The sequence below is a fragment of the Triticum urartu genome, chromosome 6A, assembly GCF_056163025.1.
Source record: "Triticum urartu cultivar PI428250 chromosome 6A, HENAU_Tu73, whole genome shotgun sequence".
In the NCBI taxonomy this organism is placed as follows: Eukaryota; Viridiplantae; Streptophyta; class Magnoliopsida; order Poales; family Poaceae; genus Triticum; species Triticum urartu.
Genome location: NC_141878.1, coordinates 591,674,535 through 591,745,304, shown reverse-complemented (window position 1 = coordinate 591,745,304; position 70,770 = coordinate 591,674,535). Strand labels below are relative to the sequence as shown.

General features: G+C 48.1%; 1 protein-coding gene across 1 annotated transcript; it reads right to left on the bottom strand.

The window, feature by feature from the left end:
* Positions 1-24,287: 24,287 nt before the first annotated feature.
* On the bottom strand, positions 24,288-25,634 carry LOC147966827 (uncharacterized). Its single transcript, XM_087530969.1, has 2 exons — positions 25,389-25,634; positions 24,288-25,338 (listed from the first exon to the last, which is right to left on the bottom strand). Exons 1-2 carry the CDS (start codon positions 25,632-25,634, stop codon positions 24,409-24,411), a joined length of 1,176 nt encoding a protein of 391 aa, XP_087387095.1. The 3' UTR covers positions 24,288-24,408.
* Between the last annotated feature and the right edge of the window lie 45,136 nt (positions 25,635-70,770).

The window sequence follows — 70,770 nt, the reverse complement described above, 5'->3', positions numbered from 1 at the left end:
AGGTTTTCGGCAAGTTCAAGGGATTGACTACGATGAGACCTTCTCACCCGTAGCGATGCTTAAGTCTGTCCGAATCATGTTAGCAATTGCCGCATTTTATGATTATGAAATTTGGCAAATGGATGTCAAAACTGCATTCCTGAATGGATTTCTGCAAGAAGAGTTGTATATGATGCAGCCGGAAGGTTTTGTCGATCCAAAGGGAGCTAACAAAGTGTGCAAGCTCCAGCGATCCATTTATGGACTGGTGCAAGCCTCTCGGAGTTGGAATAAACGCTTTGATAGTGTGATCAAGGCATTTGGGTTTGTACAGACTTTCGGAGAAGCCTGTATTTACAAGAAAGTGAGTGGGAGCTCTGTAGCATTTCTGATATTATATGTGGATGACATATTACTAATCGGAAATGATATGGAATTTCTGGATAGCATAAAGGGATACTTGAATAAGAGTTTTTCAATGAAAGACCTCGGTGAAGCTGCATACATATTGGGCATTAAGATCTATAGAGATAGATCAAGACGCTTAATTGGACTTTCACAAAGCACATACCTTGACAAAGTTTTGAAGAAGTTCAAAATGGATCAAGCAAAGAAAGGATTCTTGCCTGTGTTACAAGGTGTGAAATTGAGTAAGACTCAATCCCCGACCAATGCAGAAGATAGAGAGAAAATGAACGATGTTCCCTATGCTTCAGCCATAGGCTCTATCATGTATGCAATGCTGTGTACCAGACCTGATGTGTGTCTTGCTATAAGTCTAGCAGGGAGGTACCAAAGTAATCCAGGAGTGGACCACTAGACAGTGGTCAAGAACATCCTGAAATACCTGAAAAGGACTAAGGATATGTTTCTCATATATGGAGGTGACAAAGAGCTCATCGTAAATGGTTACGTTGATGCAAGCTTTGACACTGATCCGGACAATTCTAAATCGCAAACCGGATACATGTTTACATTAAACGGTGGATCTGTCAGTTGGTGCAGTTCTAAACAAAGCGTTGTGGCGAGATCTACATGTGAAGCGGAGTACATAGCTGATTCGGAAGCAGCAAACGAAGGAGTCTGGATGAAGGAGTTCATATCCGATCTAGGTGTCATACCTAGTGCATCGGGTCCAATGAAAATCTTTTGTGACAATACTAGTGCAATTGCCTTGGCAAAGGAATCCAGATTTCACAAGAGAACCAAGCACATCAAGAAACGCTTCAATTCCATCCGGGATCTAGTCCAGGTGGGAGACATAGAGATTTGCAAGATACATACGGATCTGAATGTAGCAGACCCGTTGACTAAGCCTCCTCCACGAGCAAAACATGATCAACACCAAAGCTCCATGGGTGTTAGAATCATTACTGTGTAATCTAGATTATTGACTCTAGTGCAAGTGGGAGACTGAAGGAAATATGCCCTAGAGGCAATAATAATGTTATTATTTTATTTCCTTATATCATGATAAATGTTTATTATTCATGCTAGAATTGTATTATCCGGAAACATAATACTTGTGTGAATACATAGACAAACCAAACGTCACTAGTATGCCTCTACTTGACTAGCTCGTTAATCGAAGATGGTTATGTTTCCTAACCATAGACATGTGTTGTCATTTGATTAATGGGATCACATCATTAGGAGAATGATGTGATTGACATGACCCATTCCATTAGCTTAGCACCCGATCGTTTAGTATGTTGCTATTGCTTTCTTCATGACTTATACATGTTCCTATGACTATGAGATTATGCAACTCCCGTTTGCCGGAGAAACACTTTGTGTGCTACCAAACGTCACAACGTAACTGGGTGATTATAAAGGAGCTCTACAGGTGTCTCCAAAGGTACATGTTGGGTTGGCGTATTTCGAGATTAGGATTTGTCACTCCGATTGTCGGAAAGGTATCTCTGGGCCCTCTCGGTAATGCACATCACATAAGCCTTGCAAGCATTACAACTAATGAGTTAGTTGCAAGATGATGTATTACGAAACGAGTAAAGGGACTTGCCGGTAACGAGATTGAACTAGGTATTGAGATACCGACGATCGAATCTCGGGCAAGTAACATACCGATGACAAAGGGAACAACGTATGTTGTTATGTAGTCTGACCGATAAAGATCTTCGTAGAATATGTGGGAGCCAATATGAGCATCCAGGTTCCGCTATTGGTTATTGACCGGAGACGTGTCTCGGTCATGTCTACATTGTTCTCGAACCCGTAGGGTCCGCACGCTTAAGGTTTTGATGACAGCTATATTATGAGTTTATGCATTTTGATGTACCAAAGTTTGTTCGGAGTCCCGGATGTGATCACGGACATGACGTGGAGTCTCGAAATGGTCGAGACATAAAGATTGATATATTGGAAGCCTATATCTGGATATCGGAAGTGTTCCGGGTGAAATCAGGATTTTACCGGAGTACCGGGAGGTTACCGGAACCCCCGGGAGGTATATGGGCCTTAGTGGGCTTTAGTGGAAGAGAGGAGAGGTGGCCAGGGCTGGGCCGCGCGCCCCTCCCCCCTAGTCCGAATAGGACAAGGAGAGGGGGGCGGCGCCCCCCCTTTCTTCTCTCTCTCCTTTTTCCCCCTCCCGAATCCAATTCCAACTAGGAAAGGGGGGAATCCTACTCCCGGTGGGAGTAGGACTCCTCCTGGCGCGCCCTCCTCCTGGCCAGCCGCACCTCCCCCTGCTCCTTTATATACGGGGGCAGGGGGCACCCCTAGACACAGAAGTTGATCCACGTGATCATATTCTTAGCCGTGTGCGGTGCCCCCTTCCACCATAATCCTCGATAATATTGTAGCGGTGCTTAGGCGAAGCCCTGCGACGGTAGTACATCAAGATCGTCACCACTCCGTCGTGCTGACGGAACTCTTCCCCGACACTTTGCTGGATCGGAGTCCCGGGATCGTCATCGAGCTGAACGTGTCCTAGAACTCGGAGGTACCGTAGTTTCGGTGCTTGATCGGTCGGGCCGTGAAGACGTACGACTACATCAACCGCGTTGTGCTAACGCTTCCGCTATCGGTCTACAAGGGTATGTAGATCACACTCTCCCCTCTTGTTGCTATGCATCACCATGATCTTGCGTGTGCGTAGGAATTTTTTTGAAATTACTACGTTCCCCAACAAAAATTTTGAAGCTGACATTAAGGAGGCATATGGGTCCGAACTATTGGATCCGTTCGGCCTCCTTAATCTTCGGCAAAAAGACAATCTCACCAAAATTAAGTCTGAATTTGTCAAGTCTGTCGGTGTGAAGACAATTAAACAACTCCAAAAGGTCAGACTTGATTATATCCCAGAAATTCTGATAGAATTCTGCGGGGAAACCATCTGGCCCTGGAGCTTTGTTATGTTCCATTTGGAACACCGCAGCTCTCACCGCAGTTCCCTTCAGCGGTCGCCCCGAACAGAGATTTGTAGTAGTTGGTGATATACTTTTTGAGATCCTCCTGACCTTCGATCCGCCCCTCATCTTGTTGGAGACTGTAAATACATTTCTTCCTATGCCGCCCATTGGCGACCAATTGGAAATATCTTGTATTACTATCACCAATCAGAATGAAATCGGCTTTGGATCTTTGGTAGTATTTGATCTCTTCTTCTCGCAAAAGACGTGCAACCTTCTCATTAGATTGATTTTTCAATTCAATCTCTTGTTGAGATAAGGTGCGCGTCTCAACAATTTTGTCGAGGTCATCAATAATGGTACAGAGGCGTTGTTTTTCTTTTTATATATCCCGTTGGTGTGTTTCGCCCATCCAGTGAGGTGTTGCCTCATGGCCCTTATTTTAAAGTTCCATCTGTGAATAGGTGTACGACCAACAGCAGGCCTCTCCCAAACATTCTTGATTATGTCTACAGATCCTTCCCGATGCATCCATCCCAATTCAAATTTGAAAGGACGACGTGCAGCTTGGTTCGTAGAGTTGGAATCTAGAATGATGGGTGCATGATCTGATAATGCCTCGATACGCTCTAGGGCTCGTACGGTAACCAGAGGAAATTTTAGTTCCCATTTGGTATCCATGAGTACCCTATCAAGCTTCTAATATGTCGGCACAAATCGATTATTAGCCCATGTGAACTGACGCCCCGACATACTCGCCTCCCGAAGATCCAAACTGTCTATCACAGCGTTGAATATGAAGGGCCAATGAATGTCGAAGCGGTCATTATTTTTCTCTTCCTGGTATCTAAGGATATTGAAGTCCCCTCCAATAAGCATTGGGTACGGGTTATCCTTAGCCAGGTTTACCAATTCCCGAAGGAAAGCCGGTTTATGCTCATCTTGGGCAGCCCCATAGACTACGACTAGAGTCCTTGTAAAATTGTCAGCTCTATTTCTTAGGTGATATTTTATATGAAATTCACCAATCAAAAAGGCCAACATGTCCATGACTGTTGTCAGAATACCAAGAAGAATTCCTCCAGACCTTCCATGGGCTGGTAGACTATGCCATGCATAGTCGAAACCACCTGATAGGTGGTCGAGGACATGCGGGCGAAAATCGCACTTACCAGCCTTGGAAATTGCCATAAAATCCAGTCCATGTTCCCTTACACAATCACCGACATGTTTATGTTTAGCCAAGTCCGAGAGACCTCTGCTATTCCAAAACATGCCTTTCATGGGGAAACTCGGATCGGTGTGGAACTATTCGCCTTCTTGGGCGGTTTTTGTTTCTTCTTAAAGGAGTGTGATTTAGATTTCCGCGAGGACACCGTAAAGTCACAAAACATGGACCCAGGTCTTGCGTCATCTAATCCAACCTCGGTAACCTCACCAACCAAGTGGGATATAAGCGGACCATCATATTTGGCATCTGCTTCATCCTCCTCCTCAGTTTCGGGGTTAGGTATGAAGGCATTACACTTCGGAGAAACCTTTAATCGGTCAATCTCCATATGTTTAAGCACCCCAACCGATATATTAATTTCATTATCATTCTTTCCAATAGAGCATCCAACATTCTTTAAGCTAGAAGAAATACGTGAATCTGAAAAGGAAAGAAAAGATTTTCCGGATAAGTTACCTGGAACGGTGTCCAAATTACGTGCAGCTTGACGTCGCATTGCCTTGTCCATAGCATGTTCGTCGGTTGGAGAAGAACCGTCAACGGAGACGGGGTGACAGTTACTACGCCGAAGGGAGAGCTTCCCTCGGACATAAGCGCAACCGGTGTCACTGGGCGATCCGTCGACAATGATGAAGCAGCAGTGAACATGGTAGGTGTTGAAGATGAAGTCGGTGTAGAGAGATGAACACATGGCGCCATCTGTGTAGCATCGTGAGATGGCCTGGAAGACTATAGACCAGCCTGCGTGGGTGTGCTGACCACAGTAACAGCCGGCTGCTGAACCTGCACGTCCATTCGCTGGCGAAGATCTGTAGCCTCATGCATATCAGCTGGACATGTAGCTGATCCGATGATCTCCGCTAGGCCAGCAGCTGGTGGGCCAAACTCCCCACTAATCTCATGCATGGCAGCGACTTGGCAGGGAGGGTCCAGGCCTGCGTGTGCATTGCCATGGTCAGCAATGCTTGCGTCCACTTTATCTGCATGCATCACCTCAATGGATGGAATGCTACTTGTACGTGACTCTCCAATGGTGCTCATGGGTGTGTGCGAGCAAACTCTCCGTGCATCCGAAAAACGAACATACATGCTCATTGGAACGGTCTCATTAGACTGAGATTCAGACGAAGCTGCACCGGAGACTCTAGAATTAATCTTGATGACCTTTGAAGAAATTTAGGGAATTCACCAGTGATATCATTGTTATTCAGGAGCCTGAGACAATATATAGGTCTAATTGACGTTGCAACCGTCACCGGGACCGAGAGCACCGAAGTGCCTGCTGCAGCAGCTGGCCGTGGTCTGGTGTAGTAGAAGCAGAAGAAGAACAAGAAGAAGAGATGGTCTCAAATGTTTATCTTAGTTTAATTTCGAGTAGAGCATGAGAAGCTTTGTTTTACCTCTTCACCTGCCTGATCGAAATTTCAACTTTCAAATCTGCATTTTGCTGTACATGCACATGGATCAATAAGAACTTGTAGAAATGGTTGAGCGTTCCTTCAGTTTGGACGTGAGCGTACTTCCAGCTTTCAGTGTTCAAAATACAACTGTCACATAGTTTTTGGATGCAGACAGAAAGTAATCACAACAACATAAATTAAAACCAGGAACTAAACCGCAAAGTTATCATAGTTTCTTTATATCGGCAACAAACAGGATAGATCCACGAACTGCTGAGCAAGACGAAATTACTATCAGGAATAAAAATACGAAAAGTTGTTGTAGCTCCCGGGGGTCCCGACCCCCGGTTATCCTACCGTCTGGCGCACTTGAGATTCGTGCAGTGTTATGTGCAATCGCAGAACATTTGCAGCTGTTGCATGCTTGTCTAGGCATTTGACTGTTTTAATTATAGAACAAGTAGCCTATAGGGGTAGGCAGCAGGTTATAGGGGTATGCATGCGCTCTGTGTATCCTATTAAAGTGTCTGACATGTATGCACAGGCTGCACAGTGGTCTTTCTCCTCACTGTTTCTCATATGCATGCTCAAGCACAACACAGTCTCTCTCGGGTCTCTCACAAGCTCTCTCTCACTAAAAATAATAGAAAAAAGCTTTCTCACAGTCTGACTAAAAGGCGTGGCTATGCATGCGTTTTTTATAGTGATCACATCTGTCATCTAGCTGAGAGAGAAGTGACAATGAGTAGAGAGAGAGATGGAGCTAAGGATGACTGGTCACATCTGTCAATGGCAGCTACACAGCCTACCAACAGTAGGTGGCTACGATGCTCTTCGGACCTAGTGATCCACTAGAGCGCATGCATGATACGTGGCGCTCGAAACACTGGTAAAATTCAGGCATTACAAAAGTACGGGGCTGCTAATCCAACTGGCGTTTCTAGACATGGCACAGATCTCAATGTTTCCTATTGTACATAGATGGTTATGATAAGAGGGAGTCCAGACTCCCGGATCCTAAAAGGCTGGTCTCTATAAAAATAACTAATGTCCTCATGGCAATTGACACAAACACTTATGAAGAGATCAACATAGATTCTCCCAAGTTACAGGATAGAGCTCCAACTTCAGTTTCTCATGACACAAAACACTTCCGAAGAGTTCAACATAGATTCTTCCAAGTTCATAGGCAATGGGTTTTTGTCACCCAAGAATTCAGCGATGAAGTAGCCTAAGCAGATCCCTGCCGGGTTGCAGAGCTGACAAAGCAGACGAGAAGAAACAGAGTGTTGACGCTCAAAATTGGCACAGTCATAAAATTAGCTTAGGTTATATCAAGACTAATTCAAACTTATGATTGGAAGTCACCTTGGAATGTCTCTATTCAAGAAGATCAAGATGGATATGAAGATGGTCTAAAATGGAGCTCGGACGCAAAAAGTTATGACAAGTTCAGAGATGCTCGTGTTGACACCAGAGTAAAGAAAGGCATGAAACTCAATCAATCTCGCCTCTGATGGAAACTGTTTCAACATTAAAGTTGTGCGTCTCGTCGAAACCATTGATTTTGATATAAAAATCATCTTAATCCGAGTTCGGATGGAACCTGTGGAGGCAAAACAAGGTCAGAAACAGAAGCTGCAGAGTCATTTCGGACCGACCGAGTTGATTTGATCGGTGAGACCGAGTTGGTCCGAAAAATTACAAGAGAGTTGGCAACGTTCACTCGGTGGGACCGAAGCAAACCAATCGGTGAGACCGAGTTGATCCGGAAAATTACAGAAAGTTACACAGAGTTGGCCACGTTCACTCGGTGGGACCGAAGCAAACCAATCAGTGAGACCGAGTTGATCCAGAAAGTTGCCAAAGATTCCTATCCGAGTTAGGTTAGGGTTTTTGATATTTCGAACGAAATTTTTAGTCCTTTTCTTGTACGGGAAGTCCAGCCGCCTCATAAATATATAAGAGGTGACGGACGATTGAACAACACACAATCGATCAAATCATCTACTACTTTTACTTTTATCCTCTCCCTTGTTCTTCTTCTTCCTCATTCTTCATTCGTTCTTCGTTTGCAGGGCGGCGATTCACGAGTCCCTAGGGGCGGGCTAACCGACCTAGGGCAGCCCATAGCCGCTGTGCGTCCAGACGGGGTCACTCCCGGGCGCGTGGGGTTTCGGGTCCTCAAAAGCACCCTCCGGATTGCTTGCGTACCGCGCTTCCGGACGGGTCTCCTTCGACGTGAGCTGCGGTGCATCCCCCTCGGCTTTTGAGGTACATGGTGACGTGTTCGTGTGCGAACACACTTTTTGGCGACTCCGCTAGGGACGAAGCTTCGAACGGTCTCCGGCCCGTTCTTGCTACGAAGAGATCGTCATCTAGGGTTTGCAATCTACAAAGTTAATATGAATACTCAGTTCACTTATGTGGATGCAAATAATGCATATGTTGTTGCTAGATCGTCTAATGAGCATAATGTATCGGCTAGCCCTAGCTTTATCAATCATGTATCTAATTATATGCAAGAGTCGATGCAACAAAATCTCCATGCTTCTACCTCATATAATTTTAGCAACATGCAACATATGTATTCCAACTCCCATGCATCGGCAATCCCACAAATTCATATGCCGATGAACAACATGATGAGTTTGGTTAATAAAGTTGAAACACCCCATGTAGGAATTTCCAATAGCATACAAGAAAGTGTTTCACTCTTTTATTCATCGGCAACTAATTTGCAATGAATCCAACCTTGTCGATGGATGGGAGAATTGGCCATGCTACTACTAGCTATTCGGCCAGTTACTCTCAACCGCATCATACGCTACACCTCATGTTAATAATTTTTCAGCACCATATGCAACTGTAGATGTTCATAACTCGGCCCCGCACCTTCATGGTCACAGCCGAATAAGTGAAAATTTTGCAGGAACACACATACCGCCATCTAATACTATAGCATATAATGTGTGCTCTATGCAACTCGAGAATTTCGGCAACACTCACGAATCAGTACCGAAAGAATCTAAAAGTACTATGGATCAATCCCTTCCAGAAGCGGTTGTGGCTGCATTAAAAAAGAGCTTGGCACAAAACAAGAGGATTAGTGCTCTTTGCCTTGAACAATATGAAAAGGGGTTGTTTCCTGATTATGCTGCAATAAAGGTTAGAGTTTTGCAAGAAGATGAAACTTCATCAATTGAGAGAATTAGCAAGAGAGCATATGGTTATACAGGAGTGCATACACCTCCACCTAGTTCCGCAGCATATTATACACCCCCTACACAGTTGCAAAATTTCGGCAACACTAACAGTGCATTGCCGAAAGATCCTAAAAGCATTGGGGGGCAAACGGATCTAGAGCGTGCTGAAATTGAGAGGGGAGTTAAAGCTTTGCGCGATAGGGTGCAAATACTTCGCCAAGAGAGAATTGATATGGAATTGGCTCAAAGAAAAGAAGTTTTGCCAATTGATATATACCGTGAAAGGCCAAATCAAGTAGTATATATTTCGAATCTATCAAATCCAAAGAGGCAAGCACTATTGAGAAAGGGCATGGCAAGCATAGAAATTCTACCATGCTTGATTTTTCTGAAGTTAGTGGAACCTACTTCCTGCCCTATGAGTTCCGTGCCGTAGAAATTGACAAGCCTCAAGGACAAGAGCAAGTAGCCGAACAAAATTTAGCTGACAAAAATCTTCAATGCAATGATGCACTGAATCAAGAAAAAGATGATGAAAAGGCGTTGGGGAGCCATCCAAAGGCGGAGCAAGATATTGTTCAAGTCACACCATCATCATGCTCTCCCAACATATTTGAAGAGGTATGTCTAGCAAGTAATTTGTCTATTTTTAGATTTGGTCACAACTTTATTGTTGATGCATCTATTAGAAAAATCCTCATAAGTAATTTTGAAAGACCAATGAAGAAGGGTAATCTACTTGTTAGCAATAAAATTGTTATAGAATATATCATTCAACCTATTGCGTCATTTATAAAGACCGATAATGACTTATTGTTGCAGTCAAGGATTTCCCCATTGCTTTATCTAAAGTTCATATCTAATTGGGTAGCTTTGCTTATTTCGTACTTTGCTTGCACTTGGTCTCAATTGAGACATGTGTGTTCTAAATATTTTCATTCCACGAATTTAAAGCCAAGGTTAAATTCTTTTGAGAAATCTGATGTTAATATAATATCTTATCCAAAGACATTGGAGATAGAGTGGAAAACACAATGCATAGCCGAATGGGGAGATTCCAAATCTGAACCATTCGTTTGCTTATCTCCAAAGCTGTTCAAACAACGAGATCGGCTAGAAAACAAGAATTTTACCTTCAATTCAAGTATGTGTGACCAAATATTTGATTTGTTGCTAAAAAATAATTACATTAGAATTCTTAATCACCATGTTGAGCCATCTATCCAAGGAGGAATGTATTGTAAGTTGCGTGATTCGTTCATGCATAATTTTGAGGATTGCAACATGTTTCTTCAAATAGTTAAATCGGCCATTGAAAAAAGACGATTGAAATTTGTTGAAACACCAAGAGATTGCCAGTCTATTCAGATTGGTCCTGATGGCAAAAAGTTTTTGCATCGGCTGCTTCAAGCCAATCCATTTAAAGAGAAGGGAAAAACAGTAGGTGATGGGATCAAGCTTTCAAGTAAAGAAGTTGTTGAAGAGCACAATGAACATGAACTTAAGGGTGAGAATTCCATTGAAGCTACAATGAAGACGCCAAGGATTGGGGGGGGGGGCAACATGGAAATCCAATGATCGATGAAAGCAAACCAAAAGAAAACAAAGGCCAGAATAAGCGCAAGTGCAAGATATCAAAAATCACCTTCGCTGAAACAATATCAAAAGAAGAGTGAAGATAAAAGTGCTTATCAGTCAAGTAATTCAAAAGCATCAAGATCACCCCCTAGGCGCAAATCCAAGGATCGGTATTGGCAAAGTGATAATCTCAATGCACCATATTCTTATCCTTACTTTGGGTTGCCGATGCCAAATCCATATCCATCATGGGACAGGTATGATACAGGGGCACATTCTCCATCTTATTTTAGACCATCTCACAAACATTATGCAACTCCAAGAAGATCAATATTTGATGAACAGTCACATGTCAAAGACCGTTTCAATCATAAGGAATCGGTCCGGAGCTCAAGGAACAAGAAAGAGGTGGTCAAGCAAGTTCACCATGTTAAAAAAGATGGCCGTAAGAGTGCTACTTCAGATTTGATCTCAGATGAAAAAGAGCCAATTAAAGTGTTGACATTGGCTACTAAAGGCGATGAGGCAAGTCAATCAAGTTCCAAATCTGAAGAGAAGAAGTTGAGACTGCACAAGGTAAAACAAGAGTTGCCATTGCTTCAAACAAAATCATAGCCGGGGTGCCCACTCGGCTTATCATATTGGCAAAAGAAGAAATTGCAAAAATTTGTGCACAAGAACTTGAGGAAAGGAATATGGCATGGGTTCCGAAAGGAAGTATCCAAAATAAGAATTATGTGCAACCTTCCATTACAAGAAGTACAATAAAAGTGAAAAGAGAGAAGGATGGAAGCAACAAACAATTAAGATGAAGGATTGCATCACAACATCAAAATCTTCGGTTAGCACATCATCCATTTTCTTCAACCATACCATTAATATCTTTTCCATGGAATTCATCCCTAGGTATGATCAATTACCCTCCATGGATGCAACATAATTTTCTATATCATGAGAGGGTATTACCAAATCACTATACATTTGATTAGCTACAAGTTTGTTGCTGATCCAAAGAGCCGAAATACTTGATTTGTCATTTCATTTGTTTATTTCGGCTATACATGCTTTGGTGGATGAATTCTACATGAACCTTATGGAGGTGGCCGATATTTATTTATCGTCCTAAGAATATGACAAAGCATGGCCGGTGTAGCATTCTAACACCGTCCTTAGTTTGATTGGAGCAAGACATGGTACATGTTCATGGAAACCTATACGTATACTTATATAATGCTTGCATGGAGATGAAACATTATGATCGATGTCATTCAAAATATGTTGCATAGACCAATTCATAGAAATTGAGTGGGTTTATGCTTTGATTTAATATCTATGATTTGGCCTACGAATCTTTCAAGTCTATGAGAGGCCAAATCATTGTTGTTTTATTATCGACCATCGGATTTATGACATGCATAATATTGATATTAGCCTTGTCTTTCTAGTACCATGGAGATTATGTTTTGATGGTTGAATTCATAACAATGGCCAAGGTGTTGGTGTTGTTTATATATCTCCTTATGGTGCTATTTTGTGCAGCCTCATGCCACTTAAAATATTTTTTTGCACAATAGTCAGAGCCGAATATGCAATGTTATTCGGTTTGGATCTTTTGGGTGTCATAGGTGCTATGCACATTGAGGCTTTCGGTGATTCGTTATGAGTAGTGCAACAAATATCCAAGGCTTATCAATGTTTTGATGAATCACTTATAATTTACCTTGAGGTATCTCTAGATATAGAATTTACCTTGGGTTGCTTTAATATTTCTCATATATCTAGACATGAAAATTGAAGAGCAAATGAGTTGGCGCAACAAGCATTCAGCTACCATGTTGATCATGGTGTATTGCACATCTATCAATAGCCGATGCTTGAATCTCACTGACATAGGTATGGCCGAACCAAAGCCCACTGCTTCAGCCACTAGCGAAATTTGTATGCAGGTGAAAGAAAGGAATAGAGGGAATTCATTCTTGATTGCCTGCAAAATCCCAGCGAAAGGGTGAACAATATGGTTCGAAGGATGACTTTGAAATACATATCTATGGAAATTTATCACTGGATGTTAATGAAATTAAGAAGGTTTCACCCAAGTTTGCATCAAGGATTCAAAAAAGTAATAGCTGATATATACTTATATCCCTATGAAGATGCAGAATGGCCGATGGAGTGTTGACATCGTCCTTAGAACCAACATGGTACAAGTTATTTTTCGGCACGCTAACTATGCCAAAAAACAGGGGGGGATGTGTTGACGCTCAAAATTGGCACAGTCATAAAATTAGCTTAGGTTATATCAAGACTAATTCAAACTCATGGTTGGAAGTCACCTTGGAATGTCTCTATTCGAGAAGATCAAGATGGATATGAAGATGGTCTAAAACGGAGCTCGGACGCAAAAGTTATGACAAGTTCAGAGATGCTCATGTTGACACCAGAGTAAATAAAGGCATGAAACTCAATCAAGATCGCCTTCAATGGAAACTGTTTCAACATGAAAGTTGTGCGTATCGTCGAAACGATTGATTTTGATATAAAAATCGTCTTAATCCGAGTACGGATGCAACCTGTGGAGGGAAAACAGGGTCAGAAACAGAAGTTGCAGAGTCATTTCAGACCGACCGAGTTGATTTGATCGGTGAGACCAAGTTGGTCCGGAAAATTACCAGAGAGTTGGCAACGTTGACTCGGTGGGACCGAAGCAAACCAATCGGTGAGACCGAGTTGATCCGGAAAATTACAGAAAGTTACAGAGAGTTGGCCACGTTCACTCGGTTGGACCGAAGCAAACCAATCGGTGAGACCAAGTTGATCCAGAAAGTGGCCAAAGATTCTTGTCCGAGTTAGGTTAGGGTTTTTGATGTTTTAAACGGAATTTTTAGTCCTTTTCTTGTACGGGAAGTCCAGCCGCCTCATAAATAGATAAGAGGTGACGGCCGATTGAACAACACACAATCGATCAAATCATCTACCACTTTTACTTTTATCCTCTCCCTTATTCTTCTTCTTCCTCGTTCTTCATTTGCAGGGCGGCGAATCACGAGGCCCTAGGGGCGGGCGAACCGACCTAGGGCAGCCCATAGCCACCGTGCGTCTAGACGGGGTCCCTCCCGGGCGCGTGGGGTTTCGGGTCCTCAAAAGCACCCGCCGGATTGCTTGTGTACCACGCTTCCGGACGGGTCTCCTTCGACGTGAGCTATGGTGCATCACCCTCGGCATTTGAGGTATACGGTGACGTGTTCGTGTGCGAACACAGAGCTTCGAAAGAACTAGTCACCGATGATGTGCATTATCGGCTTTGACACCAAACTTAGTCTTGAGATTTGATTAGGTGAATTGCTTGTGTTCTTGGCTTAGGATCTATGTGTACACAAGGCTGGAAGTTTGTGCAACTTTAACTTGAAATGAATGGATCATCACACGACTTGGATTATGACTGTTTCAGAACTGAAGCAGAGTTTATTAGAATGAATCAGTGAAACAGAGAAGGTTAGCGCGACTCGGGGGTCCAAACCCTAGCTCCGCCGCTTCCCCCCTTCCCACTCCCTTCCTCCCTCGTCGCCGCCTGAGGCCGCCGCCGGGTAAGCCTGGGGCACCACCGAGGAAGGTGGCGGTGGGGCCTTGGCTGCCCTGCCTCTTCTGTGGGGGGTCACGGTCTTCGGGGCGGCGGCCCTAGTCGGAGAGGCGTCAGCGGCCCTGCGGCAGGCGGTGGCGCGGGCGTGGGCCGGTGATCCTGGCCGTGTGAACGGCGGGTGAACCAGAGGACGTGTGCCTTGGTGCTGCGACCGCTATGGCTGTCGGCAGTGCCAGATCTGGTTGCCCCTGCCTCCCCTGTTCGACGAGCTCCGCCCCGGCCGGATCCGGCCTACTTCTTTGCGAGCCGCCGGATCTAGCGTCGTTGGGGTAAGGGAGGCGGGGATTTGAATCCCGGGAGAAATCCCAAGGCGGCCTTGCCGGTTTTGGCGGTGACGACGCTCGAGGGTGACGTTCCCCTCCTTGGAGGCGTCGTTCAGGTCAGATCCACCATCCCCCTTTCCCTCTAGTCTCCTAGGTGAAAACCACAACTCTGTTGGGCGGCGGCACCCTTGGCGTCGCGTCCTTCCTGAAGGCGCCGTTTTTGGGAGTTAGGTGGGCTTTGGGCTTCTCGGCGATGTGGTGGGTGTGGAGCGGCGGTGGTAGCTGAAGGAAATATGCCCGAGGCAATAATAAAGTTATTATTTATTTCCTTATATCATGATAAATGTTTATTATTCATGCTAGAATTGTATTAACCGGAAACATAATACATGTGTGAATACATAGACAAACAGAGTGTCACTAGTATGCCTCTACTTGACTAGCTCGTTAATCAAAGATGGTTATGTTTCCTAACCATAAACAAAGAGTTGTTATTTGATTAAATGGGATCACATCATTAGGTGAATGATCTGATTGACATGACCCATTCCATTAGCTTAGCACCCGATCATTTAGTATGTTGCTATTGCTTTCTTCATGACTTATACATGTTCCTATGACTATGAGATTATGCAACTCCCGTTTGCCGGAGGAACACTCTGTGTGCTACCAAACGTCACAACGTAAATGGGTGATTATAAAGGTGCTCTACAGGTGTCTCCAAAGGTAGATGTTGGGTTGGCGTATTTCGAGATTAGGATTTGTCACTCCGATTGTCGGAGAGGTATCTCTGGGCCCTCTCGGTAATGCACATCACATAAGCCTTGCAAGCATGGCAACTAATAAGTTAGTTGCGAGATGATGTATTACGGAACGAGTAAAGAGACTTGCCGGTAACGAGATTGAACTAGGTATTGGATACCGACGATCGAATCTCGGGCAAGTAACATACCGATGACAAAGGGAACAACGTATGTTGTTATGCGGTCTGACCGATAAAGATCTTCGTAGAATATGTAGGAGCCAATATGGGCATCCAGGTCCCGCTATTGGTTATTGACTGGAGATTTGTCTCAGTCATGTCTGCATTGTTCTCGAACCGTAGGGTCTGCACGCTTAATGTTACGATGACAGTTATTATGAGTTTATGCATTTTGATGTACTGAAGGTTGTTTGGAGTCCCGGATGTGATCACGGACATGACGAGGAGTCTCAAAATGGTCGAGACATAAAGATTGATATATTGGATGACTATATTCGGACACCGGAAGCATTCCGGGGAAGTTTCGGATAAAACCGGAGCACCGGGGGGTTACCGGAACCCCCCAGGGGGTTAATGGGCCTAATGTGGAGAAGAGGAAGGGGCTGCCAAGGAAGGCCGCGCGCCCCCTCTCCCCCTAGTCTTAATTGGACAAGGAGGGAGGGGCGGCGCCCCCTCTTTCCTTCTCTCCCTCCACCTCTCCTAGTTGGACAAGGAACGGGAGGGGAGTCCTACTCCCGGTAGGAGTAGGACTCCTCCTGCGCGCCTCCTCTAGGCCGGCCGCACCCCCCCCCCCTTGGATCCTTTATATACGGAGGCAAGGGGGAACCCTAGGACACACAAGTTGATCCTCGTGATCGTTCCTTAGCCGTGTGCGGTGCCCCCTTCCACCATATTCCACCTCGGTCATATCGTTGCAGTGCTTAGGCAAAGCCCTGCGCCGGTAGAACATCTTCATCTTCACCATGCCGTCGTGCTGACAGAACTCATCCCCGAAGCTTTGCTGGATCGGAGCCCGGGGAGCGTCATCAAGCTATACGTGTGCTAAGAACTCGAAGGTGCCGGAGTAACGGTGCTTGGATCGGTCGGATCGGGAAGACGTACGACTACTTCCACTACGTTGTGTTAACGCTTCCGTTGTTGATCTACAAGGGTACGTAGATCACGCTCTCCCCTCTCGTTGCTATGCATCACCATGATCCTGCGTGTGCGTAGGAAATTTTTTGAAATTACTACGTTCCCCAACAGTGGCATCAGAGCCTAGGTTTTATATGTTGATGTTATATGCACGAGTAGAACACAAGTGAGTTGTGGGCGATATAAGTCATACTGCTTACCAGCTTGTCATACTTTGGTTCGGCGGTATTGTTGGACGAAGCGGCCCGGACCAACATTACGCGTACGCTTACGCAAGACCGGTTCTCCCGACGTGCTTTGCACAGAGGTGGCTTGCGGGTGACAGTTTCTCCAACTTTAGTTGAACTGAGTGTGGCTATGCCCGGTCCTTGCGAAGGTTAAAACAGCACCAACTTGAAAAACTATCGTTGTGGTTTTGATGCGTAGGTAAGATTGGTTCTTGCTTAAGCCCGTAGTAGCCACGTAAAACTTGCAACAACAAAGTAGAGGACGTCTAACTTGTTTTTGCAGGGCATGTTGTGATGTGATATGGTCAAGACATGATGCTGAATTTTATTTTATGAGATGATCATGTTTTGTAACTGAGTTATCGGCAACTGGCAGGAGCCATATGGTTGTCGCTTTATTGTATGCAATGCAAACGCCCTGTAATGCTTTACTTTATCACTAAGCGGTAGCGATAGTCGTAGAAGCATAAGATTGGCGAGACGACAACGATGCTACGATGGAGATCAAGGTGTCGCGCTGGTGACGATGGTGATCATGACGGTGCTTCGGAGATGGAGATCACAGGCACAAGATGATGATGGCCATATCATATCACTTATATTGATTGCATGTGATGTTTATCTTTTATGCATCTTATCTTGCTTTGATTGACGGTAGCATTATAAGATGATCTCTCACTAAATTATCAAGAAGTGTTCTCCCTGAGTATGCACCGTTGCGAAAGTTCTTCGTGCTGAGACACCACGTGATGGTCGGGTGTGATAGGTTCTACGTTAAAATACAATGGGTGCAAAACAGTTGCACACGCGGAATACTCAGGTTATACTTGACGAGCCAAGCATATACAGATATGGCCTCGGAACATGGAGACCGAAAGGTCGAGCGTGAATCATATAGTAGTGACACACATATTCATAGTGTTGAAACCAAAAGATGCAGAGTTGATAATGATAGTGCAACTTATTTGTGGCACTGCCGTTTAGGTCATATCGGTGTAAAGCGCATGAAGAAACTCCATACTGATGTACTTTTGGAATCACTTGATTATGAATCACTTGGTACTTGCGAACCGTGCCTCATGGGCAAGATGACTAAAACACCGTTCTCCGGTACTATGGAGAGAGCAACAGATTTGTTGGAAATCATACATACAGATGTATGTGGTCCGATGAATGTTGAGGCTCGTGGCGGATATCGTTATTTTCTCACCTTCACATATGACTTAAGCAGATATGGGTATATCTACTTAATGAAACATAAGTCTGAAACGTTTGAAAAGTTCAAAGAATTTCAGAGTGAAGTTGAAAATCATCGTAACAAGAAAATAAAGTTTCTACGATCTGATCGTGGAGGAGAATATTTGAGTTACGAGTTTGGTGTACATTTGAAAAATTGTGGAATAGTTTCGCAACTCACGCCACCCGGAACACCACAGCGTAATGGTGTGTCCGAACGTCGTAATCGTACTTTACTAGATATGGTGCGATCTATGATGTCACTTACTGATTTACCGCTATCGTTTTGGGGATACGCTCTAGAGACGGCCGCATTCACGTTAAATAGGGCACCATCAAAATCCGTTGAGACGACGCCTTATGAACTGTGGTTTGGCAAGAAACCAAAGTTGTCGTTTCTGAAAGTTTGGGGCTGCGATGCTTATGTGAAAAAGCTTCAACCTGATAAGCTCGAACCCAAATCGGAGAAATGTGTCTTCATAGGATATCCAAAGGAAACTATTGGATACACCTTCTATCACAAATCCGAAGGCAAGACTTTTGTTGCTAAATTTGGAAACTTTCTGGAGAAGGAGTTTCTCTCGAAAGAAGTGAGTGGGAGGAAAGTAGAACTTGACGAGGTAACTGTACCTGCTCCCTTATTGGAAAGTAGTGCATCACAGAAAACTGTTTCAGTGACACCTACACCAGTTAGTGAGGAAGCTAATGATGATGATCATGAAACTTCAGATCAAGATACTACTGAACCTCGTAGATCAACCAGAGTGAGATCCGCGCCAGAGTGGTACGGTAATCCTGTTCTGGAAGTCATGCTACTAGATCATGATGAACCTACGAACTATGAAGAAGCGATGGTGAGCCCAGATTCCGCAAAATGGCTTGAAGCCATGAAATCTGAGATGGGATCCATGTATGAGAACAAAGTATGGACTTTGGTTGACTTGCCCGATGATCGGCAAGCAATTGAGAATAAATGGATATTCAAGAAGAAGACTGACGCTGACGGTAATATTACTGTCTACAAAGCTCGACTTGTCGCAAAAGGTTTTCGACAAGTTCAAGGGGTTGACTACGATGGATGTTAAAACTGCATTCCTGAATGGATTTCTGGAAGAAGAGTTTTATATGATGCAATCAGAAGGTTTTGTCGATCCAAATGGAGCTAACAAAGTGTGCAAGCTCCAGTGATCCATTTATGGACTGGTGCAAGCCTCTCGGAGTTGGAATAAACGCTTTGATAGTGTGATCAAAGCATTTGGTTTTATACAGACTTTTGGAGAAGCCTGTATTTACAAGAAAGTGAGTGGGAGCTCTGTAGCATTTCTGATATTATATGTGGATGACATATTGCTGATTGGAAATGATATAGAATTTCTGGATAGCATAAAGGGATACTTGAATAAGAGTTTTTCAATGAAAGACCTCGGTGAAGCTGCTTACATATTAGGCATAAAGATCTATAGAGATAGATCAAGACGCTTAATTGGACTTTCACAAACCACATACCTTGACAAGATTTTGAAGAAGTTCAAAATGGATCAAGCAAAGAAAGGGTTCTTGCCTGTGTTACAAGGTGTGAAGTTGAGTCAGACTCAATGCCCGACCACTACAGAAGATAGAGAGAAAATGAAAGATGTTCCCTATGCTTCAGCCATAGGCTCTATCATGTATGCGATACTGTGTACCAGACCTGATGTGTGCCTTGCTATAAGTTTAGCAGGGAGGTACCAAAGTAATCCAGGAGTGGATCACTGGACAGCGGTCAAGAACATCCTGAAATACCTGAAAAGGACTAAGGATATGTTTCTCGTATATGGAGGTGACAAAGAGCTCATTGTAAACGGTTACGTTGATGCGAGCTTTGACACTGATCCGGACGATTCTAAATCGCAAACCGGATACGTATTTACATTAAACGGTGGAGCTGTCAGTTGGTGCAGTTCTAAACAAAGCGTCGTAGCGGGATCTACATGTGAAGCGGAGTACATAGCTGCTTCGGAAGCAGCAAATGAAGGAGTCTGGATGAAGGAGTTCATATCCGATCTAGGTGTCATACCTAGTGCATCGGGTCCAATGAAAATCTTTTGTGACAATACTGGTGCAATTGCCTTGGCAAAGGAATCCAGATTTCACAAGAGAACCAAGCACATCAAGAGACACTTCAATTCCATCCGGGATCTAGTCCAGGTGGGAGACATGGAGATTTGCAAGATACATACGGATCTGAATATTGCAGACCTGTTGACTAAGCCTCTTCCACGAGCAAAACATGATCAGCACCAAGGCTCCATGGGTGTTAGAATCATTACTGTGTAATCTAGATTATTGACTCTAGTGCAAGTGGGAGACTGAAGGAAATATGCCCTAGAGGCAATAATAAAGTTATTATTTATTTGCTTATATCATGATAAATGTTTATTATTCATGCTAGAATTGTATTAACCGGAAACATAATACATGTGTGAATACATAGACAAACAGTGTGTCACTAGTATGCCTCTACTTGACTAGCTCGTTAATCAAAGATGGTTTGTTTCCTAACCATAAACAAAGAGTTGTTATTTGATTAAACGGGATCACATCATTAGGTGAATGATCTGATTGACATGACCCATTCCATTAGCTTAGCACCCGATCGTTTAGTATGTTGCTATTGCTTTCTTCATGACTTATACGTGTTCCTATGACTATGAGATTATGCAACTCCAGTTTGCCGGAGGAACACTTTGTGTGCTACCAAACGTCACAACGTAAATGGGTGATTATAAAGGTGCTCTACAGGTGTCTCCAAAGGTAGATGTTGGGTTGGCGTATTTCGAGATTAGGATTTGTCACTCCGATTGTCGGAGAGGTATCTCTGGGCCCTCTCGGTAATGCACATCACATAAGCCTTGCAAGCACTGCAACTAATAAGTTAGTTGCGAGATGATGTATTACGGAACAAGTAAAGAGACTTGCCGGTAACGAGATTGAACTAGGTATTGGATACCGACGATCGAATCTCGGGCAAGTAACATACCGATGACAAAGGGAACAACGTATGTTGTTATGCGGTCTGACCGATAAAGATCTTCGTAGAATATGTAGGAGCCAATATGGGCATCTAGGTCCCGCTATTGGTTATTGAACGGAGATTTGTCTCAGTCATGTCTGCATTGTTCTCGAACCGTAGGGTCCGCACGCTTAACGTTACGATGACAGTTATTATGAGTTTATGCATTTTGATGTACCGAAGGTTGTTTGGAGTCCCGGATGTGATCACGGACATGACGAGGAGTCTCGAAATGGTCGAGACATAAAGATTGATATATTGGATGACTATATTCGGACACCGGAAGCGTTCCGGGAAAGTTTCGGATAAAACCGGAGCACCGGGGGGTTACCATAACCCCCCAGGGGGTTAATGGGCCTAATGTGGAGAAGAGGAAGGGGCTGCCAGGGCAGGCCGCGCGCCCCCTCTCCCCCTAGTCCGAATTGGACAAGGAGGGAGGGGCGGCGCCCCCCCTTTCCTTCTCTCCCTCCACCTCTCCTAGTTGGACAAGGAACGGGAGGGGAGTCCTACTCCCGGTAGGAGTAGGACTCCTCCTGCGCGCCTCCTCTAGGCCGGCCGCACCCCCCCCCTTGGATCCTTTATATACGGAGGCAAGGGGGAACCCTAGGACACACAAGTTGATCCTCGTGATCGTTCCTTAGCCGTGTGCGGTGCCCCCTTCCACCATATTCCACCTCGGTCATATCGTTGCAGTGCTTAGGCGAAGCCCTGCGCCGGTAGAACATCTTCATCGTCACCACGCCGTCGTGCTGACAGAACTCATCCCCGAAGCTTTGCTGGATCGGAGCCCGGGGAGCGTCATCGAGCTGTACGTGTGCTAAGAACTCGGAGGTGCCGGAGTAACGGTGCTTGGATCGGTCGGATCGGGAAGACGTACGACTATTTCCATTGCGTTGTGTTAACGCTTCCGTTGTTGATCTACAAGGGTACGTAGATCACGCTCTCCCCTCTCGTTGCTATGCATCACCATGATCTTGCGTGTGCGTAGGAAACTTTTTGAAATTGGTACGTTCCCCAACAGTAGCTGGTGCCCTAAGTCTGCGGCGAGATCCTCAGTGGCTCCTTGCATTCAGGAGCTCTCATGGCAGAGGAGGTGTGCCTTGCCTTCCAGCGCGAGAGGGGAGCGGGTTCCCCTCCGGTGGCTCATCTCAGCGTCCCGTGAGAGCTAAAGCTCCATGTTCAGTAAAGACCTTAGGTTCTCAATGCCTTCCTGGGACACCTGCTACTGCTCTTCTCCGTCCGTTGCGACATATGTTTCTCTTCCGTGTCCAGTACATGGGTTTTCGTGGTGCTCTGCTCTAGGTGAGCACCCCGTGGCTAGTCAGGTGAGCTCGGTTCCTTTTCAGTTGCAGCCTGCCGGTGTCCTTCCTCCCAGGTTCTAGGGTGAACTTCTACACTGTCAACGGTTCGGTGCCTTCGAGCCAGGCGAGGAGGCAGGGGCCTTCTTTGGCAGTGGAGCTGGGAGGACATGGCATGTCGGGGCCGCTGGTGATTTGGCGACGGCATGCCCTTCCACGCCGTCGGAAGTGCTGCTCCTGTGCTGACAGTATCCTTCCCTGGTGACTTGTACGCGATTGAGGACCTACACATCTCCGAGCTGCGTGTCTCCATGCATGATCATTTTTAGCATGGTGTGTGTGAGGCTTGTGAGCTGCTTTCCAGCCCCTTTGTACCTTGTCATTTCTATGTTTTCTTGTGTTGGTTTCGAGTTTGTAATCCTGGCCGGTTAATGGCTTTGTTAATTCAAAGCCGAGTTCTTCTTGAGCCTTCGTTATTTTTAATGAAACAGAGAAGAAATGATGTACTCCCTCCGTTCCTAAATATAAGTCTTTGTAAAGATTTTACTATGGACTACATACGGAGCAAAACGAGTGAATCTATACTCTAAAATGCATCTATATGCAACTGTATGTGGTTTATAGTGAAATCCCTGCCAAGATTTATATTTAGAAACGGAGGGAGTATATATAAAGAGGCATGCTAAATTATGATCAATCTTAACGCCAATCATAAATAGAACTACCCGACTGTACACTGAACTTGTGCTTTGCTTGCACATCACTCATCCTATTTTAGCATCCACCCCTTCTGGATTTCCTCCACCTCCAACATATATTTTCTCGCAAGACAAGACCGGAATGACAATTATATATTTTCCCCTCCAGTATTACTGGTAGAGTTTAAGTATCTTCAACTGTCTCTTCTAGATTTTATTCTTTCGTTGTTGATCTAACAGCTTGATGGAAACTGGTTAGCGTTCCTTCAGTTTTGAGTGCTCACAGCAGAACAGTAACACCATAATTTTTCGACATGCGACCAAAAGATATACAGCAGTGTAGTATATAGTCTATGAACATAATAGTACTAAAGAACCCAAGTCACCATGCGCAGAGCTAGACCTCATCTTTGGACGGCTCTGTGAAGATTCCTTGCTTTCCTAGAGAAGCCGCACTCCGTCGTTTCAGCTGATGATCACGGCGCGTGTGTGTTTCTGCAGTTACCTGTAGAATGGATGGATTCAACATCTGGTTAGTGAGCATTTTAGTTTTGTTTGAAATTCCGGGCCACCATATGAAAAATAACAACATATGTACATAGGGTGCAGTGGAGAGACGTGATTCAGGACCATCGTTCAGCCGAACCTATGGTATATGCCATATGATTTAACATCCTACTACATGTGGATCTGTGACATGCATGCCAACTGCATTTTTTAATCAATCATGTATGGATCCTCATGAATAGACATGCATGTCAACTGCAGTTTTCAATCAACCATGCATGGATCCTCATGAATAGTGTCTAGAAATCAATGGTATCAAGCGTAGGTTCGGCTGAACCATGGTTCCGTAAAACATTTTCGGGATGCAGTGTATGTTAGGTTAATCTTGAGTCACGATCGGATTAGTACTAGGTTAGTACGTGTGAGTCAAGTAGTACATGGTTAGGAAAGTGTTAAGAGTCCATAATAGTTTAGCTAGCTATAATCAGGTTTCCGGCTAGGAGCAGTACTTGAGCAATATGTGCAAGTCTATGTTTCATAGTCGGACTAGGATTGAGTTAGCACGCTTATTAGTTTTGTTTGAAATTCAAGCCACTGTATATGAAACAGAACAACATATGTACATGGCGTGCAGTGTACAGAAAGCTTAATTAGAAGGCTGCATTTAGATAGTAAAGCTTGGTAGAGCACTTACAATGTTTTTGATGCGGGCAAGCCTGGTTCACACAACAGCCTCAGTGCACTGCTGTCCATATTATGTAACATCGGGGGACTGGTGAGTTGCTGTATACACTGTGGCAAAGACTTGATGCTCTCGTATCCATAACCTCAATCTCTTCCAATGATTTTCAGGTTTCCAGTCAGGTTTTTAAGGCTCTTCGGAAGGGACTTTAGATTGCAGAAAAACGAGAGGTTGAGTGTTTGAAGGTTTTTGAGGTTTCCAAGACTCTCCGGAAGGGACTTTAGTTTATGACAACCCCTAAGGTCGAGTGTTTGAAGGTTTTTGAGGCTTCCAAGGTTCTTTGGAAGGGACTTTAGTTTATGACAGCCAGTAAGGTCGAGTGTTTGAAGGTTTTTGAGGCTTACAAGGCTCTTCGGAAGGGACTCTAGTTTAGAGCAGTGTGAGAGGTTGAGTGTTTGAAGATTTTTTAGGCTTCCAAGGCTCTCTGGAATGAACTCTAGTTTATAGCAGCATGAGAGGTCAAGTGTTTGAAGGTTTTGTAGGCCTCCAAGGGTCTCTGGAAGGGACTCTAGTCTCTCGCTAGCTGAGAGGTTTAGTGTTTGAAGGTTTTGAAGGACTCCAAGGGTCTTTGGAAGGGTCTCTAGTTTATAGCAAAAAAAGAGGTCAAGTGTTTGAAGATTTTTGAGGCGTCCAAGGCTATCTGGAAGGGACTTTAGTCCCTCGCAATGTGAGAGATTGAGTGTTTGAAGGTTTTTGAGGCTTCCAAGGCTCTCTGGAAGGTAATCTAGTTTCTCGCACCGAAAGAGATCAAGTGTTTGAAGGTTTTTGAGGCCTCCAAGGCTCTCCGGAAGGGACTTTAGTTTAGTGCACTGTGAGAGGTTGAGTGTTTGAAAGTTTTTTAGGCTTCCAAGGCTCTCCGGAAGGTAATCTAGTTTCTTGCACCGACAGAGGTTGAGTGTTTGAAGGTTTTTGAGGTCTCCAAGGCTCTCCGGAAGGGACTCTAGTTTTCCGCAGTCTGACAGGTCGAGTGTTTGAAGGTTTTTAGGCTTCCAAGAGTCTCTGGTATGACTTCGACACTGGTACAATAAGATAAGTCAAGATGCGCTAGACTCCCAAGTTTGCCAACCGAGCTTGGTATTGCAGAAATTTTATCTGATCCATTGAGGTTCAGGTAACATAATTTCGAGAGCTGAGTGATACTCTCGGGAAATTGCCGATCTTGCAGTTTCGGAGCAATAACAACCTCCAGTTGCTTCAGTTTTCCAAGAGCGCTTGGAAACTCTGTGATGGAGCATCCAGATAGATCCAAGACACGCAAGCACTTTGGAAATGAAAATGCACCACCATGGAATTCACAATCTGTAAAATGCATCGCCCTTAACTTAGGTGAGAAAAAAGTTGACATCTTCCTCGCCCTGATGTAATCTGAAATATTGCAATTTGTGAGAGACGCATAGATGCGGTATTCTTTTCTTCTAGTATCGCTTGCTAGTTCAGCATCAAAGACAACCAACTCTTCAATAATGACCGATCTTGCGAGATCATGAACCAGGTCGTGCATGGTGAACATTGTTTTTCCAAATTTCTGAAGAAAAAATAGCATTAACTCCACCAGAAAATTTGTCAAGAGAATAATATCATTTATATAAACGATGTGACATGATTCTTTTGCAGAAAGATTAATATGCTCAAATTGGCAGGCCGTAAAATTTGTCTTTGTTTGCACTTCTGCCTGACGTGCTGTCACAAAAAGCCAATCACACATTCACACCTATGCTTGACCTACGCTTGGCCTTACGCGCTTAAAGCAAGTATACCAGTTACCAGTCTATCTAAATTTCCCTACTCCCTCCGGATGGGAATATAAGTCGGACACGTGTTTTTAGGTCTTAGATTTAACTAGTGAAATATGTGTTGTATGCCATAAAAAATATATCTTTAGATTCATCGTCGAATGAAGTTTCTAAACATAATTTTTTGTGGTATATTATACATGTTTCGCTAGTTAAATTGATGACCTAAATTCCGGTGCTCAACTTATATTCCCGTCCGGAGGGAGTACCTAAAAGCACTTTTAGGAATTGTATCTATAATATGTAGAGCACATAATTGGCTCCCAGCAACAATTTACCTATAATGCTCTACCCATATTTCAAGTTGCTTCTATCTCTCTTCCTATTTTGTTGAGCACCTCATGTGTGCCGAACTCAATGCCGACATGAGCTGTTGTAGAAAGTAGCGGAGCTAGGCGAAGGGGTCCGGGATGTCCTGCTGGCGGAGGTAGAGCTCAAGCGGCCGGAGGGTGTGGGCGACGTCGTACCTTCCACCATGGGCTACCTACATGAGGGGGCGTGGTAGGGAGTTGGAGGTGCTCCGTGAGGGCTCAAGTCAGGATGGCAGTGGCGGTCCACGCAACAGTACGGACAGTGCGGACAGTGGCGGAGAACGCGCAAAGGCTGGAGAGGAGTAGACGAAAAAGGGTCTCCCCGCTTTAGATTATAATAAAGCAACGACCAACCGATACAATCAGTTTGCTGGGGCCGCAGCACAAACGAGCCCAAAAGAGAAAAGGAGAGAAAGGAAAAAAAAGAAACAAATGTTGACGCTGGCAGCTCAACTAAGCAAAGATGGCCGACACCCGCTGCACCCTCCGGGGAAGTACCACCACCCGCCAAGCACTCCGAAACCTCGCGTATCAAGCAACACCTTCATGAAGGAATGCGACGGCGACGCCACTGCTGCCTGGACAAGTCCTAGGGTTTCTCAAAGTACATGGATGGCAGTGGGAAAGGGGTATCACCTACGCCCCTCGGGAGGGTCCAGGAACGCCCACGGGCACAGCCGTGCCGGTGGCGAACGAGCCGCCAGAGATTTCTTCTGCCTCGAAACCACTACCACCACCCTAGACAATCGGAAGCGCGCCGCCCACCAGCATGTGCCACCACGGACACTGCACCATCTTCACCATCTCACTGAGGCCACCAACACGAGACCTGAAGGTAGGACGAGGACACACCGGACTCGATGATAACCGCAACGCAGCCAACAGGAGGGAACCACCTCCACCGCCGCGCGGAGCCGACCAGACATAGCAACAGGGACCTGCCAGGCTGCCACCGGCCCGGCCGGACCCCAACGGGTCCGGACAGTCCCTACAGCCACGCTGCAGCACACCGGCCGCCGGACATCACCACCGCAGTCACGGCTGCCAAGCCTCACCACCAGGGAGCAACGCCAGCGCGCCCCAACCCACGGGTCCGCCCCAGCGCAGATGAGACCTGAAAGGGCCCAGATCTGGGTCGAGCCGGCGCCGCCAGCCAACCGCCCACCATGCCGCCCCGTAGCCAACGGCCATGCCGCCGCGTCGAGAGCACCCGAGCCCCGCAGAGCTCTGTCATCGGGCCCCACTGTCGTGGTTCTAACTCTGATAGTGATGTAGGGGGGGTGTATGGAGAGGCTAGATCTCAGCTGTGGAGAGGTTGTAAACACACCAGGATGTACGAGTTCAGGCCCTTCGCAGAGGAAGTAACAGCCCTACGTCTCAGTGCCCGGAGGCGGTCGATTGGATTATAGGCGTGTGAATAACAGGGGTGTGAACCCTTGCTACTGAGGAGGGGGGTGGCTTATATAGAGTTCGCCAGCCCCTCCGGCCCTCAGTAATGCGGGGTTAAAATACATTAAGACAGGGCGTTACTGGTAATGTCCCTAATAAAGTGCTATGATGACCACAAAGACTACTTAATAGCCGACCGTTTGCCTGCGGAGTGACTTTAGATCTCCTTTCAGTCGAGTGGTTGGCTTCATGGTCGAGTGATGGCTTCCTGGCCGAGTGTCTTGAATCTGTCGAGTGGGATACTTTCAAGTCGATTGAAAGGTGATTTCTTCTAGGGATGTCCTTGGGTAGGGCTCCTAGGACAGGTCCATGCCCCTACCCTAAGTACATAGCTTCATCATTAGCCCCCGAATGGATCGAGGTTCGAGTGAGGAAGGAGTTGGGGGTCCTTCCGCCTGGTTCTTAGCGTCATATGAATGTCTTGCATTGGATCGATCGTCACGGATGACGTTGTCAACTTCTTTCGGTCACCTTGATCCATTCTTGGTCTCTCGTCGAGTGAATTTCCTTACTTGTGAAATATCGAGTGCCGGCACGAGCGGGATCTTCTGTTTGACGAGTTGTTCTGCAGCCCGCGGATTTCGCGGAATTTGAACTTCGGGAAGCGAGAGGGACGCGCGCGGCCCCAGTAATCGGATGGGATAGGATGGAAGTTCCTCGATCTCCGCGCCACCTTTTTCGCCACATACCGCGCGCGCGCCTGTTGCGGGATTTGACGGGATCGCCTGGGCCTACCGGTCAACCACTCGGAAGCAGCCCCTGATAAGTAGCCGGCTCGGGGCTCCCCAACAGCGTGCTCTCGCCCTTTCTCTTCCCCCCGCTGTTGGAAATATGCCCTAGAGGCAATAATAAATTGATTATTATTATATTTCCTTGTTCATGATAATCGTTTATTATCCATGCTAGAATTGTATTGATAGGAAACTCAGATACATGTGTGGATACATAGACAACACCATGTCCCTAGTAAGCCTCTAGTTGACTAGCTCGTTGATCAATAGATGGTTACGGTTTCCTAACCATGGACATTGGATGTCGTTGATAATGGGATCACATCATTAGGAGAATGATGTGATGGACAAGACCCAATCCTAAGCCTAGCACAAGATCATGTAGTTCGTATGCTAAAGCTTTTCTAATGTCAAGTATCATTTCCTTAGACCATGAGATTGTGCAACTCCCGGATACCGTAGGAATACTTTGGGTGTGCCAAACGTCACAACGTAACTGGGTGACTATAAAGGTGCACTACGGGTATCTCCAAAAGTGTCTGTTGGGTTGGCACGAATCGAGACTGGGATTTGTCACTCCGTGTGACGGAGAGGTATCTCTGGGCCCACTCGGTAGGACATCATCATAATGTGCACAATGTGATCAAGGAGTTGATCACGGGATGATGTGTTACGGAACGAGTAAAGAGACTTGCCGCTAACGAGATTGAACAAGGTATCGGAATACCGACGATCGAATCTCGGGCAAGTATCGTACCGATAGACAAAGGGAATTGTATACGGGATTGATTAAGTCCTTGACATCGTGGTTCATCCGATGAGATCATCGTGGAACATGTGGGAGCCAACATGGGTATCCAGATCCCGCTGTTGGTTATTGACCGGAGAACGTCTCGGTCATGTCTGCATGGTTCCCGAACCCGTAGGGTCTACACACTTAAGGTTCAATGACGCTAGGGTTATAAAGGAAGTTTGTATGTGGTTACCGAAAGTTGTTCAGAGTCCCGGATGAGATCCCGGACGTCACGAGGAGTTCCGGAATGGTCCGGAGGTAAAGATTTATATATGGGAAGTCTTGTTTTGGTCGCCAGAAAAGTTTCGCGCATTATCGGTATTGTACTGGGAGTGCCGAAAGGGGTCCGGGGGTCCACCAAAGGGGTCCACCTGCCCCGGGGGGCCACATGGGCTGTAGGGGTGTGCGCCTTGGCCTATATGGGCCAAGGGCACCAGCCCCAAGAGGTCCATGCACCAAGAGATAAGGGAAAGGAAGAGTCCTAAAAGGGGAAGGCACCTCCTAGGTGCCTTGGGGAGGATGGACTCCTCCCTGGCCGCACCCTTCCTTGGAGGAAGGGCCAAGGCTGCGCCCCCCCGCTCTCCCTTGCCCCTATATATATGTGGGGGGTGGGAGGGCAGCCACACCAAGGTTCTGGCGCAGCCCTCCCCCTCTCCCAAGTCCTTCTCCTCTCCCGTGGTGCTTGGCGAAGCCCTGCAGGATTGCCACGCTCCTCCACCACCACCACGCCGTTGTGCTGCTGCTGGATGGAGTCTTCCTCAAACTCTCCCTCTCTCCTTGCTGGATCAAGGCCTGGGAGACGTCATCGGGCTGTACGTGTGTTGAACGCGGAGGTGCCGTCCGTTCGGCACTAGGATCTCCGGTGATTTGGATCACGACGAGTACGACTCCATCAACCCCGTTCACTTGAACGCTTCCGCTTAGCGATCTACAAGGGTATGTAGATGCACTCTCCTTCCCCTTGTTGCTGGTCTCTCCATAGATAGATCTTGGTGACACGTAGGAAAATTTTGAATTTCTGCTACGTTCCCCAACAGTGGCATCATGAGCTAGGTCTATTGCGTAGATTCTATGCACGAGTAGAACACAAAGTATTTGTGGGCGTTGATTTTGTTCAATATGCTTACCGTTACTAGTCCAATCTTGATTCGGCGGCATTGTGGCATGAAGCGGCCCGGACCAACCTTATACGTACGCTTACGTGAGACCGGTTCCACCGACTAACATGCACTAGTTGTATAAGGTGGCTGACGGGTGTCTGTCTCTCCCACTTTAGTCGGATCGGATTCGATGAAAAGGGTCCTTATGAAGGGTAAATAGCAATTGGCATATCACGTTGTGGTCTTTGCGTAGGTAAGAAACGTTCTTGCTAGAAACCCATAGCAGCCACGTAAAACATGCAAACAACAATTAGAGGACGTCTAACTTGTTTTTGCAGGGTATGCCATGTGATGTGATATGGCCCAAAGGATGTGATGAATGATATATGTGATGTATGAGATGATCATGTTCTTGTAATAGGAATCACGACTTGCATGTCGATGAGAATGACAACCGGCAGGAGCCATAGGAGTTGTCTTAATTTATTTATGACCTGCGTGTCAACATAAACGTCATGTAATTACTTTACTTTATTGCTAACCGTTAGTTGTAGTAGTAGAAGTAATAGTTGGCGAGACAACTTCATGAAGACACGATGATGGAGATCATGATGATGGAGATCATGGTGTCATGCCGGTGACGATGATGATCATGGAGCCCCGAAGATGGAGATCAAAAGGAGCAAAGTGATGATGGCCATATCATGTCACTATTTGATTGCATGTGATGTTTATCATGTTTTTGCATCTTATTTGCTTAGAACAACGGTAGTAAATAAGATGATCCCTCTTTAAAATTTCAAGAAAGTGTTCCCCCTAACTGTGCATCGTTACGACAGTTCGTTGTTTCGAAGCACCACGTGATGATCGGGTGTGATAGATTCTTATGTTTGAATACAACGGGTGTTGACGAGCCTAGCATGTACATACATGGCCTCGGAACACATGCAAAACACTTAGGTTGACTTGACGAGCCTAGCATGTACAGACATGGCCTCGGAACACAAGAGACCGAAAGGTCGAGCTGAAGGAAATATGCCCTAGAGGCAATAATAAAGTTACTATTTATTTCCTTATATCATGATAAATGTTTATTATTCATGCTAGAATTGTATTAACCGGAAACATAATACATGTGTGAATACATAGACAAACAGAGTGTCACTAGTATGCCTCTACTTGACTAGCTCATTAATCAAAGATGGTTATGTTTCCTAACCATGAACAAAGAGTTGTTATTTGATTAACGAGGTCACATCATTGGTTGAATGATCTGATTGACATGACCCATTCCATTAGCTTAGCACCCGATCGTTTAGTATGTTGCTATTGCTTTCTTCATGACTTATACATGTTCCTATGACTATGAGATTATGCAACTCCCGTTTGCCGGAGGAACACTTTGGGTGCTACCAAACTTCACAACGTAACTGGGTGATTATAAAGGAGTACTACATGTGTTTCCAAAGGTAGATGTTGGGTTGGCGTATTTCGAGATTAGGATTTGTCACACCGATTGTCGGAGAGGTATCTCTGGGCCCTCTCAGTGATGCACATCACATAAGCCTTGCAAACACTGCAACTAATATGTTAGTTGTGAGATGATGTATTACAGGAACGAGTAAAGAGACTTGACGGTAACGAGATTGAACTAGGTATTGGATACCGACGATCGAATCTCGGGCAAGTAACATACCGATAACAAAGGGAACAATGTATGTTGTTATGCGGTCTGACCGATAAAGATCTTCATAGAATATGTAGGAGCCAATATGGGCATCCAGGTCCCGCTATTGGTTATTGACCAGAGACGTGTCTCGGTCATGTCTACATTGTTCACGAACCGTAGGGTCCGCACGCTTAACGTTACGATGACAGTTATTATGAGTTTATGCATTTTGATGTACCGAAGATAGTTCGGAGTCCCGGATGTGATCACGGACATGACGAGGAGTCTCGAAATGGTCGAGACATAAAGATTGATATATTGGAAGCCTATATTTGGATATCAGAAGTGTTCCGGGTGAAATCGGGATTTTACCGGAGTACCGGGAGGTTACCGGAACCCCCCGGGAGCCATATGGGCCTTAATGGGCTTTAGTGGAAAGGAGAAAGGGGCAGCCCAAGCTGGCCGCGCGCCTCCCCCCTCCCCTAGTCCTATTAGGACTAGGAGAGGTGGCCGGCCCCCTCTCTCTCTTTCCCCCTTGGGGAATCCTAGTCCAACTAGGATTGGGGGGGAATCCTACTCCCGGTAGGAGTAGGACTCCTCCTGCGCCCTCCTCCTGGCCAGAGGCCCCCTCCCCCTTGGCTCCTTTATATACGGAGGCAGGGGGCACCTCTAGACACACAAGTTGATCCTTGAGATCGTTCCTTAGCCGTGTGCGGTGCCCCTACCACCAAATTCCACCTCGATCATATTGTAGCGGTGCTTAGGCGAAGCTCTGCGAGGATAGAACATCAAGATCATCACCACGCCGTCGTGCTGACGGAACTCTTCCCCAACGCTTTGCTGGATCGGAGCTCGGGGATCGTCATCGAGCTGTACGTGTGCTAAGAACTCGGAGGTGCTGGAGTAACGGTGCCTGGATCGGTCGGATCGGGAAGACGTACGACTACTTCCTCTACGTTGCGTCAACGCTTCCGCAGTCGGTCTGCGTGGGTACGTAGACAACACTCTCCCTTCTCGTTGCTATGCATCACCATGATCTTGTGTGTGCGTAGGAAATTTTTTGAAATTACTACGAAACCCAACAGTGGCATCCGAGCCTAGGTTTTATGGTTTGATGTTATATGCACGAGTAGAACACAAGTGAGTTGTGGGCGATATAAGTCATACTGCCTACCAGCATGTCATACTTTGGTTCGGCGGCATTGTTGGACGAGACGACCCGGACCGACATTACGCGTACGCTTATGCGAGACCGGTTCTCCCGACGTGCTTTGCACATAGGTGGCTTGCGGGCGACAGTCTCTCCAACTTTAGTTGAACCAAGTGTGGCTACGCCCGGTCCTTGCGAAGGTTAAAACGGAGTCTATTTGACAAACTATCATTGTGGTTTTGATGCGTAGGTGAGATTGGTTCTTGCTTAAGCCCGTAGCAGCCACGTAAAACTTGCAACAACAAAGTAGAGGACGTCTAACTTGTTTTTGCAGGGCATGTTGTGATGTGATATGGTCAAGGCATGATGCTAAATTTTATTGTATGAGATGATCATGTTTTGTAACCGAGTTATCGGCAACTGGCAGGAGCCATATGGTTGTCGATTTATTGTATGCAATGCAATCGCGATGTAATGCTTTACTTTATTACTAAGCGGTAGTGATAGTCATGGAAGCATAAGATTGGCGAGACGACAATGATGCTACGATGGAGATCAAGGTGTCGCGCCGGTGACGATGGTGATCACGACGGTGCTTCGGAGATGGAGATCACAAGCACAAGATGATGATGGCCATATCATATCACTTATATTGATTGCATGTGATGTTTATCTTTTAGGCATCTTATCTTGCTTTGATTGACGGTAGCATTATAAGATGATCTCTCACTAAATTATCAAGAAGTGTTCTCCCTGAGTATGCACCGTTGCGAAAGTTCTTCATGCTGAGACACCACGTGATGATCGGGTGTGATAGGCTCTACGTTAAAATACAACGGGTGCAAAACAGTTGCACACGCGGAATACTCAGGTTATACTTGATGAGCCAAGCATATACAGATATGGCCTCGGAACACGGAGACCGAAAGGTCGAGCGTGAATCATATAGTAGATATGGTCACCATAATGATGTTCACCGATGAAACTACTCCATCTCACGTGATGATCGGACATGGTTTAGTTGATTTGGATCACGTAATCACTTAGAGGATTAGAGGGATGTCTATCTAAGTGGGAGTTCTTAAGTAATATGATTAATTGAACTTAAATTTATCATGAACTTAGTCCTGGTAGTATTTTGCAAATTATGTTGTAGATCAATAGCTCACGTTGTTGCTTCCCTGTGTTTATTTTGATATGTTCCTAGAGAAAATTGTGTTGAAAGATGTTAGTAGCAATGATGCGGATTGGATCCGTGATCTGAGGTTTATCCTCATTGCTGCACAGAAGAATTATGTCCTTGATGCACCGCTAGGTGACAGACCTATTGCAGGAGCAGATGCAGACGTTATGAACGTTTGGATAGCTCAATATGATGACTACTTGATAGTTTAGTGCACCATGCTTAATGGCTTGGAATCGGGACTTCAAAGACGTTTTGAACGTCATGGACCATATGAGATGTTCTAGGAGTTGAAGTTAATATTTCAAGCAAATACCTGAGTTGAGAGATATGAAGTCTCCAACAAGTTCTATAGCTAAAAGATGGAGGAGAATCGCTCAACTCGTGAGCAAGTGCCCAGATTGTCTGGGTACTACAATCGCTTGAATCAAGTGGGAGTTAATCTTCCAGATAAGATAGTGATTGACAGAATTCTCTAGTCACCATCACCAAGTTAGTAGAACTTCGTGATGAACTATAATATGCAAGGGATAACGGAAACAACTCCCAAGCTCTTCGTGATGCTGAAATCAACGAAGGTAGAAACCAAGAAAAACATCAAGTGTTGATGGTTGACAAGACCACTAGTTTCAAGAAAAGGGCAAAGGGAAGAAGGGGAACTTCAAGAAGAACGGCAAGAAAGTTGCTGCTCAAGTGAAGAAGCCCAAGTCTGATCCTAAGCCTGAGACTAAGTGCTTCTACTGCAAAGGGACTGGTCACTGGAAGCGGAACTACCCCAAGTGATTGGCGGATAAGAAGGATGGCAAAGTGAACATAAGTATATTTGATATACATGTTATTGATGTGTACTTTACTAGTGTTTATAGCAACCCCTCGGTATTTGATACTAGTTCAGTTGCTAAGATTAGTAACTCGAAACGGGAGTTACAGAATAAACAGAGACTAGTTAAGGGTGAAGTGACGATGTGTGTTGGAAGTGGTTCCAAGATTGATATGATCATCATCGCACACTCCCTATAATTTCGGGATTAGTGTTGAAGCTAAATAAGTGTTATTTGGTGTTTGAGTTGAGCATGAATATGATTTGATCATGTTTATTGTAATACGGTTATTCATTTAAGTAAGAGAATAAATTGTTGTTCCGTTTACATGAATAAAACCTTATATGGTTACACACCCAATGAAAATAGTTCGTTGGATCTCGATCGTAGTGATACACATAATCATAATATTGAAACCAAAAGATGCAAAGTTAATAATGATAGTGCAACTTATTTGTGGCACTGCAGTTTAGGTCATATTGGTGTAAAGCGCATGAAGAAACTCCATGCTGATGGGCTTTTGGAATCACTTGATTATGAATCAGTTGATGCTTACGAACCATGCCTCATGGGCAAGATGACTAAAACTCCGTTCTTCAGAACAATGGAGCGAGCAACAGATTTGTTGAAAATCATACATACTGATGTATGTGGTCCAATGAATATTGAGGCTCGCGACAGGTATCATTATTTTCTGATCTTCACAGATGATTTGAGCAGATATGAGTATATCTACTTGATGAAACATAAGTCTGAAACATTTGAAAATTTCGAAGAATTTCGGAGTGAAGTGAAAAATCATCGTAACAAGAAAATAAAGTTTCTACGACCTGATCGTAGAGAAGAGTATTTGAGTTACGAGTTTGGCCTTCAGTTAAAAACAATGTGAAATAGTTTCACTACTCATGCCACCTGAAACACCACAATGTAATGGTGTGTCCGAATGTCATAGCCGTACTTTATTAGATATGGTGCGATCTATGATGTCTCTTACCGATCTACCACTATCATTTTGGGGTTATGCATTAGAGACAGCTGCATTCACGTTAAATAGGGCACCTTCTAAATCCGTTGAGACGACACCGTGTGAACTATGGTTTAGCAAGAAACCTAAGCTGTCGTTTCTTAAAGTTTGGAGTTGCGATGCTTATGTGAAAAAGTTTCATCTCGATAAGCTCAAACTCAAATCGGAGAAATATGTCTTCATAGGATACCCAAAGGAGACGGTTGGGTACACCTTCTATCACAGATCCGAAGGCAAGACATTCATTTCTAAGAATGGATCCTTTCTAGAGAAGGAGTTTCTCTCGAAAGAAGTGAGTGGGAGGAAAGTAGAACTTGACGAGGTAACCGTACCTGCTCCCTTATTGGAAAGTAGTACATCACAGAAACCTATTTCTGTGACTCCTACACCAATTAGTGAGGAAGCTAATGATAATGATCATGAAACTTCGGATCAAGTTACTACCGAATCTCGTAGGTAAACCAGAGTGAGGTCCGCACCAGAGTGGTACGGTAATTCCGTTTCTGGAGGTTATGTTACTAGACCATGACGGATCTATGAACTATGAAGAAGCAATGGTGAGCCCAGATTCCGCGAAATGGTTTGAGGCCATGAAATCTGAGATGGGATCCATATATGAGAACAAAGTGTGGACTTTGGTTGACTTGCCCGATGATCGGCAAGCCATAGAAAATAAATGGATCTTCAAGAGGAAGACGGACGTTGATAGTAGTGTTACTATCTACAAACCTAGAATTGTCGCAAAAGGTTTTCGACAAGTTCAAAGTGTTGACTACGAGTTTCTCACTCGTATCTATGCTTAAGTCTGTCTGAATCATGTTAGCAATTGCCGCATTTTATGAAATCTGGCAAATGGATAAACAAAACTGCATTCCTTAATGGATTTCTTAAAGAAGAGTTGTATATGATGCAACCAGTACGTTTTGTCAATCCTAAAGGTGCTAACAAAATATGCAAGCTCCAGCAATTCATCTATGGACTGGTGCAAGCATCTCGGAGTTGGAATACACGCTTTGATAAGTTGATCAAAGCATATAATTTTATACAGACTTGCGGTGAAGCCTGTATTTACAAGAAAGTGAGTGGGAGCACTACAACATTTCTGATAAGTATATGTGAATGACATATTGTTGATCGGAAATAATGTAGAATTATTCTGTAAAGCATAAAGGAGTGTTTGAAAGGAGTTTATCAAAGAAAGACTTCGGTGAAGCTGCTTACATATTGAGCATCAAGATCTATAGAGATAGATCAAGACGCTTGATAAGTTTTTTCAGTAAATACATACCTTGACAAGATTTTGAAGTAGTTCAAAATGGAACAGTCAAAGAAAGAGTTTCTTTCCTATGTTACAAGGTGTGAAATTGAGTAAGACTCAAAGCCCGACCACGGCAGAAGATAGAAAGAGAATGAATGTCATTCCCTATGCCTTGGTCATAGGTTCTATAAAGTATGCCATGCTGTGTACCAAATCTGTTGTATACCCTACCACTGAGTTTGGCAAGGGAGTACAATAGTGATCTAGGAGTAGATCACTGGACAGCGGTCAAAAATTATCCTTAGTGGAATAAGGATATGTTTCTCGATTATGGAAGTGAAAAAAGTTCGTCGTAAAGGGTTACGCTGATGCAAGTTTTGACACTAATCTAGATGACTCTAAGTCTCGGTCTAGATACATATTGAAAGTGGGAGCAATTAGCTAGAGTGGCTCCATGCAGAGCATTGTTGACATAGAAATTTGCAAAATACATGCGGATCTGAATGTGGCAGACCCGTTGACTAAGATTCTCTCACAAGCAAAACATGATCACACCTTAGTACTCTTTGGGTGTTAATCACATAGCGATGTGAACTAGATTACTGAATCTAGTAAACCCTTTGGGTATTGGTCACATGGAGATGTGAACTATGGGTGTTAATCACATGATGATGTGAACTATCGATGTTAATCACATGGTGATGTGATCTAGATTATTGACTCTAGTGCAAGTGGGAGACTGAAGGAAATATGCCCTAGAGGCAATAATAAAGTTACTATTTATTTCCTTATATCATGATAAATGTTTATTATTCATGCTAGAATTGTATTAACCGGAAACATAATACATGTGTGAATACATAGACAAACAGAGTGTCACTGGTATGCCACTACTTGACTAGCTCATTAATCAAAGATGGTTATGTTTCCTAACCATGAACAAAGAGTTGTTATTTGATTAACGAGGTCACATCATTGGTTGAATGATATGATTGACATGACCCATTCCATTAGCTTAGCACCCGATCGTTTAGTATGTTGTTATTGCTTTCTTCATGACTTATACATGTTCCTATGACTATGAGATTATGCAACTCCCGTTTGCCGGAGGAACACTTTGGGTGCTACCAAACGTCACAACGTAACTGGGTGATAATAAAGGAGTACTACATGTGTTACCAAAGGTAGATGTTGGGTTGGCGTATTTCGAGATTAGGATTTGTCACTCCGATTGTCGGAGAGGTATCTCTGGGCCCTCTCGGTGATGCACATCACATAAGCCTTGCAAGCACTGCAACTAATATGTTAGTTCTGAGATGATGTATTACAGGAACGAGTAAAGAGACTTGCCGGTAACGAGATTGAATTAGGTATTGGATACCGACGATCGAATCTTGGGCAAGTAACATACCGATAACAAAGGGAACAACGTATGTTGTTATGTGGTCTGACCGATAAAGATCTTCGTAGAATATGTAGGAGCCAATATGGGCATCCAGGTCCCGCTATTGGTTATTGACCGGAGACGTGTCTCGGTCATGTCTACATTGTTCTCGAACCTTAGGGTTCGCACGCTTAACGTTACGATGACAGTTACTATGAGTTTATGCATTTTGATGTACCGAAGATAGTTCGGAGTCCCGGATGTGATCACAGACATGACGAGGAGTCTCGAAATGGTCGAGACATAAAGATTGATATATTGGAAGCCTATATTTGGATATCGGAAGTGTTCCGGGTGAAATCGGGATTTTACCGGAGTACCGGGAGGTTACCGGAACCCCCCGGGAGCCATATGGGCCTTAATGGGCTTTAGTGGAAAGGAGAAAGGGGCAGCCCAAGGTGGCCGCGTGCCTCCCCCCTCCCCTAGTCCTATTAGGACTAGGAGAGGTGGCCGGCCCCCTCTCTCTCTTTCCCCCTCAGGGAATCCTAGTCCAACTAGGATTGGGGGGGGGGGTCCTACTCCTGGTAGGAGTAGGACTCCTCCTGCGCCCTCCTCCTGGCCGGAGGCCCCCTCCCCCTTGGCTCCTTTATATACGGAGGCAGGGGGCACCTCTAGACACACAAGTTGATCTTGAGATCGTTCCTTAGCCGTGTGCGGTGCCCCCTGCCACCAAATTCCACCTCGATCATATTGTAGCGGTGCTTAGGCGAAGCTCTGCGAGGATAGAACATCAAGATCGTCACCACGCCGTCGTGCTGACGGAACTCTTCCCCAACGCTTTGCTGGATCGGAGCTCGGGGATTGTCATCGAGCTATACGTGTGCTAAGAACTCGGAGGTGCCGGAGTAACGGTGCTTGGATCGGTCGGATCGGGAAGACGTACGACTACTTCCTCTACGTTGCGTCAACGCTTCCGCAGTCGGTCTGCGTGGGTACGTAGACAACACTCTCCCCTCTCGTTGCTATGCATCACCATGATCTTGCGTGTGCGTAGGAATTTTTTTGAAATTACTACGAAACCCAAGACGAGCATGAGTCGTATGGTAGACACGATCAACATGAAGATGTTCACCGATGATGACTAGTCCGTCTCACGTGATGATAGGACACGGCCTAGTTGACTCGGATCATGTAATCATTTAGATGACTAGAGGGATGTCTATCTGAGTAGGAGTTCATAAGATGAACTTAATTATCCTGAACATAGTCAAAAGGTCTTCGCAAATTATGTCGTAGCTCGCGCTTCAGTTCTACTGTTTAGATATGTTCCTAGAGAAAATTTAGTTGAAAGTTGATAGTAGCAATTATGCGGACTAGGTCCGTAAACTGAGGATTGTCCTCATTGCTTCATAGAAGTCTTATGTCCTTAATGTACCGCTCGGTGTGCTGAACCTCGAACGTTGTCTGTGGATGTTGCGAACGTCTGACATACACATTTTGATAACTACGTGATAGTTCAGTTAAACGGTTTAGAGTTGAGGCACCGAAGATGTTTTGAAACATCGCGAAACATATGAGATGTTTCGATGGCTGAAATTGGGATTTCAGGCTCGTGGCCACGTCAAGAGGTATAAGACCTCCGACGATTTTCTTAGCCTGCAAACTAAGGGAGAAAAGCTCAATTGTTGAGCTTGTGCTCAGATTGTCTGAGTACAACAATCATTTGAATCGAGTGGGAGTTGATCTTCCAGATGAGACAGTGATGTTTCTCCGAAGTCATTGCCACCAAGCTGCTAGAGCTTTGTGATGAACTATAACATATCAGGGATAGATATGATCCTTGAGCTATTCGCGACACCGCGAAAGTAGAAATCAAAAGGGAGCATCAATCGTTGATGGTTAGTAAAACCACTAGTTTCAAGAAGGGCAAGGGCAAGAAAGGGATACTTCATGGAACAAAAAATCAGTTGCTGTTCTAGTGAAGAAACCCAAAGTTGAACCCAAGCCCAAGACTAAGTGCTTCTGTAATAAGGGGAACAGTCACTGAAGCAGAACCACCCTAGATACTTGGTAGATGAGAAGGCTGGAAAGTCGATAGAAGTATATTGGATATACATTGTGTTGATGTGTACTTTACTAGTACTCCTAGTAGCACCAGGGCATTAGATACCGGTTCGGTTGCTAAGTGTTAGTAACTCGAAATAAAAGCTACGGAATAAACGGAGACTAGCTAAAGGTGAGCTGATGATATGTGTTGGAAGTGTTTCCAATGTTGATATGATCAAGCATCGCACGAGATTGGTGTTAAACATAAATAATTGTTATTTGGTGTTTGCGTTGAGCATAGACATGATTGGATTATGACTATCGCAATACGGTTATTCATTTAAAGAGAATAATAGTTACTCTGTTTATTTGAATAATACCTTCAATGGTCTTGCACCTAAAATGAATGGTTTATTGAATCTCGATCGTAGTGATACACATGTTCATGCCAAAAGATATAAGATAGTAATGATAGTACCACCTACTTGTGGCACTGCCACGTAAGTCATATTGGTATAAAACGCATGAAGAAGCTCCATGTTGATGGATCTTTGGGCTCACTCGTTTTGAAAAGTTTGAGACATGCGAACCATGTCTATTGGTGTATATGCATGAACAAACTCCATGCAAATGGACCGTTTGGACTCACTTGATTTTTGAATCACTTGAGACATACAAATCATACCACATGGGCAAGATGACTGAAAGCCTCGTTTTTAGTAAAATGGAACTAGAAAGCAACTTGTTGGAAGTAATACATTTTGATGTGTGCAGTCCAATGAGTGCTGAGGCGTGTAGTGGATATCGTTATGTTCTTACTTCACAGATGATTTGAGTAGATGTTGAGTATATTTACTTGATGAATCATGAGTCTGAATTATTGAAAGGTTCAAGTAATTTTAGGGTGAAGTTGAAAGATCGTCGTGACAAGAGGATAAAGTATATATGATATGATCATAGAGATGAATATCTGAATTACGAGTTTGGCACAAAATTAAGACATTGTGGAAATTGTTTCACAACTAATACAGCCTGGAACACCATAGTGTGATGGTGTGTCCGAACATCATAACTGCACCCTATTGGATATGATGCATACCATGATGTCTCTTATCAAATTACCACGATAGTTTATGGGTTAGGCATTAGAGACAACCACATTCACTTTAAATAGGGCACCATGTAATTCCGATGAGATGACACCGTATGAACTATGGTTTAGAGAAACCTAAGCTGTCATTTCTTAAAAGTTTGGGGCTGCGACGCTTATGTGAAAAAGTTTCAGGCTGATAAGCTCAAACCCAAAGCGGATAAATGCATCTTCATAGGACACCCAAAAATAGTTGGGTATACCTCCTGTCTCAGATCCGAAAGCAATAAGGGATTGTTTCTAGAATCGGGTCCTTTCTCGAGGAAAAGTTTCTCTCGAAAGAATTGAGTGGGAGGATGGTGGAGACTTGACGAGGTTATTGAACCGTCTCTTCAACTAGTGTGTGGCACCTACACCAATTGAAGTGGAAGCTTATGATAGTGATCATGAAACTTCAGATCAAGTCACTAACAAACCTCGTGGGATGACAAGGATGCGTACTACTTCAGAGTGGTACGTAATCCTGTCTTGGAAGTCATGTTGCTAGACAACAATGAACGTACGAGCTACGGAGAAGCGATGGTGGGCCTAGATTCCAAAATGGCTCGAGGCCATATAATCCGAGAGAGGATCCATGTATGAAAACAAAGTGTAGACTTTGGAAGAGCTACTTGATGGTCGTAAGCTGTTAGGTACATATGAATTTTTAAAGGAAGACAGACAATGATGGTAAGTCTCACCATTGAGAAAGCTCGACTTGTCATTAAGATGTTTCCCGACAAGTTCAAGGAGTTGACTACGATGAGACTTTCTCACACGTAGCGATGCTAATAGTCTGTTGGAATTATATTAGCGATTATTGCATTATTTATGAAATCTTGCAGATAGGATGTCAAAAACATTGTTTCCTCGACGATTTTCTTGAGGAAAGGTTGTATGTGATACAACCGGAAGGTTTTGTCAATCCTGAAAGATGCTAATAAGTATGCAAAGCTCCAGCAATCCTTCTAAGGACTGGAGTAAGCATCTCGGAGTTGGAATGTATGCTTTGATGAGATGATCAAAGATTTTGGTGTATACAAAGTTTATGAGAAACTTGTATTTCCAAAGAAGTGAGTGGGAGCGCTATAGAATTTCTGATGAGTATATGTTGTTGACATATTGTTGATCAGAAATGACGTAGAATTTCTGGAAAGCATATATGATTATTTGAAAGTGTTTTTCAATGGAAAGCCTGGATTAAGCTACTTGAACATTGAGTATCAAGATCTATGAGGATAGATCAAAACGCTTAATGGTACTTTCAAATGAGCACATACCTTGACATGATCTTGAAGGTGTTCAAGATGGATCAGTCAAAGAAGGAGTTCTTGCCTGAGTTGTAAGGTATGAAGTTAAGACTTAAAGCTCGACCACGGCAGAATAGAGAGAAAGGACGAAGGTCGTCCCCTATGCTTAAGACGTAGGCTCTACAGTATGCTATGCTGTGTACCGCACCTGAAGTGTGCCTTGCCATGAGTCAATCAAGGGGTACAAGAGTGATCCAAGAATGGATCACAGGACAACGGTCAAAGTTATCCTTAGTAACTAGTGGACTAAGGAATTTTCTCGATTATGTAGGTGGTAAAAGAGTTCGTCGTAAAGGGTTACGCCGATGCAAACTTTGACACTAATCCAGATTATTCTGAGTTGTAAACTGGATTCGTATAGTAGAACAGTTATTTGGAATAGCTCCAAATAGAACGTGGTAGCTGCATCTAGGAGATGACATAGAGATTTATAAAGCACACATGGATCTGAAAGGTTCAGACCCGTTGACTATAACATCTCTCACAAGCATAACATGATCAAACCCAGAACTCATTGAGTGTTAATCACATGGTAATGTGAACTAGATTGTTGACTCTAGTAAACTCTTTGGGTGTTAGTCACATGGGGATGTGACCTTGAGTGTTAATCACATATCGATGTGAACTGGATTATTGACTCTAGTGCAAGTGGGAGACTGTTGGAAATATGCCCTAGAGGCAATAATAAATTGATTATTATTATATTTCCTTGTTCATGATAATCGTTTATTATCCATGCTAGAATTGTATTGATAGGAAACTCAGATACATGTGTGGATACATAGACAACACCATGTCCCTAGTAAGCCTCTAGTTGACTAGCTCGTTGATCAATAGATGGTTACGGTTTCCTAACCATGGACATTGGATGTCGTTGATAACGGAATCACATCATTAGGAGAATGATGTGATGGACAAGACCCAATCCTAAGCCTAGCACAAGATCATGTAGTTCGTATGCTAAAGCTTTTCTAATGTCAAGTATCATTTCCTTAGACCATGAGATTGTGCAACTCCCGGATACCGTAGGAATACTTTGGGTGTGCCAAACGTCACAACATAACTGGGTGACTATAAAGGTGCACTACGGGTATCTCCAAAAGTGTCTGTTGGCTTGGCACGAATCGAGACTGGGATTTGTCACTCCGTGTGACGGAGAGGTATCTCTGGGCCCACTCGATAGGATATCATCATAATGTGCACAATGTGATCAAGGAGTTGATCATGGGATGATGTGTTACGGAACGAGTAAAGAGACTTGCCGGTAACGAGATTGAACAAGGTATCGGGATACCGACGATCGAATCTCGGGCAAGTATCGTACTGATAGACAAAGGGAATTGTATACGGGATTGATTAAGTCCTTGACATCGTGGTTCATCCGATGAGATCATCATGGAACATGTGGGAGCCAACATGGGTATCCAGATCCCGCTGTTGGTTATTGACCGGAGAACGTCTCGGTCATGTCTGCATGGTTCCCGAACCCGTAAGGTCTACACACTTAAGGTTCGATGACGCTAGGGTTATAAAGGAAGTTTGTATGTGGTTACCGAAAGTTGTTTGGAGTCCCGGATGAGATCCCGGACGTCACGAGGAGTTCCGGAATGGTCCAGAGGTAAAGATTTATATATGGGAAGTCTTGTTTAGGTCGCCGGAAAAGTTCAGCGCATTATCGGTATTATACCGGGAGTGCCGAAAGGGGTCCGGGGGTCCACCAAAGGGGTCCACCTGCCCCGGGGGGCCACATGGGCTGTAGGGGTGTGCGCCTTGGCCTATATGGGCCAAGGGCACCAGCCCCAAGAGGCCCATGCGCCAAGAGATAAGGGAAAGGAAGAGTCCTAAAGGGGGAAGGCACCTCCTAGGTGCCTTGGGGAGGATGGACTCCTCCCTGGCCGCACCCTTCCTTGGAGGAAGGGCCAAGGCTGCGCCCCCCCCTCTCCCTTGCCCCTATATATATGTGGGGGGTGGGAGGGCAGCCACACCAAGGTTCTGGCGCAGCCCTCCCCCTCTCCCAAGTCCTTCTCCTCTCCCGTGGTGCTTGGCGAAGCCCTGCAGGATTGTCACGCTCCTCCACCACCACCACGCCGTTGTGTTGCTGCTGGATGGAGTCTTCCTCAACCTCTCCCTTTCTCCTTGCTGGATCAAGGCATGGGAGACGTCATCAGGCTGTACGTGTGTTGAACGCGGAGGTGCCGTCCGTTCGGCACTAGGATCTCCGGTGATTTGGATCACGGCGAGTACGACTCCATCAACCCCGTTCACTTGAACGCTTCCGCTTAGCGATCTACAAGGGTATGTAGATGCACTCTCCTTCCCCTCGTTGCTGGTCTCTTCATAGATAGATCTTGGTGACACGTAGGAAAATTTTGAATTTCTGCTACGTTCCCCAACACCCGCAAGGTCCTCTGCCACCTCCCCCCTCACCCTAGCGCCGTAGGTCCGTTCAAGCTTCGCCGGCGACAATGGTGAAGGACAAGACGTCGGCTTTGGAGCGCGCGAAGAAGGCGGCGGTGCAGGGGAAGGGGAATTAGTCCGCTCGGGGCGGATCTTCCTCGAGGACTGCTCTGCCCAGGGATTGGATCCAGGGCGACTGGATGTCGTGGGTGATTCGGCAGGAAGATCTTGACGACATGGTCGAGGGGGGAGTCATTCCCCATGAAGCTGCGCGTCTCCCGGGGAGAGAGATCGAGCCCCAACCTCGTGACGGTGAGTGTGTGCTCCTAGCCACCCATATTGACCACGGATTTTCTCTGCCTCCTCATCATTTTTTCCGGAGCTTTTTGAACTTCTTTGGAGCGCAGCTCCACCATTTCACTCCCAATTCCATCGTGTATCTTGCGGCTTTCGTTTCCTTGTGCGAAAGCTTCTTGGGTTCTCGCCCTCATTGGGGACTCTTTAAACACATCTTCACCTGCCGTTCCCAATCGGTAAAGAAAGCCAAGTCGAGTGACGAACGGACGCAGGTGATCCAGTTGTGCGGGGGCCTGGCGATCCAGATGAGGGGAAAAAGTTCTTTTCCGTCTATTACCTTTCCCGAGTCGGTCCTTGGTTGGCAGGCGACCTGGTTTTATTGCCAAGACCAGGTGACGCCAGGGCAGTCGACTGGGCTTCCTCCTTTCTCTCTGGACCGAGCTCAAAAGCCTGCCTCTCTGAAAGTGCTGCCGGAGGAAAAGGCGCAAGTCAAGGTGCTGGTTGGTCGAGTGGTTCAGCTTGTCCGAGAGGGCGTGACCGGCATGGACTTGCTGGAGGTCTTCCTTCGGAGGCGCATCCAACCTCTCCAGGCTCGTGACCACCCGATGTGGCTGTACTCGGGTCTCCAGGACACCACTCGGATTCACCCAGAGGAGGTCACTGACGAGATGCTGGAGGGGTGGCTGTCGAGTATCACAGGGAACAAAGACAACCCCCGAGGAGCCAGGAGGGTCCCTCCACTCGACAACTCATATGAAGTGGACCAGGTTTGACCTCGTGTTCCCGACTGAGATCTTGTTTTCTTCATTTGTTCTCTTTGAATCGGTCGACTGACTTTCGACTCGTCCGCCGTTCTCCAGGCAACTACGGAGATGTACTCGACACCCAACGGAGCACAGGAGCAGACCGAGGAAGGGGAGGCGAGCTAGGCGAAAGCGGAGACGAACAGGGGGAGTGGGAATCTGACGGCGAAGGAGAGGGAGACGACGACGTCAACTCCAGCGAAGAGGAGGAGGAGGAGGAAGCTGAACCTCCCTGCTCGGAAAGGCGATCCAAGCTCACACATGACCCTGTGCGGGAACAAGGTAAGGCGACTGTTCCCGTTGGGCAGTCGTCAAAGCGCCCTCGGACCTCTTCTCCAGCGCCGACTGAAAAAGCTCCCAAGCACCCCCGCGCGGCGCCGTCCAAGCCACCCAAGGCTCTGCCCAAGATGAGGATGACTGTCCCCACCATTTCTGGGTAACGATAGAACTGGTTCTCCTTTGTCGACCGTGGACGGATCCTTGGTCGGTTCACTGAGCCAACTGACTGTCTTTCAAAATTTGCAGTGCTTCTACTTCTGAGATCTCTGCCAAGGACGATGAACAAGAGATGGAGGATGCTGTTACTTCCAACCCTGGTATGATTACTGATGCTCTGTCTTGAATCGACTGATGATTTCTCATAGCTCCGGTCGACTAAATTTTTCTCATAGCTTCTTCTCATGTTATTAATCTCCCTGACGATGACGACGAAGTGCCACCAAGAGTGAGGCAAAATAGGAGAGTGTCGGCTGGCGAGATCCCACAATCCACTCCGGCGCCTGAGGCCGTAGCTCGAGACGGTGGTGATACCACTCGGGCTTCTGTGACTTTCGCCATTCCTCTGACAAGTGTGCGGCCCTCGACGTCGACTGCGAATCCGCCTTCGCTCTTCGCCACACACCACGTCCCTGAGGACCAAGTGGATGCAGCTAAGGAAGCTGTGCGCCAGGCAGGGATCATGATGGAGCAGGTCAAGGTGGTTCGAGAAGCCAGCCAAGCAGCTTATGACGCGAGTTCAGCTCTTTAGAGTAACGTCCAGGTCAGTCGATTCACTGCTTGTTTTGTTAGGGTATGCTGTCTGAAGAATCTCTTTTCTGAAAATCTTTTAAATCTGTACACCCACTGGGTGTGTCTGTTGAGTCTTGGACGAGTGGGGGCACGCTTAGTGCACCCACTGGGTGTAGTCCCCGAGACTACGGTGGACTGCTGGCAGTCGACTGTAGTCTTTATATTGTGTTGCAGTAGTTGTACTTCTTCACTCGGTCTGGTCAGGCCATGTCGAATGAAACTGTATCCGGTCGACTGTGGGCAGTCGATTTTTTTTTTGCGAAACCAGTGGGGGCACGCTGAGTGCACCCACTGGGTGTAGTCCCCGAGACTACTGTTGAATGTTTTTGATTCAGCTGTAGTCTTAGAAGCGCCATCGTTGTCTCTTGGTTACTCGGAAGCAACTTATCTTGGACCTCTGTCGACTGATTTTTGCAGAAATCCTGTGGACTTGTGGCTCTCTATACTGAGTTGGAGAACAAACAGATCCAACTCAACCTTGACTTGAAGCTTGCTCAGCAGAACCTGCAGAAGGCGCAAGAAGGAGCAAAAGGTATGGCTGGTGAGGTTTCTCATTCTTGACGAGTGACTTTTCTTCCTTGCCCGTTCTTGATGTTGGGCTCATTCGACGTTCTGTAGATAAACTGGAGGAAGCTCTGAAGAAGAAAGATCGAGATCTTGCCGAAGCGCTGAAGGAGGCCTCGAGAAAAACGAAGCTTGCAGAAGAGAAACTGGCTTCGGTTAGAACTCTTGAGCAGGAGAACTCCAGACTGAAAGCTGCTCTCGAGATAGCTAATCAAGAGGTCAACCGACTGAAGAACGACAAGATGGTTCTGCATGACAAGGCGGGTGAGTTTGCGGGGAAGGTGAACGATCTGGAGGCTTATCTTGGTGGACTCGCCAAGAAGCTGTTCGTCATGCTCGAAGGTAGTTACTCCGACCCGACTGTCTTCTAGTTACCAAGCCCGTGTAGGGTTACTGTCTTATTCTTGAATCATGTTTGTAGAATTCTGCCAGAGCTTCAAAGAGGAAACAAGTCGAGTGGAGCCAGGCTTGGATCCCGCCAATTCTCTCGTGAAGGACGAGGCTGCCATGAACGTGCTCCGACTGGAGTCTCGCGTTACCAGCGTTGTTGACTATCTTGCCCGGCTGAAGGTTGCGATGTTGCGGATCGACACATCACTCTGGCCTGGGACGACACTTCAGAACGACCTCGAGTCTCTGATGGCTCGACTTAATGAAGTCCCAGGTCGAGTGGCGGAATGGAAGAAATCTTCTGCTAGATGTGGTGCTGATGTCGCTCTGTCTCTGGTCCGCGTCCAATGCAAGGAGGCGCGAGAAGAAAAGCTGGCCGCCATTCAAGTTGCCAATACCAGGAAGCATAGATTTCAAGACTTCATGGAGACTTTCATCGCTGCTGCTACTCGTATTGCAGACGGGATCGACTTGGACGAGTTCGTCGCCCCTTCTAGTCCTCCGCTTGAGGAATGAAAAACTTTTATGCTTCACTTTAAATTTGCCTCGGAATGCCGAGTGGATTTGTAACCGTTAAACTCTGCCGAGCCGAGGGCTCGAGTACTTTGATCTGAGGTCTGGGACCTTTAGGCCTTATCTGAACTTGATTTCTCGTTGAATATCTTCATGGTTTGATCCGTCGAGTGGAACTTGATCTTCACTCGGAATAACCTTGTATTTGTGGCGTAACTCCGAAGGAGAAGGCAGCAGTCGACTTGCGCCTCGTCGTCCTTGTGGATTGGGTTGTGTCCTGTACTTAGGTGAGCACTGGGCTGCAGCTAAGCCCCCGGGTGGGAGGTTTGCTCTCACTCGGTAGGATTTTTAAACACTTAGGCGAGCGCTGGGCTGCAGCTAAGCCCCCGAGTGGGAGGTTTTCTCTCACTCGGTAGGATTTTTAAACACTTAGGTGAGCGCTGGGCTGCAGCTAAGCCCCCGAGTGGGAGGTTTGCTCTCACTCGGTAGGATTTTTAAACACTTAGGCGAGCACTGGGCTGCAGCTATGCCCCCGAGTGGGAGTCTGGCTCGCCACTCGGTAGGATTTTTAAACACTTAGGCGAGCGCTGGGATGCAACTAAGCCCCCGTGTGGGAGTCTGGCTCGCCACTCGGTAGGATTTTTAAACACTTAGGCGAGCACTGTGCTGCAGCTAAGCCCCTGAGTGGGAGGTTTGCTCTCACTCGGTAGGATTTTTAAACACTTAGGCGAGCGCTGGGCTGCAGCTAAGCCCCTGAGTGGGAGGTTTGCGCTCACTCGGTAGGATTTTTAAACACTTAGGTGAGCACTGGGATGCAGCTAAGCCCCCGAGTGGGAGGTTTGCTCGCCACTCAGTAGGATTTTTAAACACTTAGGCGAGCGCTGGGCTGCAGCTAAGCCCTCGAGTGGGAGGTTTGCTCTCACTCGGTAGGATTTTTAAACACTTAGGCGAGCACTGGGCTGCAGCTAAGCCCCTGAGTGGGAGGTTTGCTCGCCACTCGGTAGGATTATTAAACACTTAGGCGAGCACTGGGCTGCAGCTAAGCCCCCGAGTGGGAGGTTTGCTCTCACTCGATAGGATTATTAAACACTTAGGCGAGCACTGGGCTGCAGCTAAGCCCCCGAGTGGGAGGTTTGCTCTCACTCGGTAGGATTTTTAAACACTTAGGCGAGCACTGGGCTGTAGCTAAGCCCCCGAGTGGGAGTCTGGCTCGCCACTCGGTAGGATTTTTAAACACTTAGGCGAGCACTGTGCTGCAGCTAAGCCCCCGAGTGGGAGGTTTGCTCTCACTCGGTAGGATTTTTGAACACTTAGGCGAGCACTGGGCTGCCGCTAAGCCCCCGAGTGGGAGGTTTGCTCTGACTCGGTAGGATTTTTAAACACTTAGGCGAGCGCTGGGCTGCAGCTAAGCCCCCGAGTGGGAGGTTTGCTCGCTAGTCGGTAGGATTTTTAAACACTTAGGCGAGCACTGGGCTGCAGCTAAGCCCCCGAGTGGGAGGTTTGCTCGCCACTCGGTAGGATTTTTAAACACTTAGGCGAGCACTGGGCTGCAGCTAAGCCCCCGGGTGGGAGGTTTGCTCTCACTCGGTAGGATTTTTCAAACTTAGGCGAAACGGATTCGCAGCTAAGTCACCCACTGGGGGATTTCGTATGCAAACAAAAGTGATAGCAATTATTGGAACACTCTTGTCTTTGATAAAAAAGAACTGCAGAAGTTTTTCTTATTACATCTCGTCCGAGGGAGAACTCAAGTGTAAAAGGGGCGGAGCAGTTCCGCATTCCAAGCTCGCGGCTCGTCGATCTGGCGATCAACATTGTAGAGGTGATACGCTCCATTGTGGAGGACTCTGGTGACGATGAACGGGCCTTCCCAAGTAGGAGCAGGCTTGTGTGGTTTCTGTTGATCCACTCGGAGGACCAAATCTCCTTCTTGGAAGGCTCGACTCTTCACATTTCTGGCGTGGAATCGACGCAAGTCCTGCTGATAAATGGTTGATCTGATCATGGCCATCTCCCTCTCTTCTTCTAGGAGGTCGACTGCGTCTTGCCGGGCTTGTTCTGCTTCATCTTCGGTATAAAGTTCGACTCGGGGTGCGTTGTGAAGAAGATCACTCGGCAGAACTGCTTCGGCTCCATAAACCAGAAAGAACAGAGTTCTTCCAGTCGACCGATTTGGGGTGGTCCTCAATCCCCACAGAACTGACGGAAGCTCGTCGACCCATGCGCCCGCCGCGTGCTTGAGATCACGCATCAGCCGGGGCTTTAGTCCTTTGAGAATCAGACCATTTGCCCTCCCAGCTTGTCCGTTCGACTGGGGATGGGCGACCGATGCGTAGTCGACTCGTGTGCCTTGAGAGGCGCAAAAAACTCTGAACTTGTCCGAATCAAAGTTTGACCCATTGTCAGTGATGATGCTATGCGGGACTCCATATCTGAATGTCAGCCCCCTGACGAAACTGATAGCAGTGCAAGCATCAAGATTCTTGATAGGCTTAGCTTCAATCCATTTGGTAAACTTGTCGACTGCCACAAGCACATGTGTGAAACCGCTCCTGCCTGTTCTCAGTGGACCAACCATGTCCAATCCCCAAACAGCAAAGGGCCAGACGAGTGGAATGGTCTTCAGGGATGACGCAGGCTTGTGTGACATGTTGGAGTAGAACTGGCACCCTCCACAATTGTCGACTATCTCCTTTCCCATTTCATTTGCCTTTGGCCAGTAAAATCCCGCTCGGTATGCTTTACCACAATGGTCCGAGAAGACGCATGGTGACCACAGGTCCCCGAGTGGATATCATCAAGGATTATCTGACCCTCTTCGGGTGTGATGCACTTCTGACCGATTCCAGTCACGCTTTCTCTATACAACTGTCCCTTTATGACTGTGAAGGCCTTGGATCGGCGGATGATCTGTCGAGCCTCTTCCTCGTCCTCCGGGAGTTCTTTCCTTAGGATATACGCTATGTACGGTATCGTCCAGTCGGGAGTGATTGCCAGGACTTCCATGATTAGGTCGACCACAGTAGGGACTTCGACATCAGTCGGATCTGTGGCACTTTTCGGCTGCGGGGCTTCTTCTCTAAAATGATCTTCTTGGATTGACGGCGAGTGGATGTGCTCCAGGAACACGTTCCTGGGGATGGCTTCTCTCTTGGAGCCTATCTTTGCCAAATCGTCAGCCGCCTGATTTTTCAGTGGGGGGATGTGATGAAGCTCTAACCCCTCGAATTTATTTTCTAACTTTCTCACTGCATTGCAATAACCAGTCATTGCCGGACTTCTGACGTCCCACTCCTTCATCACTTGATTAACCACCAAATCTGAGTCGCCATAGACCATGAGGCGACGGACGCCGAGTGAAATGGCCATGCGCAACCCATACAACAGTGCTTCATATTCTGCTTCATTATTGGAGGAATCGAAGTGAATCTGGAGAACGTATCTGAGATTATCTCCTCGGGGGGAGACTAATACTACCCCAGCACCGGAACCATTCAGCATCTTAGATCCATCGAAGAACATGGTCCAGTGCTCCGAGTGAATTTGAGTCGGAAGTTGCTGTTCAATCCACTCGGCAACGAAATCTGCGATTGCTTGGGACTTGATAGCCTTCTTTGCTTCAAACTTGATATCTAAGGGAAGGAGTTCAATCGCCCACTTGGCCACTCGACCAGTTGCATCTCTGTTGTGCAGAATCTCTGACAGCAGGGCGTCGCTGATGACTGTAATGGAGTGGTCAGAGAAGTAATGTGCAACCTTCTTCGTGGTCATATAAATCCCATATACAAGCTTCTGGTAATGAGGATATCTTTGTTTTGAAGGGGTCAAAACTTCAGACACATAAAATACTGGGCGCTGAACTCTGAAGGCCTTTCCTTCTTCTTCCCGCTCGACCGTAAGTACTAAACTGACAACTTGTCCTGTGGCTGCAATGTAAAGCAGCAAAGGCTCTTTGCTGATTGGGGCAACAAGCACCGGCTGGGTGGAGAGCAGAGCTTTGAGCTCTGCAAATGTTGCATCAGCTTCTGGAGTCCACTCGAACTTGTCAGACTTCTTCATCAGTCGGTAAAGAGGCAACGCCTTTTCACCGAGGCGAGAAATGAATCGACTTAGAGTGGCCAAGCAGCCTGTAAGCTTTTGGACATCGTGCACATGCACAGGACGCTTCATCCGGAGTATGGTACCAACTTTTTCAGGGTTGGCATCGATCCCCCGTTCGGAAACGAGAAAACCGAGTAACTTTCCACCTGGAACTCCGAATGTGCACTTTGATGGATTGAGTTTGATATCATACCTCCTGAGGTTGGCAAAGGTTTCAGCAAGGTCAGTTCGCAGGTCGGAACCTCTCCGTGACTTGACTACAATATCATCCATGTATGCCTCCATATTCCGACTGATTTGAGTGAGTGAACACTTCTGAATCATCCTCACGAACGTGGCTCCGGCATTCTTGAGGCCGAACGGCATGGTGACGTGAAGCATCCGAATGGAGTGATGAAAGCCGTTTTGATCTCGTCGGGTCCATACAGACGGATCTGATGGTGCCCGGAATAGGCGTCTAGAAAAGACAACCACTCGCACCCCGCGGTCGAGTCGACTATTTGATCGATGCGAGGGAGAGGAAAATGATCTTTCGGGCAGGCCCGATTGATATGTTTAAAATCAATGCACATGCGAAGTGACTTGTCCTTCTTGGGGACCATGACGACATTGGCGAGCCACTCGGAGTGGTAAATCTCTCGGATGAACTCCGCTGCTAAGAGCCGAGCCACCTCCTCGCCAATAGCTTTCTTCTTCTGGACGACGGACCGTCGAAGATGTTCTTTCACAGGCTTGAATTTTGGGTCGACTCGCAGACGGTGCTCAGCCAGCTCTCTGGGAACTCCAGGCATGTCAGAGGGTTTCCATGCGAAGATGTCCCAGTTCTCACGGAGGAGCTGGACGAGCGCTTCTTCCTATTTGGAGTCGAGCGTCGTTGAGATGTGAGTCGGGGCAGCATTGGGGTCGGTCGGGTGAATGTGGGCTGGCTTTGTTTCGCCGGACGACTGAAAAGCTGATTCTGAAGCAGGCTTCTTGGCTCGCAACAATTCACTCGGATCGGCGGTCTTCTATTACTCTTGCAGCTCGACCACTGCCATCTGGGCATTAGCGATCTTTGAGCCTTTCTGAAAACACTCTTCTGCTTTCTTTCGATTGCCTGTAACAGTGATCACACCTCTGGGGCCAGACATCTTCAGTTTGAGGTACACGTAACACGGTCGAGCCATGAAGCGTGCATAAGCTGGCCTGCCCAAAATGGCATGATAAGCACTTTGGAAGTCTACAACCTCGAATGTCAACTTCTCCTTGCGGTAATTCTTCGAATCGCCGAAAACCACATCAAGAGCAATCTGGCCGAGTGATTCGGCTTTCTTCCCGGGAATGACTCCGTGGAAGCTCATGTTACTGGTACTGAGCCTGGACATCGGAATGCCCATCCCTTTCAATGTTTCTGCGTATAGTATGTTCAGGCCACTGCCACCATCCATCGGGACTTTGGTCAGTCAAGTGCCTTCGACAACCAGGTCAACCACCAAAGCTTGCCTCCCAGGGGTGGCAATGTGCGTAGGGTGATCAGATTGGTTGAATGTGATGGCAGTCTGAGACCACTTCAGATAACTGGGTGTTGCCGGAGCAACCATATTCACCTCACGGTTAATGACTTTCAGTCGACTTTTGCTTTCGACATTAGCAAAAATCATCAGGGTGGAATTGACTTGGGGGTATCCATCGTCACTATCTTCCTTGTCCTCAACTTTGTCTGACTCTTTTTCCTTATCTTTGGACTGCTTGCCCTGAAACTGCTGGATCAGGAGCCGGCACTGTCGAGTGGTATGCTTTGGGTAAATAAGATTACCTTCTTCATCTTTCTTGGTGTGGATGTGACATGGCAGATCCAAAACATCATTTCCATCTTGATCCTTGACTTTCTTCGGCTTCCAGGTCCCCTTGGGCTTTCCCTTGAATTTTCCCTGGGTTACGGCCACGGCCTCCCCAGGGGCGGCTGGCTCGGCCTTCCGCTTCTGTTTTCGACTGGAGTTTCCCCCGGTTTCTTGGGCGACTGCCTTGTGCTTGCCACTCCGGAGTCGATCTTCGTCTTCACCATTAGCGTATTTGGTGGCAATCTCCATCATCCGATTCAGAGACATCTCTCCAGTTCGACCGAACTTCAGATTCAATTCCCTGTACTTAACGCCTTCCTTAAAGGCACAAACTGCTTGATGATCTGGTACATTCTCAATTGTGTGATGCAATGTGATCCACCTCTGGATGTAATCCCTCAGAGTTTCATTCGGTTTCTGCACGCAAGACCACAATTCTGTAAGGCCTGCAGGTCGCTTGCATGTTCCCTCAAAGGTTGTGACAAACACTCGGGAGAGGTCCTCCCATGTGTAGATGCTGCTGGGTGCCAACTGATTTAGCCACGCTCTGGCTGAGCCCTCTAACATGAGAGGCAAATGCTTCATAGCCACCTCATCATTGCCACCGCCAATCTGTACAGCCACTCTGTAATCTTCGAGCCAAGTGTCAGGTTTAGACTCACCGGTGAACTTGCTGACTCCCGTCGCCAGCCTAAAGTTGGGAGGAATCACTGTGGCCCTGATGGCTCGACTGAAACACTCTGGCCCCGAAACATGTACTCTGCTGCCGGCAGGCGCATCTCTGTCGTGGCCTTCTCGATGAGCTCTGTTCCTGTCAACCAAACCTTGAACGAGGATGGATCTCGCATCAAAGCCTGGGTCCCTGGGGTCGACTGGAATCCTCCGCCCAACACTATGAGGGCGTCTGTCATCTCACTGTCGAGGCGCATATGACCCACTCCTCGGGGGAGGGGTTGGCACTCGACGTCGATCATCACGATCGAATCGGTGATCATACTGCTCATTTCTTCTGTACTGATCGTGCCGGTCTCCACGTCCGTCACGCCTCGGGGGTGATCTCGGGCTGTGAGCCGACTGGACTGTATCCGTAGCAACGGATCGACTGTGGATCCTATTCCGTGACTGAGAAACAGCGGAATTCTGGTTTCCCGCCGCCCGGAGCAACGCTCTGATCTGCAACAAGCCCCTGCCAGCCTCTGACTGGGAGGGCTGAATCGATTCTTCTATACGGGCCGCGGCGGCCAAATTCTGAACTGGGGTTTGATATACCTGTGTCGGCGGCAAGAGCTGACGTCGACTGGACTCGGGAGCTCGCTGACGCGTTTGCTTGTCGAGTATTCGCTGGAAATTTTCCAGTCGAGTGCGCTCGGCCAAGTTAGCCAAGCGCGCGTCCTACAAGGCCCGGGCCTCGGGGGTTTCTCCGACGATAGGAGTATGGAGTGCGTCCATGTTCCGGCGGCGAAGCTCCTCTCGCTGCAGTGACGTGAGAGGATCGGGGAGATACTCATCGTGGGGATGCGACGGGTCGCCCCCACCCGCGCCTCCATCAGTGCGAGGGAAACCGGGAGGACTGTGTGTTCCATCGACCGCCAGAACCTCAGCCGCTGGGTCGCTGCTGTCGCACTCGGATGCGGTCTCCGCGGAGCCAGTCGACAGGTCGAACAGACCGTAGAGGGATTCGTCGGGCTCGATTGCCGCGACTTGTGGGGCGGCCGACTGGCGAGCCACGGCATGCCTCACCCACCTCTGAAGTCTCGACCGACCGGAGCGCTTGCGCCGGTGGGAGACAGGGCGGGGAGGTGACACGGGGGGCGACTGATACTGGGTCGACGGCTGCCGCAGGAGGACGCCACGAACGCATGCGCGGAAGTGCGTCGCACCGCGGACGGGGAGCGCGTCGATGTCGAGTGGAGCCTCCTGAAGCCAAGCGGAGTCGTCGGCGATGAACGTGAGCGCGCCGAGACGGATCTCGCGGCCCTCCACCAAAACTCCGCATGAAACCATGATCAAAGTGATCGAAAAAATCGCAACTTCTCCAACTAGGCGCTAAGATTCCTGCCCCACGGTCGGCGCCAACTGTCGTGGTTCTAACTCTGACAGTGATGTAGGGGGGTGTGTATGGAGAGGCTAGATCTCAGCTGTGGAGAGGTTGTAAACACACCAGGATGTACGAGTTCAGGCCCTTCGCGGAGGAAGTAACAGCCCTACGTCTCGGTGCCCGGAGGCGGTCGATTGGATTATAGGCGTGTGAATAACAGGGGTGCGAACCCTTGCTACTGAGGAGGGGGGTGGCTTATATAGAGTTCGCCAGCCCCTCCGGCCCTCAGTAATGCGAGGTTAAAATACATTAAGACTGGGCGTTACTGGTAACGTCCCTAATAAAGTGCTATGATGACCATAAAGACTACTTAATAGCCGACCATTTGCCTGCGGAGTGACTTTAGATCTCCTGTCAGTCGAGTGGTTGGCTTTGTGGTCGAGTGATGGCTTCCTGGCCGAGTGTCTTGAATCCGTCGAGTGGGATACTTTCAAGTCGAATGAAAGGTGATTTCTTCTAGGGATGTCCTTGGGTAGGGCTCCTAGGACAGGTCCATGCCCCTACCCTAAGTACATAGCTTCATCACCCACCATCGCCGCTGGGCAGGAGGGAGCCCCGACTCCCCCTCTAGGCGCGTGGGGAAGGGACATCCGCCGCCGCCGGCGCCACCTGGGCACGCCGGAGGCCGCTGCCGGCGGCAGCGAAGGGAGAGGGAGAGGATGGGGTCGAGACGGGGAGGAGGGCATGGGCGCTCTGCCGCCTCAGGGGGCGACGGGAGCATAGGGGGAGGGGAGGAGGAGGGGGGAGAGGGAGGTGGGCCGTGGGACGCGCGTGCCGGCGGTCGGCGCCGGTGGAAGGGGGCGAGGGAGGCCGGTGGCGGCGGGGAGGAACCGTAGCTCGGGGACGGGCGGAGGGGTCAAGCCCGGCTGGAGAGGAGTATGGTAGCCGTGCCTAGTGTTCCAACCAACGGAGGTGAGACCGGTGGGTAGGAGGGGTCGGCTGCGGTGTCCCACATCCGAAAAGTTGCAGGCAGTGCTAGGGGTGGCGGCCAGCATGGCCCGGCGGTTTCCATATGCATCGGTTGGCCCTTCCCATCCGATTTTTAGGTACGGGATGCTCTACATTCTCCCCAATGTAGAGCTGGCTGGGTGGTCAGAATTGATCCCTCTTGGCACATGTGCCACTTCCTCTCATCTCACTGGCGAAAGTGGCTGTAGTGCAAATACAAATACAAGTTCTCCCTTCTTGTACTAGGAGAACATCATCAAATACTTTAGGGTGCTCCAATGCAATTTGCGGACACGTATTGAAGTTCTTCCATCTTGTATGCCTTACATCGTTTTTTGGGAAAATTATTGTTCAGACAAATATATAGACCATATTATTCATTAAGCCAAACTAAATACTTTCTACCAATTTGACCAGGCTTACGAAACATATTAAATAAATAAATAAAAATATATTCATGATGGATCTAATGATATTTATTTGGTATTGTAGATGTTAAGAATTTTTTCTATAAACTTGTCAAAGATAGAACAAATTGAGACTTTTGAAAAAAAACTAATACACCTTATAAAAAGAATGAAGAGAGTAAAATACTATGCATTAACTCTATGTGTAGTGATCCAAATGGTTTTTGACGAGGGGTAAATTACAATAGGATGGATGAAGGAGTTAGTTTTCTTTTTTCTTGTGGCAAGTCCATATATAGGTCCCCCACACTCGGCAATTGAGCTTCAACGTTGTACGCCGAGGATTTAGACTGGTTGTTCACGGGGAGAGATGGCTCCAACGGCTCCAACAGCTCTGGTACGGCCGTGCGACTCGGGCGACGATGGGGCTGGCGAGGCGGCCGGAGCTGCTGGCCCCGGCGAGGCGGAGGCCTGGTCGGAGGTGAAGGTGTCGGAGCGGCCGGCGCGTGCGCCCCTGACGCCGGCCTCGGGCGCGACGGCGTCTCTGAGCTGGGGCGGGAGCCGTTTCTGGGCTTTGGCCGAGGTAAGCGAAGGTGAGGATTTGGAGGTGGAGGACGGCGAGGGCGGCACTCGGCGCGGTGACGGAGCGCTGCCGTCGGTCGGCGAGTTTGTGGCTCATGCTGAGGAGCTTGGGGGCTCGCTCAAAGCTGGGCGGCGGCGGGCGTTCGTGCCCGGCGGCAGTGGTGCTCGCCGACCAGGGGTGTCGGGGCGGGCATCGCAGCGAGCCGCGGCGGCGGCTTTGTGGCCGCGGTCGCAGCCGGAAGCCGCAGCCGATGCGGAGGCAGAGACGGCGGTGGCTTCTCTCCGGCAGGCCCCGGGGCCTGTGCAGGCGTCGGTGGCGGTGCCCGTGGTGGCGGCGCCAGTCAGGTCGCTGGAGGCGGCGACGAAGATGCCCGAGCCCTGGCCTAGGGTTGGCTCGGGAGGCCGGGATGGGCTGGTGGGCCTGGACTTGGCTTTGGGCCTCACGGTCCCGTGCGTGTCGGGTCCGGCCCAGGATGCTCCGTCCACGGTGGAAGCAGAGCGGGCAGATTTGGGATGCACTGTGCGGCCCAGGCCTGGCTCCCCTGGCCCGCTAGTGGGGCACTCAGTATATAAGTGGATGTGGATCCGCCGGGGCGCTCTGGATTGTTCTCTAGGGTTTCTAGCCACCCCAGCTGAGGTGTGGCGCTACGGCGGCTCCGCACGCTCGTTCTCCACTCCTGTTCCCCCTCCCCCTCTCGTTTGATCCTTCGCCGAGGTCGTCGCTATGGGCTCGAAGGCGGACCGCCGTGCGGAGAAGCGGGCGAAGCGGCGGCGCGAGCGGGATCTGCGTGACCAAGCCAAGGTGCGCGCGGCGGAGCGGGATGGAGCCGAAGGTGGCTGGGGGCATCCCCCTCCCTGGTGGCTCAAAGAGCAGGAGCGTAAGAAGAAGGAGGAGGAGTACAAGAAGCGGGGGTTGGAGCTCAAGCGCAAGGAGTCGCTTCACCCCCACTGCGGCGACCGCGTCGGCGACCCCTTCACCAAGCAGAAGCAGAAGAAGCACAAGCCGGCGATGAAGGCAGCATCGAAGCCTTCCACCTCCAAGGGCACGGCGGCGGAGCCCATTCCTATCGAAGAGGCAGATGGGCTGGAGTGCTTCCAGTGCGGGCGCGCAAGCCAATACCAGAATGACTGCTCTTTCAAGCAGCTCTGTGTGCTTTGCAGCCAGGAGGGCCACGCTTCGGCCTACTGCCCCACGCGTGGCAAGCCCTTGGTGCTCCAGTCCATGGGCCATGCGTTCACGGGCGGGGGCTTCTTCTGCCTTCAGTACCCCGAGGAGGCGGACGCGGCGTCGGCAGACATGTTGGGGGCCAACGTGGCCTTGGTCTCGGTGGCGCCTAGCATGCTGTCCAAGGAGATCCTAGATAAGGAGCTCACACATCTCTTCGAGGGCGAGTGGGGCTGGATGGTGACCCCCTTCTACACGGACTGCTTCTCAGTGGCCTTCCCTGATCCAGTCATGTTGAGAATGGCGATGCGCAGCGGCAAATTATTCCTCTCCATCAACAACATTACGGCAGACATCCGGGACGCGGCCCTCGCCGAGCCTAAGGCGCTGACCATGCCGGAGGTGTGGGTGAAGATGTGGGGCGTCCCGCCGAAGCAGCGGCGCGTGGAGAGGCTGATGGCGGCCACGACCATGATCGGTCGGCCGCTGGTGGTGGACGAGCTGTCCTTGATCCGCTCGGGCCCGGTGCGCATGCGCTTTGCATGTCGTACTCCGGCCAAGCTGCTTGGATCAGTGCAGATCTGGTTCAACGGGGCGGGGTACAACGTCAAGCTTGAGCCGTAGATTGACCTTCCTCGCCTGGCGGCCCCTGCACTCTCTCCTCCCCATCCTCCCCCCAGCGGTGGGGGCCCGGGTGACCAAGACAAAGACAAAGACAAGTTCAAGGACAAGGATCAAGATCCTGACGCAAGCATGGAGGAGGATGACTCCATTGAGATGGCAGCTTGGGTCAAGCTCAGAATTTGCGTGCCTGGCCCTGCTGCGCTGGCGAACAGGACAGCGGCACCTCGGGCTTCTGTGGGGATGGGATCTGCAGGGATGGCGCTCTCGGTGCCCAACCAATACGGGTCCAACCTGGGCTCGGTGTCTTCACCCCCCATCTGTGCGGCCCCTGCGGTGACTGCGGGCGCTGGTGGTGGCCGTTCCCCGCTCGCGCTCTCCCCCAGCCCCTCGCGTCTCCTTTCGAGCGGGTCTCCTGCTTCTGGCGGCCGTGGCACCAGACTGAGTGGCTCGGTGAAGATGATGAAGAAGACGGCGGTGCGCAAGGTCAGCGCGGAGGCGGTTCACGTGATGGAGTCGCTCGGTGCACCGCCCACTCCACGGCAGTCCGTCATGGCGCTGGCAGCCCCGACTGCTCCCCCCTCCGTCGACCCGCTGCTGCAGGCGGCCTCCAAGATGGCGCTGATCTCCAAGGCCAAGTGTACCAAGACGGTGTCGGCGGCTCCGGTGCATACGAGCTCGTGCTCTAATGGGCCCAAGGGCAACATGCCATCCCTGCAGTGGGTGCAGCTTCTCCAAGCTCAAAAGAACATGGAGATCTCAGGTAATCCACCCCCCCCCCCCGTTTTACGGTTTTAGATTCCTTTTCGGATGATCATCTGTTAGAGGTTTTGGATGCAAGTGGGGTGGACCCTTCCTGTGTGGGTGGGACTCGCGAGCTGATTTCGCTTGTGCGTGCCAAAAGGAGGCGGTGCAGGCAGCGCTTGCGGCTGCGGCTGCAGCGCGTGGTAACCAGAGGACCCGGGGCCCCGAGAGAGGGGCTGCTGGTGCTATTTCTATGCCCCGATGAGGGGGGGGGGTCAAGCAACGGGGGTTGCCACCTCTCCCTCGCCTTGCAGGAGCAAGGTGAGGCGTGTGGCAAAAGCAGTCACCTCGAGGGGTGTCCGGCTGCGCAATCGTGTCATTTAGATGCGAGCCTTATTTTGGAATATCCGTGGTTTCGGCTACGCGGGGCGTCGTACCCAACTTAAAAAGTACATGCGCAAAGAGGACATGGATATCGTAGGTCTTCAGGAAACGATTAAGATAGACTTCTGTTTTCACGAATTGCTTGCTATAGACCCGTTGGAACGCTTCGAATGGTAGTTTGTACCCACGGTTGGGCACTCGGGTGGCATGTTGTTGGGTTTAAGCCGTACCGTCTACGAAATTATCGCATGGGATGTTGGTACTTTCTTCATTGCTGTGCATTTTCGCATTCGTGCTTCGATGCGCGAGCTAGTCGTCATTCAGGTCTACGGACCAGCTGATCACTCGCGATCGGCGGAGTTCTTGGGAGAACTTCAACAGAAAGTTACTACGGTGTCTGTCGCGGCGCTCCTGGTCCTCGTGGGGGGGGGGGATTTTAATCTGATCAAGTCGGGAGCTGCCAAAAACAATAGTAACATAAACTGGCTGTGTGTGTCCATGTTCAACACTGCTATTGCCTCCATGGCCCTAAGGGAAGTGGCTAGGACGGGTGTGTGGTTCACATGGACCAATAAACAACTCGACCCGGTCCGCTCGATGCTGGACAGGGTGTTTATGTCCCCGGAATGGGAAATTGGCTACCCTTTTATGCACGTTGGTCGCAGAGACCTGCATTGGCTTTGACCATGTCCCGCTAGTTTATTCCTCGGGGGAGGATAGGTTGCAACGTAGCCCGCGGTTTTTCTTTGAAACGGCCTGGTTTGAAGTGCCAGGCTTCGAGGATATATTCAAAGAGACGTGCGTTCATCAGGTTGGGCACCAGAGGGGTCCGATTGAATTTTGGAACGCAGTCGGGGGTCGACTCAGGGCTAGCCTCAAGGGGTGGGGAGCCAACATAGGGAGGAATGACAAAGAGCACAGAGCAGCAATCCTGGAGGATATTGCCAGGATCGATGCGCAGGCTGATGCCCGTGTGTTCTCGGAGCAGGAGTGGCCCATCGATATGCTCTTGAGGGGTAGGTCGAGGCGCTACTCCACGCGAAGGAAGAGTATTGGCGCCGTCGTAGTGGGCTCAAGTGGACCCTTAAGGGTGATGCCAACACCAAATACTTCCACGCCTACGCTAACAGTCGTCGTCGTAAATGCGCTATTCTCAGGTTGCAATCGGAGCAGGGGCTTCTGTTGCGGCAAGAGGACATATCTCGACATATTTATGAGTTTTACATCAACTTGATGGGATCTTGCGAGGCACAGGGAGTTGGCCTCCGTGCGGATGTGTGGGAGGGCTCACAATGCGTCCTGGAGTGTGAGAATGACGAGCTGGGGCTGGCCTTTCTACCCGAAGAAATTGACGCCGCCTTAATGGGGATGAAAGCGGACACAGCGCCGGGCCCGGACGGGTGGCCTGTGGCGATGTTCTAGCAGTTTTGGCCCATCCTTAGAGGTCCTATGTATGAGATCTATAGTTGCTTTATGCGAGGGACGGTAGATATAGCCCGCCTTGATTTTGGATTTTTATCGCTCATTCCGAAGGTTCAAGGGGCCGATAACATTAGACAGTTCCGTCCTATTGCGCTCATCAATTCCCTTTTAAGATTTGCGCTAAAGCGTGCGCCACACGGTTAGGCCCGATAGCCCAGCGCTTGATCCATTGTAATCAATCCGCTTTTATAAGTGGGCACAATATCCTCGAGGGCCCGCTGGCTCTCTAGGAGATTGTGCACGAGCTCAAACGCACGAAGGAACCGGCTGTCTTGCTGAAACTAGACTTCGAGAAGGCTTATGGCCGGGTAAATTGGGATTTCCTGCGTCAGGTGCTCTTGGGTCGGGGTTTCTCCGCGGTGTGGGTTCATCGCGTTATGCAACTGGTCTCGGGAGGCCAAACGGCAGTTTCGGTGAACGGAGAAATAGGGCATTTCTTCAGGAACAAGCGCGGACTCAGGCAGGGTGACCCGATGTCACCTCTGCTGTTTAACTTCGTCGTTGATGCGCTGTCCGCGATGCTGTCGAAAGCGGCTGCGGGTGGCCATATCCAAGGTCTGGTAGGCCACCTCATTCCAGGGGGAGTGACGCATCTACAATATGCGGATGACACGCTTTTGATGTTTCGCCCGGATTTGCATAGTATAGTTGCGGTCAAGGCGATTCTCCTTAGTTTTGAGCTCATGTCGGGCCTCAAAATTAACTTTCAAAAATATAAGGTTCTTTCGATGGGGGTTGAGCTGGAGGAGGGAAGGCGCATAGCAGATCTGTTTAACTGCAAAGTCGTCAAATTCCCGTTTACGTACCTCAGCTTACCGATAGATACCAAACGGTCCACGGTAGAGGATTGGGATCCTCTGTGCGTCAAGGTGAGGGGGAGGGTTTCCCCCAGACAGGGGGAATTCCTTTCTAAGGCGGCTAGGCTCATTCTTGCGAATTCCAGCCTCTCCTCCTTGCCAATGTTTGCTATGGGCTTGTTTCTGCTTGCAGAAGGGGTCCATGCAAAGTTCGACACGCCCCGCGCCAAGTTCTTTTGGGAAGGAACCGGTCCGAACCGTAAGTATCATATGGTTAAATGGGCCTAGGTGTGCCGACCCAAGGCCTTGGAGGGCCTTGGGATCACCAACTCCAGACTTTTAAACATCACGTTGATGTGTAAATGGATATGGAAAATTGCCCAAGGGGCTACTGGGCTGTGGGTTGATCTCCTAAAAGACAAATATTTTCCCGATGGGAATTTCTTTGAAGGGAGGACAAGGGGCTCCCCCTTCTGGAATGATTTGCAGGCGGTCAAACCGGCATTTGCCATGGGGGCAAAATTTACCATTGGGAATGGCCGCTCGGCCCGCTTCTGGACTAATCTGTGGATAGGGGCCCAACCTCTATGGGCCGAATTCCGGGACTTGTACGAGGTAGCTGTGGACCCAGCAATTACGGTGGCAGAAGCACTCGTGTCGACACCACCTGCAATTTACATTAAACGGGAACTCAATGGGCAGGAGCAGGCTAGTCTCGCGGCTTTGTTGCAGCTCATTGAACCAACCAACCTTGTGGACGAACCGGACACGGTGAGCTAGGCGCTCACCAGCCCCGCGAAGTTTATGGTTAATTCCTTATATCGCAAGCTATGTCGAGGGACGGTGCATCAGGCGATTGTAGGGTTGTGGAAAGTGCGGCTACCCCTGAAGATCAAACTCTTCTTGTGGCAAATGTTCCGCGACAAGCTGCCCACCTCCTTAAATGTGGCCAAACGCAACGGACCGGCTGATGGCCCGTGTGCGCTGTGCGGGGCTCCAGAGGACGCCAACCATGTGTTCTTCATTTGCCCGCTTGCAAGGTTTGCATGGAGCGCGGTCCGGACAGCGGCAAGTGTCCAGTGGGACCCCGATCGGCTGGGGAGCTTACCCACCTGCTAGATGCGATTCATGGTCGGGCTAAACGGGTTATGTGGAGTTGTGTAGGGGCACTACTCTGGGCTATGTGGTTAACTAGGAACAAACTCACTATGGAGGGTTGCTTTCCAACGCATCCGGCTAACATTATCTTCAAATGCAACCTTCTCTTGCAGCAGTGGAGTCCGTTGGGGAGGCGCAAGAATGCTGAGCTGATCAAGACCGCCCAACAACGGCTGATGCAAGTGTACGTGATGGCTAGGGAGCCTTGACCATGGTTCCGACTATGGTCCCTTTTGGTGCTTGACGAGCATGCGCGCTCTCTACGGGCTCTGCCCTGTAATCTGTCAGGGGTTTGTTAAGTTAAGTCGCGCTTGAACTTCTGTGGTGATCCTTCCATGTGGGCCGGGACGGCTTTTGATGATGTATTAAGACTTGTTGTTGTGGTGGTACGCTGTCTGTTGTGGGCTATATTAATTTAAAGCCGGACGCATCTGCCGTCTTCGTTCTAAAAAAAACACTCGACAATTTTTAGAGGAAAGAGTGTGGAGTCTAATCTGATGCACCAATATCTTGAGTGCTTTATTTGCCACAAAGGGCAAAACATATGCATGAATTAATCTACCAAACTGTCAACATAAATAACAGTTGAGTAAAAAAGAATACTCTTTATTCTATAATGAACAAGTATGTAACTCACCTCGTCCTCGCCCAATTTTGAATACTGAAGGAAAGACATCCCCAGGAATTGCCTAACATACTTCTCACCAAGTTGCATGGCTGAAAAGGTATTAGACGGCTCGATGAAACCAAGAGCGATCCATTGATAGATAAGGTCATCTTTACTTATATTGTGACCTTTATGGAAGATGCCACAATAGGCAAAGCATAACCTCCGATATGGTGTCAAAGTATTGTAGCTTAACTTCAAGGATGGTAACACTGTACTATCAGAAAATGGTTCATCCCAAATATCACTATTGCACATTGCTTCCCAGTCACTAAGATCCATTCCAGACAGCAAGAATCCAAGTGCTTGAGCTGCTAGTGGCAAACCACCACATTTCGTTGCAATCATTTGTCCAACTGGTTCAGCTTGACCTTTATCAGCTCTAGATTCAAAACCACTATTTTGCTTGATTATTCTCCAGCACATGTCATTATCCAAGGGATCTAGCATGTATGGTTCAAAGGTGCAGATTTTTCTTGCAAAGTCTATGCTGCGTGTTGTGACGAACACTTTCATCTTGGAGCTGACATTCAACATAAGCTTGAGTTGACCCAGTTGGAAGTTATTTATCTCCCATAGGTCATCTAAAACAATTAAAGTCTTCTTATCTTGAAGTAGTTCTTTCAAGCATTGGTCTATCGACTGCCTTGTATCTAGATTTTGCAATATCTATGCTGCGTGTTGTGACCAAGACTCTCATATTGGAGCTTACATTCAACATAAGCTTGAGCTGATCCAGTTGGAAGTTATCTGTCTCCCATAGGTCATCCAAAACAATTAGAGTCTTCTTATCTTGAAGTAGATGTTTCAGATGTTGGTTTATCAACTGCCTTGTATCTAGATTCTGGCCTCCTTTTTCTACTTGAGAAATTATGGAGTTCCCTATTTTTTTCATGTCAAACACCTGGGATACATAGACCCATACCCGATGGTCATACTCTTTGAACTGAGCATCATTGAAGACCAGTTGTGCCAATGTTGTCTTTCCTATGCCTCCAAGCCCACAAACAGGAAGAATTGTGATATCTTCTTTGTTGCTGCTTGTGGATAACAAAGAAAGAACATTCATCCTGTCTTTGTCTCTCCCTATGATGAGTGATTCAATCACATCTGATGTTGTTTCCCGTGGATCAGGAAACTGGTGCACACTAATTAGACTGGAGTTATCATGTATGAATTTGAAACTCTCGTGATCCTCTTTGATCTTCCTCAGCTGACCTCTCATCTTCTTCATCTTATAAGCCATGGTAATCTTGGGTGCAATAGCAAAACAGTCTAGCTTCCCAATCATCTATAAGGAATTTCAACAAGTGATTATGATATAATATAAAACCTGGGAGCATTACACCCGGCTTTAATAAGATGTAGTATTTTCGACCCCTCTACCCGGTAACTACATGCTGCATGGTAGATATATAAAGCCCAACACAGTTAGAATTTAACGTAAAACTTTTGGACGGATGTAAAACATAGCTTCCCTTGTAGTACTTTTTTTTATTCTTATATACTTCCTCCATTCCTAAATATAAGTCTTTTTAGAAATTCCACTATGGACTACATACGTTGCAAAAAGAGTAAATCTACACTCTAAAATATGTCTATATACATCCGTATGTAGTTTGTAGTGGAATCTCTAAAAAGACTTATATTTAGGAACGGAGGGAGTACCTAGTTTCAGGGCCGGGATTTGTACACCAGATTTAAGTAGGCTAAAAGCCTCTTGTACACCCATGGCTTTAATTTTTAGAAGGGCACAAACAAATTTCAAGCTTTAAACGTTGCAATTAACTAGTGCACCAGTTGCTTACATTGGAAAGTACGTTCAGATGATCAGGCACAGTGGCGGAGCCAGGGGCCAGAAGGGGCCGTGCCCCCTCTCCTCCCTAATACCACAGATTTGTTCCTAACACTACCAGAATAACTGGCGATGCCGACGGCCGAACCTATGCCGACGGGCCCCATCGGCATAGATTGGCCTATCCCGAAGGCCCAGCCCAGGCCGTCGGCATAGAAAAGCCGTCAGCGTATATCAATCTATGCCGACGGCCCCCGTCGGCAAAGCTCACCCGTCGGCGTCGATAGAAATATGCCTACGGTGGCCGTCGGCATAGAGAAGGCCGTCGGCATAGCTCGTGGGCCCGGCTACCCGGACGGAGACGGCCTTTTGACGGTGTCAATCTACGCCGACGGGCTAACGGCGGCCGTCGGCATAGACGCCACGTCATCGATCCGCGTCGCTCGCCTGTCCGTGGGGTGGCAAATCTATGTCGACGGCCTGGCCGTCGGCATAGGTCTGGCCCATGGATGTTGCCACATCACCGATCCGCGCCCTTAGGCACGTCATCGATCCGTGGCCATGTGCGCAGGTACGCCGACGGCCTTGCCGTCGGCATATCTCTATTTTCTTATTTATTTTTATTTTTTTACTTATTTTTATTTACTTTTCCCTGTTTTTTTCAGAACATAAATGTGCCTTGTCTAACACAAAAAAAACATACCCAGATGGTATATCGATTGCCCCCCTCACGGACGTTGCTGCCGCCGCGCCGTGCCCCACAGCGACGCCGGAGATGGGGGGCACACCCCGGAGCTGCGTGCCGGGTGCCTGCGCTAGCCACCACGCTTTCACAACCGTAGGAGGGCCCAAAGCAACACCTAGCGGCATTGCTACCCCCCAGGTACACCTTCCCGTCTAACCGGGCCCTCATACATGCGGGGCGGTGTGGTGCCATGTCTGAAGAGGCGGGACGGGGGCCCTGGGGGATAGCAATACCACCGGAGCGTCGCACCGGGCCCTCATACATGCGGGGTGGTGTGGTGCCATGTCCAAATTAGAGGCGGCACGCGTCTCCGGGTTGTGCCCCCGCTCACGGACGGCGCCGCCGCCGGCACCTGAAGGGGGGAAACGGACGCGTCGGGTCTACACGGAGGGGATCTTACTGTGGGTTTGGCCCGGATGTTGCTCTGAAGTGTTCGTATGGGCTGACCTAACACGACCGGGTGGATAGTTCCACTGGTCAAAACCCGTCCGTGCAAAGTCAAAGGGCTAGATCCCGTGGTCAAACGCTACAGGGTTAGGCGGGACGGGGGCCGTGGGGGGGTAGCAATGCCACCCGAGCGTCGCACCGGGCCCTCATACATGCGGGGTGGTGTGCTGGCATGTCCGAAGAGGCGGCACGCGTCTCCGGGGTGTGCCCCCTCACACGGACGGCGCCGACGCCGGCACCTGGAGGGGGGAAACGTACGCGTCGGGTCTACACGGAGGGGATCTTACTGTGGGTTTGGCCCGGATGTTGCTCTAAAGTGTTCGTATGGGCTGACCTAACACGACCGGGTCGATAGTTCCACTGGTCAAAACCCGTCCGTGCAAAGTCCAAGGGCTAGATCCCGTGGTCAAACGCTACAGGGTTAGGCGGGACGGGGGCCGTGGGGGGGTAGCAATGCCACCCGAGCGTCGCACCGGACCCTCATACATGCGGGATGGTGTGCTGGCTTGTCCGAAGAGGCGGCACGCGTCTCCGGGGTGTGCCCCCTCACACGGACGGTGCCGCCGCCGGCACCTGGAGGGGGGAAACGGACGCGTCGGGTCTACAAGGAGGGGATCTTACTGTGGGTTTGGCCTGGATGTTGCTCTAAAGTGTTCGTATGGGCTGACCTAACATGACCGGGTGGATAGTTCCACTGGTCAAAACCCGTCCGTGCAAAGTTAAAGGGCTAGATCCCGTGGTCAAACGCTACAGGGTTAGGCGGGACGGGGGCCGTGGGGGTAGCAATGCCACCCGAGCGTCGCACCGGGCCCTCATACATGCGGGGTGGTGTGCTGGCATGTCTGAAGAGGCGGCACGCGTCTCCGGAGTGTGCCCCTCACACGGACGGCGCCGCCGCCGGCACCTGAAGGGGGGAAACGGACGCGTCGGGTCTACAGGGAGGGGATCTTACTGTGGGTTTGGCCCGGATGTTGCTCTAAAGTGTTCGTATGGGCTGACCTAACACGACCGGGTGGATAGTTCCACTGGTCAAAACGCGTCCGTGCAAAGTCAAAGGGCTAGATCCCGTGGTCAAACGCTACAGGGTTAGGCGGGACGGGGGCCGTGGGGGTAGCAATGCCACCCGAGCGTCGCACCAGGCCCTCATACATGCGGGGTGGTGTGCTGGCATGTTCGAAGAGGCGGCACGCGTCTCCGGGGTGTGCCCCCGCACACGGACGGCGCAGCCGCCGGCACCTGAAGGGGGAAACGGACGCGTCTGGTCTACACGGAGGGGATCTTACTGTGGGTTTGGCCCGGATGTT

What these genes read in the sequence shown, in the direction of transcription:
- LOC147966827 (XM_087530969.1), bottom strand. Translation starts at nt 25,634, where the DNA reads ATGCATTTTACAGATTGTGAATTCCATGGTGGTGCATTTTCATTTCCA. An exon ending in TTTCTGCAATACCAAGCTCG is followed by an intron (nt 25,339 to 25,388) that starts GTTGGCAAACTT and finishes TTATTGTACCAG; the next exon opens with TGTCGAAGTCATACCAGAGA.